We start from the raw sequence: 53,008 nt of genomic DNA on the forward strand, positions 1-53,008 counted from the left end.
GATTGGGTTCCAAAGTATTAATGAACACTCCCTTACAACGCATTGTCTATGGAGCAGTGTAATACACATAATCATGCATAACTCGCGAACGCAAAATCGGAATTAACTGAAATTTTGGGAATAGGTTTTTTTCGTGGATATCTAATGAAAATGACATAAATAGAGGATGCTAGGATCACGAAATACTCCTTTAATAAGCCTATGGCTAATTTGGATATATTAGATAATTTAATATTTAGATAATATGGATAGTATTAATCGGATATTTCAGATGGGGGGGGGGGGGGGGCAAGTTTGGGCAAGCCGAGGGAGGTGCAAGTTTTTTGGCATTTAAGTGTAGTTATGGCATGATCTGCTTGCTATACATATAGAGGCGCTATTTATTTGGGTGACATGCTGTTTTTAGATCGGAACTACAGAATTCGAGGACATTCGTTGTTGAATGTGGAATGTTTTTGCTGCTTAAATTACATTATTTGGGGATGATGTTCGCGTATCTGCTATATACAGAGTGAAATGAGAAGGCCTTTTAGGTAATATAAGTGGAGTGGATATTTGTAATCTTATTTATTCATTTGGTAAAGATGTGAAACAAAAAGGCACTAGTGCTAAATTCATGATAAGCTTACCTATGATCATGATGATATTTCGAGGAAGTACCAGGTGGAAACGGGTAATTTAAGTTGGCATACTTTTATTATTTGTTTCCACACTTGGAAGGAAATGAGTGTAATAGTAGTGCAAATATTACAGGAAAAGTAGTGGTAGATAAGTTCCGAAACTTAAGTGGAAATTGTACGGTACTATATTTTATATGAAAAGAAGATTTTTTTAAATAAAAGTATTTGACATGTAAATTGTACTACTCTATAGACTAGTCCAGCCCAATGAGGTAGAAAGGATAGAGTGCCCTGCTCGCCGAATCTGTGAAGCCGGTTTGGGTCCCGGTTTGGGTGCTGTATAGAACTATAGATACACAAAGTTGAACAAATCATGTATTTTTAAAACACATTAAATTTCCTAGTATACCATTGTTTTTATCAAAAATTGCTGAATTATAAAGGCAAACACGCTTGAATCTGGTATTTCATCAGTGTTGCCACGCTAAACAACTCTACCACTTTACGAAATTTCACCTTCAGTCGCCGTTCCTGTAGCGCCCGCATGGCAATGGGCGAATGAACTAGATTTAGGAGCGTGCTTGCCTTTATTATTCAGCAATTTTTTGATAAAAAATGGGACACAGTAAAGTTGAATATGCTAAAACATGTAATTTATTTAATTTTATTAATCCATACATGCTAGAGTAAATTCAGTTCCCATTTTAGTTGTATTCGATGCTGATTTTGTTAGGTCCCTTCATTTCATAATGGCTTATTCAGTGTGTGATTGTCAATGAAACGGCAACGTACCAGCTCGAGCTCAGCGATCTATGTTTTTCTATGTCATTAGTCCAGCCAGACATTCTCAAATAGTATATTCACATGGGCAGATGTATTTCCATGCAGTACATGCAGATGATGCACATGACACACATACAATCAAAGTATTCTAGCCATACAATGTAGTAGGTTAGTCCGAATGATCAGTCCCAGAACAAAATATTAATTTCTGACATGATCGTGTTCTGGGTCTGAACTGTTTCCATATGAAATCTTGATGGCAAATTGGACAAAAGAAGCACATGGTTCTACTTGACAGCTTTTTAATCCCTATTCATGTTACGTGAATCACGCTATTGTGGACCATCCTTCTGACACTTGAGTGTTTGGACAAGCGGAACGGTCTTTTGTCTAGACTCTGTTTGTAAACAGACGAGGAGGTCAAAATTGTCATCCTCGTCGAATGGGAAAGACAGCATAATAATACGGCACTAATAGTAGCTATGAAAGGTGAATTCAAATTTGCCATCAAACCGCATAATTTTATATATCAAATTAATTAAAGCCCTTGAGTAAAGAGAGCCAAAACTGAAAACTGTTATGTAAGGGTGTCCACGTTTAAACGTTTCACATGTAACCGCCCATTAAATGCACTATCCGCTTAGAAAAATCGCTAACCGCTTAAACGTAAAAAAAAAAAAAAAAAAATGTTGATAAAGTTTTTCAAAGTTTTTCCTACCCTTACACAAAGTCTAACCACCCCCAAACATTACTACATGTATACAAGCCTACCCTAGCCCAACTAACCTTTAACCTAACCCAAAACCCTTGCCCTTACCCCAAAAGGGAATTAGGGGAGAAATTGATTTCACCTGAAAATTGGACCTAGGGTAGGACTCAGACTTGTAGTCGAGTCACTGAAAGTCGAGTCCGAGTCGAGTCGAGTCATCGAGCCCTCGAGTCTCGAGTCGAGTCGAGTCATGAAGCCTTCGAGTCCGAGTCGAGTCGAGTCATTTGAAGTTGTCAGTCGAGTCGAGTCGAGTCGAGTCAGGCCATTCTGTCGAGTCGAGTCGAGTCGAGTCGGATATATTTTGTCGAGTCATTTCGAGTCACTTCACGTTTTATATGCTCATGATACCAGCTGTCAACTTGATAGCCCAATTTGCATGAATTTGTACTTTATTGAAATTAAAATCCCAGTGAGAGTACATAATATTAATTTATGAATCTATGTGCTCCATCCAGTGCATTGTGGAAATTAGTAATCAGTCAGACTTGTAGTATTGCCATTAAGACCCGCCATGAGTATGGGTACGGGTGCGTGTCCCGGTACAGATTTCAGGTCATGGGTAAGGGTACGGGTACGGATCCCTAGCCTTGAGTATTCAGTACGGGTCCATTCCAAAATAGGGTGCAAGTACGGGTACGGAGCCATGGGTACGGGTACGAGTATGGGTATGGAAATTGGGACTCGAGTACGGGTAGGCTGGTCCAGTAGTGGTATGGAAATTGGGACTTCAAGTACTTGTATGGGTCCTATTATGGGTATGGGTATAAACAAATAAAATTAATCAAGTACAAAAAGAGATCAAATATTGGTGGTCATAGTGAATCTAGCCTAAAGGTGGCATATTGCAAGTGAAAAAAATATGTCTATGTACAGTATGGACAGCCAGACTGTGCAATACTAATTTCCATAGATGTATCGTTCGAGTCTCGGCTCGGCTTGGACTCGGACACAAAAGGACTCGGACTCGAAGGCGAGTCCGGTCCGAGTCCAGTCCAATGTCCACATCTATGTAAAATGTGAAATGATTATCTAAAAATGTAAAAATAGATCTCAAATTTGTTGACTTTACTTATTTGGCCATTTTCCAAATGAATTGGGGGCTGTCAAATCTGTGACCTGTTATTATTCCTACATATCCACCAAATTATTTAGATTTATCTGTCACTTAGCAGAATCATATTTTTGTTATCATTTAAAATGAAATAATTGATAAAAATTTCTACAATGTAAGACTTCTTTCATGGAACTTTCCAATCCATTAAGCTCAAGCTTGAAAGAGAAACATGCACACTGGACCATACATCTCAGCTCCCACTCAGTAGGATAATAGTTTACATGTAATACTGCACAGTGCACACAGCGTATAGGTATGCCAGGCAAACCTATCTGCTAGTCAGCCAAATTTGCCTAGAACACAATACATATTTACATAGAAATTAAAAAGAACAGGTAGGTCAAGGAAACCTACATAAATACTAGTATGTTGTCTATACTTCACTTGACCCAAATATATGATTTTTTTTATGGCGACGAGACACTCGCACATGGAATTTTAGGGGGATTTTGACCCACATTTTGATAGCAGTTCCACATAGAAAAGCTGCTATCATCATGAGACTAAGATCTAGAAACACCGCCGAAATCCCAGACAAACTAGTACCTAGACCAGTGACTTTGATTCGCGTAGTGAAGCCGACACTGCTTAGCAACGACTTGAACAAGGACGCATACCTGGACGCAAGTAAGCAGATAATGATACAGAACATGTTGTATTTGACGTGGCGCGGGCGATAACGGCGCAGTAACCACGCAACCGAGAGCGTCAGAATGTACGCGATTATCTCCGCGCCTAGTAACCCCGTCAATCCGTCAATATCACCTTGGATACAGGGTTTCACCTCCCGCTGTGGTAAGGGATGGGCAGTCATAGGTCTAGGTGGTATATGTCTATGACCGAAATGCTGTTTTGTTAGCTGAATCTTTTAGATGAAAGTCAATCTTTGACAAGATGTAACTTTGCTACAGAAAGTGCTATGACAAAACGGTTTTCAGTTTTGACTTTCTTTACTCAAGGGCTTTAATTTGATATATAAAATGATGCAGTTTGATGGCAAATTTGAATTCACCTGGCATACCTACAGCTACATGTAGTTTTTACCTTCAGGAGTAACCTGATGGACATGGCTTTTGAAGAAAGTGTATACGGTTGGTTGGTTGAGTCAACAGTGTTGGGTGGGGTTTGGTAGAGTGGTGTGTGGTGTGATGCAGTGAGTGACCTACAATTTTATCATCAAAATGCCATAAAATTATGCGGAAACTTTAAAATTGACCTTTTTCAGCAAATTTGTATTGTAAATTTTTCAAATAAGAAATAAAATATATAATTTTGCTCCATTTTTGCAAATAATGACCCATTTTTTCAAAATGTTGTACCAAATGACCCCTTCTTTCAAAATGTTATACCCAATTACCCCTTTTTCATTTTGTTATACCCAAACTAAGCAATGCCAATAGGTAGATACCTGTCAGATTAAAGTTGAATGAACCCCCCCCCCCACCACCAACGGGCATGGCCTCTCACCCCGAAGTCCGACTCGAGCGGACTCGAGTCCGACTCGGTCTTATTTTTGTTGGACTCGGACTTGGCTCGGACTCGCACCCCTGGATTTGGACTCGAGTCCGGACTCGGACACAAAAGGACTCGGACTTGGCTCGGACTCGGATACAAATGGACTCGGCTCGGCTCGGACTCAGGCAAACTGGACTCGGGTACAAGTCTGCTAATTTCAACATTATATTTAGCAATGATGTAGCTTTCGAGTCTTATTATGCACATCTGGATAATTACCCCCAGATGAAATAAAGCACATTTTACTCAAAAGTTTTGCTAGGCATATCCGTCAGGAGTATCTCCATTTATTTGTAATCCAGAATTGGATTTAACTTCAGCTTATCCAATAAAATACGGACCAAAAGGGTCCGTTCCAATACATCAAACGTAGCCTAACTTCAAGAGAAAATTTCTCAAGAGAAATTTACATACATTTATTGAGTCAATCCTTTAATATAAATACCTTAGAAAAGTGCATAATATTAATCCTACTTTCCTGAAGCCGAACATTCAGGAAAGTAATCTGGATATTTGACATAATTTCGCTCAACTTCTCATGCACTATTTCTCAAATATATTAGTAACAAATTATTACTATTTGTAAACACTTATGCAATTACCTATGGTGATCAAATTATTTTCATATAATTGGCTTTAAGATGAATTTTTTGTGGCCATGTCCCTTTTTTACCGCCACCTTTTTTAACCATCTAAACACAGTGTGCCTGCTCACCCGTAAGATACAGCCCTCTCGGGAATTTCCCGAGCCCATGCTTAAATTACTTACCCGTAAGGTACGGGGCTTCTCTACAACCAGGTGTGGCCCAACTTCTCACAGAGAAGTTAACCCCTCTCGGGAATTTCCCGAGCCCATGCTTAAATTACTTACCCGTAAGGTACGGGGCCTCTCAAGAACAAGGTGTGGCCCAACTTCTCACAGAGAAGTTAACCCCTCTCGAATTTCCCCAGCCCATGCTTAAATTACTTACCCGTAAGGTACGGGGCCTCGCAAGAACAAGGTGTGGCCCAACTTCTCACAGAGAAGTTAACCCAAATTAAATCCTTGTGAGATACGGGGCCCTCCAGGGAATTTCCCCGAGCCCTTTAATTTGCACACACACAAGTGTGGCCTAATTTTCCCTCTCGCAAAGAAGTTAACCCAAATTAAATCCTTGTAAGGTACATAAATGAATGAAATGAAGAAATGAATGATTGCATTAATAAATGATTGAAACATGAATGACCATGGTGCCCTCCAGGAAATTTCCCACAAACCCCTTTTGCTCACACACATTGTGTGGCCCAACTTCTCAGAGAGAAGTTAACCCGAATTAAGTCCTAGAAAGATACATAAATGAATGAAAGAAATGACTACATGAATGAATAAATGAAAAATGAATGAATGAATGAATGAATATGGGGCACCCACGACTTTAAGCGAGACCTTTTGCACACACACTTGTTCCCCAACTTCTCACAGAGAAGTTAACCCAAATTAATTCCTCGTAAGCTACGGGCCCTCCAGGGAATTTGCTCAACCCTTTTGCACACACACAAGTGTGGCCCAACTTCTCTTTTGCAGAGAAGTTAACCCAAATTAATTCCTCGTAAGATACGGGGCCCTCCAGGGAATTTGCTCAACCCTTTTGCACACACACCAGTGTGGCCCAACTTCTCTTTTGCAGAGAAGTTAACCCAAATTAATTCCTCGTAAGAGACGGCGCCCTCCAGGGAATTTGCTCAACCCTTTTGCACACACACAGTGTGGACCAACTTCTCTTTGCAGAGAAGTTAACCCAAATTTATTTCTCGTAAGATACGGGGCCCTCCAGGGAATTTCCCGGCCCTATTGCACACACACAAGTGTGCTCCCATCGCTTTTCTCACAGAGAAGTTAGCCCAAATTAATTTATTGTAACTAACGGGACCTCCATGAAATTTCAAACATGCTCAAAGTGTGGCCCAACTTCTTAAAAAGAAGTTAACAGCAATGTATTAACCGCAAGTTACAAAGCCCTTTTTCAGAGATTTCCTGAACCCCTAGATCTGTGTACCCAAATGAGGATTCCTCCCAAAAGAAGTTCATAACTTGTGAACTTGTTGAATCCAACCCCTTGGTCAATTAACACCCTCTTCCTGGCAGTTTGCCATTACCTAGAGGCTACCATTAAAAACTCATATTTCAATACACTTTTGGTATACATGTGATCCTCAATATCCCATACAATATGGGGTCCTCCCAGTTGACTACTGCTCCCCGATAAAATTGAATACTGAAATATGAAAAAAATAAAATTTTGGGTGTGGTGGGTGGGAAAAATTTTTCCATTACCAAACTCCAGAAACATCTTACTCCTTTCAAGACAGATATCCTTATGGCCTTATCCTGGAAAACTAGGCAGGGCAAGAATGTCATTGACCACTTCTCATTGGCCACCGCAAACAATAGATCCTAAACATCACTGGCCCTTGGATAATGCCATTCCTAGGCAACCAATCAATAAATCAATCAATTGGATTTGACCAGGCACTGGTTTTGGACTAGTCTATTCCACAGGGGGTAAATTTGTTTATTGTATATAGATACAATAAACTTTATTACCCCCAGATGAAATAAAGCACATTTTACTCAAAAGTTTTGCTAGGCATATCCGTCAGGAGTATCTCCATTTATTTGTAATCCAGAATTGGATTTAACTTCAGCTTATCCAATAAAATACGGACCAAAAGGGTCCGATCCAATACATCAAACGTAGCCTAACTTCTCAAGAGAAAATTTCTCAAGAGAAATTTACATACATTTATTGAGTCAATCCTTTAATATAAATACCTTAGAAAAGTGCATAATATTAATCCTACTTTCCTGAAGCCGGAACATTCAGGAAAGTAATCTGATATTTGACATAATTTCGCTCAACTTCTCATGCACTATTTCTCAAATATATTAGTAACAAATTATTACTATTTGTAAACACTTATGCAATTACCTATGGTGATCAAATTATTTTCATATAATTGGCTTTAAGATGAATTTTTTGTGTCCAGGTCCCTTTTTTACCGCCAAACAAGTTTATGGCACAGAAACTTGCCCACCCCCCCCTTTTTTTGTTTTTGTTTTTGTTTTTACCTTCCAATTTTGAGTAAGAGACTTAATATGAACCACCCTTTTCCTTTGATCACCTGTAAACCCCAGGCCTATTAACGCCCAGTAAAGGCCCTTGCAGAAAATGCACACCCTTGATTGGGGGCGGGAGGTCATTGACACAACACTAGTATTTGAGATAATTTATCTCAACCTTAAGCCCCAATGTTTTGTCATTTACATCTGACCAAGAACGTGTCTGACCCCTTCCCCGCACTATATTTGTGCATTTCAGACTTACTCTTGTATACAAAATTGTTCACATTGTTAAGGCTTTGAGCCTAAAGAAAACAATCCTGGTAGCAGCGGCTACTGAAAACTCGAAAACTCCTCTATTTATTATCATTATTTATTTTTAGGAGAAAAATTGAGAACGAGGATGACCCTGGCTTACTACCCCATGGCACCCTGGTGATTGAATTCTTCCTACTAGGAAACGACACCGGTTCCCTGCCCTGGACCACCGACACCCTTATAGAAGGCAACTTGAAAGCTGACACAAAAGCTTTTCCTCAAGTTGATGTTTTATTTGAACTGTTTAAATTGGTTCCCGGCATTGGTTAGTCTGCTCTGAAGTGCAAACCGACCTGAATTGACCACTGTCACTTTGACCGTGTATCAGAGCCCCACATAACCCATTTCTAATGATGTAACAAGCCAATTACCTTTACCGCCAATTCGCAGAAGGCGCTCCAAATGGATATATTTTTTTATCCACTAACGATAAAATTCTGAAGTGAGCAGACTGACTATAATTTAGCTGGACAAATATAATACTGCCCAAGATTTAAAGCAACTTTGGTAAAAGTAAATTAACTCATGTCCCCAAAACCCTGTGACCGTTGTATACAGCATTCATGCATAATAGTCATATAATAAAAGAAAGAAACGGCAAGAAACATAGCAAGTTAGGCTACCTGCGTGTGCCTAACTCGATAATTACAACACCAATATGGCACCACCTGGCTTTGCTCTGGTTGTCAATCCGACCCATCTTGCATACATATCTATCATTTGTTCCCAAGGAACGATGTTGTCAGACAAATTATTGGCAATTAAACCATAATGTTAATTAACCCATATTGACAACATACAAATAAAAGTGCTTGCATCCCACTTTGTCTTGTCCTGCCATAGGCTTGCTTTGAAAATACAATGTACTGGGCTAATATATCATTAGATATATTATATAGGCTCCTTCTATCCCTGTCTATATTCAATATTTTTAATCGCCAAACATGTTCATTGTTTATCACCCATGACTATTAGTCCGACGGGTTCCCGAACCCACCAGGGCTCCAGTTGCTAACTGCCAGCATCAACATGTTGATTCAACCTTAAATGCAATTTAAAACCAGATTCGTGAACATCCAATGATTGGAGTCATCATATATAATATAATATAAATTTAATTCATGCATCCCACTTTGTCTCCGCCTGCATGCCATAAGTTCTCTGCTATCATTTCGCTTTGACGTGGGAGAAATTGTCGAAATAATGCTCCAAACATATTATATATCTTTCTATCCCAAGTTTTTGATCGCCAGACGTGTTCATTATTTATACTGCTCACCTCTAATAGTCCACGTGTTAGTAGTCCAGGACCTGCCCGGCCTTAGTTTATCACTGCCAGCATCAATGTGTCTATTCAACCTGAAATGAATCAGAAAAAAAACAGAAAAAGGGAAGCAACTCGACAGTACAGCAAAGCCTACCACTCCACAAAATCCCTATTTCATTCCTATTTACACATTCACGACTTGTAGAAATCACTGATAAAACAAAATCCTTATACACCACAGATAAACAGGAATGTTGTTGCTGCTTTAGTTGACCACACGCATACATGAAGAATTTTATTTCTATTTATTTATTACGGAACTTGATGACGATACAACGTGTGCTTCCGACTTCCCAATTTCGTGCGAATTGATCTTATTAATTTTTGCTACCTTCCAATGCTGATCATACCCAAGCCTCATGAATTTTCTAACATCGAATGATCCGAGCGAATGATCTCCCAAATGACTATCCTTGCAATTACTTATATTTTCCCAATCCCGCCTATCTCGATCACTTCCAATTTCCTTGGCTTACATGCTGGTCTCGAAATGACCTTGAGGAAAGCGAAAAGTTCTAACATCTATAACTTATCATGCTACCTTTTTTGACCAAGCTCCACAAACCTATCATATGTATCCCTTTTTGTTAGACTCTGTTGAATCCCATTACACTGAGTTGCATACCAATCTGATCATGATCACTATTTGACTTGATAACCAGATATGACCCTGAGAAATTTTGACTTGGTTGCACCTCCAATTCCCCAAAATCCATGAAAATCCCACTTTTACCTTATAAACTTCCACTTTTTTTTTTTTTTTTTTTTTTTTTTTTTTTTGGGGGGTTTTTCTTCTTCTTTTTTCTATCCAACGATCCAACCCGATTGCCAGGCCCGGACGGACCCATAAGACCTTGAAATTAACCATAAATATTGAAACAAAGAAAGTGGCAAAAACTACACCTCACGATCACCCTGACTGACCATAAAAACATAACGAGGAGTGATGCAAAACCCAAGCTAAAAAGTTACCCTTGAAAAACATCTTGTAAATTATAACCAGTCTCGCACTGCTTCCAATCTTTTTTGAAATCCAGAGTTAGATGACCGATACCGATAACTTCCTAATTACGATCCTACTTTTGGATACGCAACCCACAATCCATGCGGTTTGGCCCCTGAATGACCCCAAATTGACCTTGAAAATTTTGTTTCCTCCTTAAGATGGTCGCCCAACCTAATTTGATGAACCTGGATGACTCGAAATTGACTTTGACATTTTTGTCCCATTTCTGTGGTCACCCCCATCCAACTTCATGAACCAACGACCCTATGGCGCTTTGACCCCAAATGACCTCACATTGACCTTGCCCTCTTTATCTTGTTTCGATGTTTGCTTATTTTGAATTGATTTGTACAAATATAAAATTTCCCTTGAAAAGATGTTAACATGATCACATGCGTCCCGTAGATCACCTGAATGCATCTAATTACATACAAATTCGCTGCAAATTTTTGGTAAACATCATCACCGTGGTGGTGGCACCCTTTACATTTTGCCTTGCCCAGTTCTGTAAAACCCAGGCTCCAAGGCACCCCATTAACTGAAGCTGTTAACCCCACTAAAATCGCCAAACAATATAAAATCTTACTTAATATGGTCTGAGTGACCTCATGCACATACCATATCCAATACTTGACAGCCTGACAAACTATCCCTACCTGACATAATGAATTAACATAACAATTTGCCCAATATTTTATTTTGTTTTCTCATTTTTTCTTCAAAAAACAACAATGTCATGCACATCATTGCAACTAATTAAATATTCGCAAATTGTCACAGCGGCAGTGACACCATCCTTTCCCAATTTGCCACGCCCATTTCTCCAAAAGCCCCACCCTAGCCAAATTGTTTAATTACCCGACCAATTCTCCCTATCTAACCATCTGAATTATTCATGATACTAATTACCTGTAATTAATGTATTTATTTATAAAATTTATCATACGTGATAAATTTATATCTCCTGTAAACGATAAACATGGTAAAAGGAGATGTTATGATCACATGATTGCAACTAATTAATCATTCATGAAATTGAAATTTGATCAATCGCAGAACCTAGTTTATTCCTGCAAGTATAGTGAAGTTTCGAAATTGTAGTTGATGTTTATTTTTTTTATTGAAATGTAAGCTTACTTAAAACTTGCTCACCCTGTATTGTTGTCCATGTCCTAGTAAGTATCCACATACGTAATCAGATGTTCCGCCGGTTTTTACTCGGCTGGCCTTCCCAAATTGCAATACTCTTTTCCCAATACGCAGATTTCGCCATCAGACTGTGACAAATCCCACTCGTTGCTGTGATTTGCTGCTATGGATGCTTTCGACCATGTTTTCATTTACACTTCCATATACTCCATTTCTGCCGAAAGATTCAGCATCCAGTATTAAATTTATAACCACCTTGACTGCTGCAGCTTTTTGACTGATGAGCGATGCCCTGCATTCCTGTAATGGTTCAAAATTCTGCACCCTTTAGAGTATATAGGCCTACTAATGATATGGCACAATACTACACCAGGGTCGTATTTCGCTGACATATATTTCCATCTTGTGTTGAGTATCTACCCTTTTTTTCACTTGTCCGTGTGCTATAGCTTTCTACAGTCATTGTAACACCTGAAGCTCATCCTGTCTTACCTCCATGGTATTACCAATGTGGTGTTTTGGTGTCTCTCATGACAGCCGCCATTAATGTCATCGGTGTTTCTAGACACTAGTTGCCGACATATTTTGTGATCATGCTTCCATCGCTTCTTCTTCGATTTAACCATTCTCTTCTTTCCCGTAGTAATACTTCAGATGAATTCTCACTACAGTCAAACTTCAAATCAAGTAAAGTACTCGATATCAGCCGACAGTAAAACTCAGAAAATTTCTAAGTGACCAAAAATTTTTCCATTACCAAACTCCAGAAACATCTTACTCCTTTCAAGACAGATATCCTTATGGCCTTATCCTGGAAAACTAGGCAGGGCAAGAATGTCATTGACCACTTCTCATTGGCCACCGCAAACAATAGATCCTAAACATCACTGGCCCTTGGATAATGCCATTCCTAGGCAACCAATCAATAAATCAATCAATTGGATTTGACCAGGCACTGGTTTTGGACTAGTCTATTCCACAGGGGGTAAATTTGTTTATTGTATATAGATACAATAAACTTTATTATATCCATGTTTTATTGATATTTTAAAATTCATAAACATCCCAAATTTCATTATGGTAAGAACCTCTCTATTCATTTGACTCGGATGCACAAGCCCAAGCCTGGGCACAATTAGTACATGTCATGATGTGGTTGGTGGAAATGCTCACACCAGTCAGTCACATTGCAATGTAGTTCTTCATGTGTGCAGCATGTAGAGGAGTGTATTTGGATGGGGAATAATCAAAATGATTAATAAAAGCTATAATAATGATATTTTAACATGATAACTTGAAATTCACCACAAAAATGAAAGTATCTCGAAATGTTTTCCCAGTTTGCTGGTTTTCTTTTCTGTATTGATCAGTCATTGTGTGAATGAGACATGTAGCATACATGTAGGGGTGTGTGCACAGGCTGTTACAATGACATGTGTGTAGCATTCATGTACATTTTGTGTAGCCAGGCTCAGCAATGATGGACAATGGACTTTTCCACCATGCCAAGTTTGAAGCATGTAAAAAAAAGGTGGATCCTTTAGCCAGATCGACAGGCAATCATACATGTACATTGTACACACATACATATTTTTTATATTTTAAGTTATTATAAAGATGCTGAGAGATAGTAAGCCCACTTTGTAAAATATAAGAATCACAATACACTGAGATGTGTGGAAGAAAACGTGCAGGTATTATTAGAAATATTAAGGTATAATTTATATTTTCGAGTCATTTTTAAAAAGTCGATTCAGCCACAGTGACTCGAGTCACAAGCCTCGAGTCATCGAGTCGCGGCCTTAAATGTCGAGTCGAGTCGAGTCATCGATTCATCAACCCTCGAGTCGAGTCGAGTCGTCGAGTCACCTTGCCTCGAGTCGAGTCATCGAGTCACCAAAACTCGAGTCGAGTCGAGTCGAGTCGAGTCATTTCGAGTCGAGTCACTAGGACTACCAATTATCGGACACTTAAGCAATTTGCTCAATATTTAAAAAACTGAAGAATATTTTCCCAACTATAGAACATCCACATAATGACCAAAGACAGCCCTAAATGTAACATCAAATTTGAATTGATGAGACAAGCCATTATAGATATATGGATTGAAAACCACATTGAGGCATCTTGCCAGTTATCGGACGCCTATGCCAGTTATCGGACACTACGCAGCCAGTTACCGGACACCCGCAAAAATAACGGCACACATCTATTTTTTCAACTCAACCAAATGCAGTTAAGTTTGTGTCTATTCCTTCATGATTTTGGGTTATATTTGGACATTGTCTGATACTTCACGGCATTTTCCCCACCGCAAACCACATTTAGGTACAATGTAGGCCTATACATTGTAGGCGCATCAACTATTTTAATCATAACATTATAATATAACTTAAACTTAACATCAAACCCTATTTATGCTTCTCAACTTCGCTAAAATAAGCTAAAATACACCTAACATAGTGCAACATGTTAATTGACATACAGCGCCGGCTGGCTGGCAACTGTTCATATGAAGGCCAGAGGGTGTCCGGTAATTGGGCATGCGCAGATTTTACAAAACAATTATCGGACACTTCGTTCAGCCGGAAGCGTTGTTAGCAACCGATCATGTCAGATGTTGTTGCAGAAACTACACAGTTTTACAAACATAATAATAAAAATATATCAGTTTTAGTAAATTATGAAAAGCTCAAGACCCACACAAATTGGTCATGCCGAATTACGCTACCTCATAAGTAACATGTTTTTAATAATAAAGAGGCATACTCTGTCCATTCACGCTCGTATTTGCGAAATAATAATAACGGAACCAGCTGCAAGGCAGCCATTTAAATGCAGTAAGTATCCGTTCTTTCATTTGATGCGATATAAATTTATGTTGACTTGAAGAAACAACTCCACATGGTCCAAACCATGTAATCGTCCGATAACTGGCATTGTCCGATAATTGGTAGTCCTACCCTATAGTTAATGTTTTTAAATGCATGATTGTGTCAATAATGTTTTGATTACTTTATTTTGCCTCATTTCACCGACATCGATTTTTTTGTTGTTGATTTTTTTACTTTTTACATACGTTTACACGGTTAACCGACCGGATTGTGGTCCGTTTAAACGGTTAGACAAATAACTGTGAATTTACACCCCTACCATTATGTCATAGCACTTTCCTTAGCAAAGTTACACCTTACATGTACCTTATCAAAGATTGACTTTCATCAAAAATATTCAGCCAACATTTAATGCATCAATTAAAAAACAAAACAGCATAGTCTCATGATAGTGCAGCTTTTCTATGTGGAACTGCTATCACAATCCCTCTAAAATTCCATGTGTGATTGTCTCACCACAAAAATAAATCATATATTTGGGTCAAGTGAAGTATATAATGATGGTCTTCCAGACTCAATATATAATTACTATTGTAGTATTTTATTAGACTTGTTGATTCTTCATGATCGCAAATACAAGTGATTTGATTATATTATCAAGCATGGTTATCAGGTATGGTCTTATGAATATTTAAAAATATTAAATAGGCCTATAGGTTTCTCATTGGATGATTCTTATAATTATTATAATTAAGAGAAGTTAGTCATAACCATAAGGTCATGACTCATGATGTTCTAAGACACTTGTTTCTAACTTGTAATATCTATGGTATGGAATGTCTGGTTTGGTAGAGATCCAATTATGAAGGAAGTAGAAAGTGTTTGTCATCATGATTATGGTTAAAAGGAATGTTTATTATCATCACAGTATAGACAACATATTTATGTGGCATGATGAAGTGCCACGCTGCTCAGCGGCAAGCGGCAGAAATATAAAACCAGCATTAGGCATGAAGGCTTGTAATGAATCGCAATTGGCATTTAGTGTTGTTGAAATGGTAAAAACTAATCAAACTGCAGTGCTAGATCAAATGGTAATCAACCAATGAACTGTCTAGAATTTATGTACAAGTGATATAAATATAAAATTTGTATGCAGTTCCAATAATTGAAACTCATGGTTCCGACAAGTGCTGTGTAATGTCAGCGTCGCCATGGTTTAGTGTGCTTTCACGTGTACACTTAGCCGTCAGACCGTGGAGTAAAGAAATCTTTGCTCTACAAATGATTGTAAATTACACATTGTAATCATTTTTCACCACAAAATATGATATGAAACACAACAATGTATGAATATATAGACTATGCCATAGTCTATTTTTGATAAATAAAAGCATGTTATTAATGTTAATCATGATGAAAGCATTCAGTTGAACTCGAAATTATACTGATATTTATTACATTAAAATATATAGGCCTACTAGTATAAAATTGTTATGAAAAAGTTTATATAATTATATTAGTGACAGTAAAAGTAAAGTGTACGTAGGCTTATATTATTGAATGCAACATATCATAATGTCGTAATTGTAATGGCACTTCACTGAACAATTCTGATTTTACAATCTGCCAGTTTATTAATCGTGAAATTCCAGGTTAAAAATAGACTATGGACTTTAAATTTTAAACGGGATTTTCAGCGAGCAAAGTCCCTAACACTCACACTGTCAATCATACTTGTTTATCAATCAAATTTAACCGCAAGCAAATACAATACGCGCTCATGCACAATACTGACGCGTTCATGCAATTACACAACACAATGGCTGCATACTTGTGTACCATGTAGTTATTAATGGTAATGATAGGTACCCGGAGGATTTAAACCATAACGAGATCTGGGCGACCAATCACAAGCCAGATCCATTTAAAGATGCATTACATCATGGCCAATTATAGTAGGCCAGATTTCCGACAATCTCATCCATAGAAGCTCATAGACAGCCGTGTTAAGCGTGAAAACCGCAATCCAATGTCAGTAGTCCACTTGGGGAGCTGACAAACAGAGGGTGTAGGGTGACTGAAAAGATCAGATGTGAAAATCTATCAATTGTGCACACATTAATTAAATCAGAGTTTTAAGCTTAAATACAATATCCATGAGTATATGCAGAATGGGCAAGTGGACTACGGGGTAGTCTAATGAATATATGGATATGTCAAACAGGTTGTCAATTTTTGTCAATTTTGTCAATTATTATATTTTATGACATATGGTCAATTTCACAGTAAAGGGTGTAACTTTTGATTTTTAGGGTCAAAATTTCAAACCACTTAAATATGTTTCTGTTTACTGTAATCATGCATAGAAGCAACTTAAATTCCAGTAAAATAATGTTTCAAGGCTTAAAGCTTTTGATTTCTGATAAAAAATTTGACATTTCCATAACATTTTGGTTAAAATCTAAGAAAAAATGTATTTTACATAAGCTCAGAAAATTATGACATGAAAGCTGGAATACATGTGAAATCCCATTCCAAAGTAAGTCAACAGATATAAGTTAAATTTTATACCATGTTTTGCTATGTTTGTAATTGCAATTTTGAAAATTTTTAACATCAAGGGTCATTTGCAATGGACATTTCCCAACCTTAAACATATTTTTTAAGTTTTAATTGGGTTCCTAAAATAATTTGAATGTCTAACTTCATGTACAAATACTACTTGATGAAAGGAACCTCCCAGCCAAGTTTCACAGAAATTGGAGTTATTTTTTAGAATTGGCAATTCAAGGGATTTTTGTTTCGGAGGCTTCAGTTAACAACACAGGTGATCATAAAAGTAAAATATTTGGCTAACTACTACAAGTTGACATGAAAAAATAGGTAAAAATATCACAATTACCAATTTTCATGCTTTGCTTCTAAGTATTGAATTTCAGTTGTGACAAAATTAAATTATCACAGCAAGTCATTTTTTTTGTTTCGTAGGCTTCATGTTAACAATGGTTAAACATTGCAGAAGTAGTTTTTTTGAAAACAACACTGTTGGGATCATCTAAGCTGTTATTTTCTTGTGTGTATTGAATCAATGATTCTATGCGGCAGATATTGTAGATTTATAACATGGTAATTTTTTCACCCATTTGTTAAGTATGGTGTTAGCTTGCATGTGAAGCCTCCGAAACGGGCTTTCTTGGGTATCAGTATATTTTTCAAACATTAACCATAATATCAATTTTTTTTTAAATTTATGACATTCTGCACATATCATGTAACAATTACAATGCAGATATCAATATGGAACACACCAATTTAGATATGCATAGATGATAATTAACCTTATTGTTGTTTCGGTTGTTAACGGAAAGTTTGTATTGGGTCCCATTTTCAAACGGTGATATATATCTCCACGATTTAAAAACAAGTACCTTGAGGATCTACTTTGCTACATTTTGATAAATAGATTGGATGAGCTCTTTTATTTATATTTGCCCAAGCTTGCTGAACAGTTTGTTTCGAGGCTTCAAAAGTTAACGGAAAAACGGCTCTTTGAAGTCAAGATTTTATAAAAATTTTAAAAGCTTGCAAATCGACTAATTTTTGTTACCCATTTCAAGTTAAGATATCAACTGTTATGAATCAAGAAGAAGTGAAGAAATAACCAAGAATTATGAGCCAAAGCTATACCCACAAAGTTTGTTATTAATTGTTAACGGAAAATGAAGCCTCCAAACGACAAATATCAAGTCCGGTTCTCAAAAATACAGGGCTGTCCACAATTAAATCTAATGTGGCAGTGTTTACTGAACATATGACCGTACTTTCAGGATAAGAAAAATTATCCATGAACTAACTGAAGAAAACACAGGGTTATAAAAAATGTTACTGTTTTTTATAGTTTTTCAAAATGGCAATATTAGGTACATTTAAGCCTGCTAAAACTGAACGCAGTAACTCCCGAAGATGATTATGCTACCCAAGGTAGCTGCTAACTAGATGACTTATGTGGCCAAAAATCATGGAATTCTGTGGCTTTATTAGAACACTACGGATCAAAATGTTAAAAATTCAAAGTTACACCCTTTACCGTGAAAATGACCACATAGTAATGAAAATAGTTTACACTGGAGACACCCCATGGCACTTCCTACAACTTGAGAACAAGTCCTCAATTGTTCGAAATTTGCTACAACTGAAGTGTATGTCAATATCGAATTAACTTTGGTTTGTCAACAACAAAGCGACAAAACTGTATCGCGATAATAGTACCGTACTTTTAAACACTCTCCATTTTAACACAGTACTTTTGATCTTTACATTCTTCATTTTTGAAGCTTCCATTGAATAGAGAATGGTCATATTCCGACAATAATTGTGAACATTTTGATTCATTTACATTATAGGTTGAGATGTTGTAGTGCCTTAGCTATGTATGATGCCTGGCAGGACATGGAACCGTGTACTCCTTCTAGCTCTCTTTGTTATGTTTTCACTCAATACTTGGTTGGTCAGAATACTGGTGACAGTATCAGGTAAGGCTTTAATATAGGAACTGCCTTTCAAAGCGAGTGAGAGCAATCATTCTCTACTGCTCTCCTTAGATCTGATATAGGAGAGTGATTTTTAGCTCTCTTTAGTTGACCATTCTCTCCTTACATTCTATTGTAAATGCTCTAAACAGCTCTCCTTGAAGGCTCCAGAAGAGCTATTTATTGCTCTCCTGCAAATTCAAAAAGACAATCCCTGTTTAATGGGCTAGTCCAGTTGAAATCCATACACCCTCTATGGAAGACTTTTATCTCCTACACAGGTGGTGTAGATTTCAAATAGAGTCACCCATTCAGGTAACCCCAATTTGAAATTCACACTCATCAATCACAAATCATTTCAAATCCTTCATCCACACTGCAGAGATTTCACGTTTGGAATGAAAAACGAATGAAATAAAAGATTGATGCAGTTATTTCATGGCAAATAATGGCGATAATGATTAATTTTTTTCGATAATTGATCCATGCTTGTTGACAATCGGAAATGTTATTTTGTCGAAAATATTGTCAACAACAGCCTTGTCGACAACAGGCCTACATGTAATGGTGCTATCCATGAACATGGATCCCTTTACACACCAACCTTAATAATGACCACTACTCCTTTGACACTGCATTCATATTTAATCATATGTGATTCTGTTTTTTCTTATACTTTTGTTTCCAATAAGATTCTGATGGTAGTGGTGATTCAGATAGTAAATCTTTGGTGAAGCAGAGGGATACTCTTCTTGACACTGTCCATGTCCTTCAAGCCAAATGTAAAGGAGACTTCTTTAATGTAGATCAGCAACAGGTATTGTATACAATTGTTTCATACACTCCTAGATAATAAGAACCAATTAGTGCAAATGTTAGTAAACTATTAGCCATGCATAAATGTTGTATAATTGCAGGACACGTTCATTTTCTTGCGGGTTGATGCATTTATATTTGCTTGTATTTTCCAACATTTTTAGTGACAATTTTGTTATAAAAATGGCAAGAATCATTTGAATTTTTGTGTGTATGAAATACCGTAAAATTCCGTCTACAAGCATATATATGCCTCTAAACGAGGTTTTTTTGACACAAGAGACAAGAGGCAGACACTCTCAACAAAAACGTTATTTGGAGTTTGAACAACTATATTACTGATAAAGGCGGCTGTGCAAACATGTATATTTGTAAGACCAATCTATTGCAATGTTTTTGAGAAGGGTATTGGCCTTTCATATCTTTCGTTAAAAAAAACTCGTTTAGAGGCATATATGCTTCTAGACGGAATTCTACGGTAGGTTAATAAATGCATATCATTTGTAGCTCAAGGAATCCTACAAAGCGGGCTTGTGCATTAGACGCATCAACATCACAGTATGCATGCATTATTTTGTACATTTTCACTCTCAACAAGTGATATGCATTTATAAATCTATAATTGGTTTAAAAGTGTCTGTGATTTCAGTTTTTGGTCCAGAATGAACTATAGATATTAAAATATCCTTCCACTTTATGAGAAAATATAAAGTTCTGTGGACTCAACAGTCCATATACTTTTGACTAGGGTTTATGTTTGAAATGATGTAAAGCACAATTGACTCACATCTGCAATTTTAACATATCAGATATTATTTACACAGTAGGCTAAAAGTAATAATACATTTTTTTGTGTTTTCAGGTTCTGTTATCAAGAATAAGAGCATGAGAAAAGAGAGAAAGAGAATCAAAACGAGTGCAGAAAGAAATCAGATTGATATTGTAAATTGATAAATTGGCAGTAAATTGATATATTTATAAAATTTAACTGAAATATTGTAAATTGATACCAAACATGTCAAAAATCTTAATTTCAAAGAGGCATTAGTGAGTCTAAATTGCCGTAGCAGATTACAGTTGAATTGGTCATGCAGCTGTTTTGTAACATCAATTTATAATTACAATTAAAGGTTTAAAGACTGTGCATCAGTTGTTTTAAGGGTATTGTGAAATATCTAAACATTGTGCTTATAGTGCTTTGGAACCGAGGAATATTCCAGGGGCACAGCAAATTAAAGTCATTAACCTCATTCATAACCGTTACTTTTCACTTTCCAATTCAATTACCGTCACATTTGCTTCTTTTAAATTTGAAAACAGAACACAATTTTAACTGTATCTTTCGTTTTCCCTGTCAAAAATCGAATAGCCTCTGAAGGAAATACCGCTATCGACCAATCACACTAGTGCGCAATCATGCAATGTCCAAAAACGTCAACCAATGTCACATGGCTTGGTCATTTTAGCTGCCGGTACTTTTAGCTACGTCACGAGATGCGGTCATTATACTTTTCCAATAACCTGCATTTGCGTCCACGTATTTAAAAGTTATTATCTGTGATTGGATTAAATATGTTGTATATATTAATGAGTTTATGAATTCATATCGTCACTAGGCAGAAAAAACTATGTACATTTTCACTGTTACTCATTTGACAAAATGGGGAACCGTACAAAATGTCAAATTTTAAGATATTTTCATTTTGTAGGAAACATCAAACACACTTAACTAATTATAAACAACATCTTTGAACAGTAAGGCAGTTTTTGTGTCCCTGCAAAAGGACGATCCCTTCAAATGTGACAATTTGTACTGTTCCCTGTTTTGCCAAATAAGTAACAGCAGAAATTTAAATAGGGTGTTACTGTTTTTCCTGCCCAGCATTGATATGTTTTATTTTTGTTCCATTTGACACGACAAGTTATCCAATTATTCTTTATTAGGTAAACAGCCCAACTGATGACAAGGCAGAGAACACAGACGTATGTTTACAACAGGTGCATGTGGATAGCAAGGATGCCATCATTTTAGGACACCAAAGAAACACAAAAGGTGATTATTGAACTTGTTTTATCCAGATTTGCAGTTGAGTCACAAAAGTCAAGGCATAGGATTACAGAATGTGACATGGAGTATGATCAGGTTACAAAAGTTGTGTCACTCAAAGTCTGCCGTAATAATGTACTTCAGACGACGGAAATAAACAAAACCTATTCTACTGGCCCGACTGAGCCAGCTTTAAGTGACTGATTTTTGAGGGTCATTTAGCCTCTTTTGTTTTGTTTTTTAAATCCCAACCAACTGACCCTACTTGGCAAGTCTGTCTGCCTTTATGACATAGATTCTGTTTCATAAAAATTAATAATACATTTTCTATCATTCAGATGACACTCTAGCAGCGTTCGAAATTTTGGTTGTCCGTTCGCCCGGGACAACTAAAAAAGTCGCCGGACAACCAAAAATACTGATTCGGTTGTCCGCCGGACAACCATAAATCTGTAGCCAAAACTCACCTTTGTACGAGTATCTTTTAGCCGATGGTAATATTTAAAATGTGAAACTATTTTTGAATAAAATAAACGTGAATTTAAACGTGGTTCCACAACCCATGAGCTGCGAAACTCAATCGCAGCCATATCTGTTTACTTTATCGAGCCCCTCGATATCGGAAAAAAAAGTTTATGCATCGGGGGAAGTTCAGTCCTTTGCATTCGATTACAAGTCTGGATTACAAGTTACAACCATAAAAAATGTGCACCACTGTTACTGAATAAGCTAATATAAAATGCATTGTATTATCATCTTGAAATTTTCAGAAGAAATCATGACCAATGTAGTAAAAAACACCCATAATTTGTAGCCAGTATTTTATAAATACCCAACCTTGGACATGTGCATCGGTAAATGTAAACAGCTGGTTTGGGCATTTTGACACATGGTCGGTCGAGGGCTAGCATGGTTCCCGAATCTGTCAAGCTCTTGCAATAGTAAAATCATGTCTAAAGAAAAACTGGCTGTCAGCAAAAACCCAGGCAAAAAATCTGACCTCTGACCGTTGCTAAGTGATTGATGATATTATTATAAGACACAAGGCAATTATAATGTGCATAAAAAATATTCAGATCAGATCAGTTTCAAAACACCCATTGTCTCTTTGGGGGATTTCCCTATGAGCTCATGAATAATTAATGAGGTATATTTCAATGGAGAATTTTATGTACATATTAAAATCTTGACTTCTTGAAAACAATCATGAATTCTGACGGACTTTAAGCATAAAATACGGCACAAACATGGATTTATTGATGATAAATAATTGATGAACGTACAACTTGTATTTTCTTGGATATATTTGATATTTTATTAGCAACAAGGTGAGTTTGGGGAAAGTGTGTGATGTGTGAATTATTTGGCGGCAGTGTATGTTTTTAAACTTGCAACTTTAAGCTTAAAAAGTTCATTAAAATTTCGGACAACCAAAAATATTTTCGGACAACCAAAAAATTTTTTGAGGTTGTCCGGCGGACAACCTCAAAAAATTGCTTAATTCGAACACTGCACTCTAGATAGGTTAAGATTCTATGGAATACAATATGGCTCAAGGAAGTTGGTATTCCAATGGGCTATTCCATTCAAAATCCACACTACCCCTGTGGAAGAATTTGGAAATATCTTCCACAGGGGGAGTATGAATTTTAAATGGAATGAACACATTAGCAGCTCCATTTGAAACTCACACTCCCTCGCGGGAAGATTCGGGTTGAATCTTTCTCAGAGGGTGTATGGAATTCAAATGGAGCTACCTAATGTGTTCATTCCATTTGAAATCCATACTCCCCCTGTGGCAGATAATTCCAAAATCTTCCACAGGGGGAGTGTGGATTTTAAATGGAATAGCCCAATGTACATGGAATATATGTGACATTGAATAAGTGTAGGGTTCAGAGAAGAATGAATCAAGAGGTGGACATAAAATAGCTAAACTCTTAGAGGAGTCTGACTGTGTTGCTGTAAGTATTAGGCATGGGAACGTTAAACGCATGTACCGTTAAACGTACGCATGATCCGTTAAACGTTTAGCAATTGTGATAAACGTGTAACACGCAAGTCATTTTCAACCTTCAATTTTCCATTCTTCAATGCTAATCAGCAGTTGAAAGTAACAAAATCTGAAGACAACCTTAATAATTTACATGAAACTTGCTCAAAACATTCATTATTTAACACTAATATGTCGAAATAATGCATAGTTTCTGACATGTTTGCGCCGTTGACTTCGCAAATTTCACCTTATGTACGGCGCCATTGGTACTAACATATTCTGTTAGAAATTCCGGTTTGGTGAGGTGCACCGCAACTATCGTATATTCATGAAATCTTGTCGCCAGACGGGGCTGGATTAATGTGTGTTAATACGTTAAACGCACACATCACTGATGCGTTAAACGTATAGGAAAATAAACGGAATAACCCATCCCTAGTAAGTATGTCTAATTTAACCATTTTCCTGATTTTATTTACTTCACCGTAGGGTTCCTGACCATAGGCATCCCAACTGTGAAACGTGAAAAGAAACTGTACATCCAAGAAACCCTGAATTCTCTCATAGAACACAGCACCAGACAGGACAGGAAAGACGTTGTAATCGTCATCTTTGCAGCAGACTTCAACAACGACTACAACAATCACATCAAAGATTTGGTAGAAAGTAATTTCAAAGAGTATGTCAATGACGGATTTATACAAGTTATTAAAGCTCCAGAGTCGCTTTTATCCTCCGTTAGAGAATTTGAAGCAAAACTTTGGCGATGAGTTGGAGAGAGTTATCTGGAGATCCAAACAAGTTGTTGATTATGCTTATTTATTTAGTTATAGCATTGATGTGGCTCAGTACTACATCCAGTTAGAGGATGATGTTATTGCCACCCCAAACTACGTGCAATCTATACGTGAATACATAGACCTCAACCAAAACGAACAATGGGTGTGTCTAGAATTCTCAGAACTTGGTTTTATCGGAAAACTCTTCCGGTCTTCGATGCTCCAACGTCTTTCCCAATTTGTCATGTTCTTCTTCGAGGAGCAGCCTATTGATTATTTATTCAAGTATTTCAATCTTCTCCATGCACAGCAGAAGTCGTTCCTTCGCGCTCCTTCCATCTTCCAACACATCGGGACTATTTCCTCACTCAGGGATAAGGAACAAGTCGCGCAGGATCGGTTTTTCGAAACTAAACGGCGAGCACATGGCGATAGTAATAATCCACCCGCTAGGGTGTTTAGTAACATGACGCCATTCAGTATGTATCTTCCTAACCTCGCATACAGCAATCAACCTGGGTATTTCTGGGGTAAAGCGCCAATAAGTGCCGGTGATTACTTGCTGATTGTTTTTGATCAACCTGTTCGGTTAAAAAGGGTACTTGTGGATACTGGTTCAGATGCTCACCCTCAGGATATATTGCAGGCTGGGGTGCTTGAAGTAAGCCGGAAGATATTACCATCTTCTCCAACTAAAGGCACTCCTGTTTGTACTGAATATGAGAAACTGGGAAAGTTTACGGAGAAGGGACAGATTGATGTCGATGATCTGGAGAAAACGCTGGGATATGATGTTGTGTGCTTGCGGATTACTATGATTAGGAGTCAGGTGCAGTGGTTAGTAGTACAAGAAATTGCTGTATGGACAGCGTGGTGAAGTTTGAAGTAAATTGGGCTACAATCCCAGTCATAAATAGTTAGAACACTTGTGTCAAAGTAGGACTGTTTGAAATCATATTTCTGTTATACTTGACATATTAAAATTTCGCTGTCTTTGGTCTTAAACTGAACCCTTCCCTACTACTACAGCCCTCCCTCTTCCCCACCAATCAATGTTGGACGTTTCTAGGGGTGCATGACCAAAAAACTACCAACATTGATCGAGGGAATGGGGGCATATTTGAAGTACTCATGTTAAAGTGTTCTAACAATTATGACCGGGATTGTTGGTGTTGTAACATTCTCTATTGTATTTGCATAAAGTCTTCACCAAAAGTAAGTCCTATACTAGCTTCAAAATTATTTATGGTATTCACAATATATAACATAGATACGTGCATTTTGATACCCCATTCGTCCGATGTCATTCGATATTAACAACAAGAGTAGTGTTGGTCAAGAAAAATACCTGAATGATCAAGAGTTGCAGTTATTTGTATTGATTTGAATTCAACTTGAAGATAATGGCAGGTTTTACATATACATTGTACATGCCACAGTGCTTGTGTAATAAACATTGATCGCTGTAATCTGCAACTTTTAAATTTAGGTATTTTTGTTAAAAACATGACTGTCTTGTTAATATTGAACGATATTGCACGAATGGGATATCAAAATCTGTGTAAATAGACCATCCTTCTCTTTAACTTTAATATTGTGAATACGATTGATAGTTCTGAAGCTATAGGCATAATTATAATGGCTACGTTACTCTTTGTGAAGTCTTTATATATCTTCCTAATTTGCCGTCAATGAGGTCAAAGACGAGGAGTTGATGGAGCATTCCTTACTGGATCAGCTCTGCATCACTTTCAAAATTCCAGTTGATATCCATTACACCCCTATGGAAGACCTTAATCTCCCATACAGGGGGTGTAGATTTCAAATGGAGTCACCCATTCAGGTAATCCCATTTAAAATTTACACTAATTTTTGTTAAATAAGTCAGGTGCGTCGGCATCAACTACTCAAAATATTGTACCTGCCTGTCGTTTATCACATGGTAGAGGATAGGATAGTAAAAACAAAAATTCCTATCGTTTATTTTCTAAATAGGGTTGTATAGAATCTGTTTTGTACTTGCAGCGATCCTCCAAAATTTGACTTGCATAATATGAGCCCAAAGAAAAATGTAAATATGAGCCCAAAGAAAGATGTAAATTGAGTCCTACTCTTTCCTTCATTTTTTTCCTATAACTGGTGAGGTACTAATTATGATTATATGTTTTTTAGCTGTTAACACAGTTACACAGCTAAACTTGACAGTGAATCATTGGTTGTTCTTAAAGAGATCTCTTTCCTAGGGTTATGGTGTGTACAATGTACAATACATGTATGCGGGTGTGTTGTACTTGTGGACATCCCTAAAAAAGAGGGAAAAGAGATAAAGAGAGGAGTTATATTACAATATATGTTTGTGTGAATCATATGAGATTCTTGTAAACATAAGTGCAAACCAGGCCCGTGTGCAGGGAGGTGCTGGGGTGCAGCCGAAATTTCAAAAGGTCAACTTTTTTCGCACAAAAAATCAAATCCAAAAAATCCAATTTGCGAGAGTGGCGAGCTGAAAAGAAAAAAGTTTTTTATGCTTTTTTGGTCCACTTTTGAAAAATGTTCCCCCTGGAAAAAAGCTCCACTTTTTCAAATTTTGTACCACAACAATTTTGTGTACCGGCCTGGTGCAAATGTATTCATTGGGAAACTAGAATGTAATAATATAGTCCAAATGAAGAGTTCAGATCTATGCAAAAAGCAACATACCATTTTTCTCAATTTGAAATATTATAGGCACATTAACTTGTCAAAAGAAATGATAAGAAAATTTGTGCTGTTGATCATAGTTTCAAAAAGAGTACATTGGATTGTTTAATGTAGGCTGTCAATTATTAAAATCTAGCATTATAGGCCAGATATTGGCAGCCTTCACAAAAAAGTTTTAAAATGGTGTTTATTGCCTTTTGCACTCTTCAAATAATGTTTGCCAGAAACAAGGGAATTTTGCAAATCAAAATAATGTGTCTTAAGGTATCATTGGTGCTTTCTTATGGTTAAGATATAAAGCCTTGGATTGTAAAGTTAAAGTGTGTTTTTTATATTTATAATTCGTTTTAGAAACAGCTAGTTGTCTATCAATGAAACAGTATAGCAATTAAACATATAATGTTTCATTAATATATCATTTCATTGATAGACTAAGAGTGAATTTAGTGGAAATTCACATTCCCATCTTAAGGGCAGAGTAAAGGGAGGCTCATTTTTCCACGCTGGAATTTCTTGATACTTACTAACACTAAAATCAAACTTTTGAAAATATCACTCTTTCCTAAGTACTTTAAAAAAAGTCACATGGCTCAAGACAGCTATAGCAAAAACAATTAATGTTACCATAGAGACCTCCAACCTTTTCCGCTGGATCCGCCATCTTGTGGGTAATGCCGTTCTGCATATAATGTGTTAGACATTGTACGATTACGCGGAAGTCGCAGCGCATGACGCACCTCTTCGGTCAAGCGTCAACATGGTGATCTTAGCAACAAAGCACTCTGTACCCACAAGATGGCAGTGTTGACGTCACAATGACTACCTCTATAGGATTCCTCAATGCATTTCCTTTCCAAAAATATAGTTTTATGTAGATGTAAATTTAATAAATAATGAAGTTGGAAAAGGTCCATGTTCTCTCCCATTACTCTGCCCTTAAGACAAATAATGCCTTGTGTAATTCCATGTTTGGCCAGTGGTGTACTTAAATCATTGTTAAATTAAATGTATATTTTTCTGTATTAAAAATCTATTTATCATTATTTGATAATCATTGTGTGTGCAATTAGGAATTTAAGATGGTGGAGTTCCAGAAATTAAGAGAAGGGCACTTGTGACAAAATTTGGTGAATGATTTCTTCTTTTTGCCCATAATTGATCTGCGTTAGGCTGCTATATGTTGAAGTAAAAGCCAAGCTGAGGAGTGCCAGTCTTTCAGAATGCTATTGAATCTTTTATTACTGTATACCAGGGATTCTCAACTAAATTCCATGGAGGGGGTATCAAAATTCCTCAAGTGCCACTTTCAAATGTAGAGAATTCTAAAGTGCCACTATCCATGAGAGTAAAGCGGATAGACTAATTAATGGGTATGTTCCAACGCGGCCTGCCTACAGCAAGGATCCTCAAATTGTGGCACATTGCCAAATAATGCACAGCGGCTAGTAAGGGGGAAAATAAGTTCTGTACCTTCCTGATCGAGGGTTTTATTTTGCGGACTTTTTGAATGGGCATAAATGTTACGTAACAACATGTGAAAATGTATTTCTGTATCGGGGTATCAATATCTGACCTAACACATCGAAACATGGTACTGATTTGAAACAAGCCTTTATAGAGCACAAGGCTCTGCTACAATTGGCTATACAGGCAGTGTTGTACCTTGTGAAATTTGCAGCAAGAGGGTGCAATGTTTCCAATTCATCCAGCTATCATGCTCCAAAATAGCATACACTGGAGCCAGAATGTGCCATTGTTTGAATGTAATCATTGTGATGTTTGGGTCACCAGAAAGATGATACCATAGAATTCAGTCTACAAGCATATATGCCTCTAAATGAGCATTTTTTTTAACAAAAGAGACAAAAGGCAGACACCTGCCACAAAAACATTATTAAGGAGTTTGAGCAACTATATTACTGATACAGGCAGCTGTAGAAACATGTCTTATTGTAAGACCAATCTATTGTGATGTTTTTGTTTTCTCTTTTGTCAAAAAAACTCACTCATTTAGCAGCATACATGCCTGTAGACGGAATTCTACAGTATATCTACTGTAACTACATGTACGAGGGGGTATCAAAAAGTTTTAGAAATCGCCCAGAAGTGAAAGAGCTATATCAATGAAATTTTGTCAGTGCAACCACTGGTCCTTATGTACACTATGGTGCAAAAATGGTCTCATAAGTATGTTTACTTTTTTTTACAGGAGCTAGATGTCACTACCTGCCTATGTAACCGCATAACCAGCAAAATGGAGCAAATTGAGGCATGCAGCATGATTAAGTTCCATTTTAAGGGTTACAGTGCCCAGAAAATCTGTGATAAAATAAAAATTCCTTTTCCAAAAAGCGACAGTGACATATCACAATCACCACCGAAGATAACTTTCATTTCATCATCAATTTTCTAGGGACTGCAACCCTTCAAAAGCAGGATCTTAATAATGCTGCTTGCCTCAATTCTCTCAATCTTGCAGTTTATGCGCAGTAACTGGGGCAGCAGGTTATTGTAAAAGTAAACATACTTATGTGATCATTTTTGGACCATAATGTACATAAGGACCAGTGATTGCACTGACAAAATTTCATTGGTATAGCTCTTTCACTTCTGGGCGATTTCTAAAACTTTTTGATACCCCCTCGTATGTGCTTAAAAATGCAATGTTGCTGTACACATGTATTATTTCCTCCAAGTTTTACCAAATGTTTTATGGTAACACTAAAAAAAATCATGGTTCCTTGGTATAGACGAATCCGACGAGCCAAGTAATGGTCAGGATTAAGTCGGCCATAGCTGCGGGCCATCCGCACCAAACTAGCTTAGTTTGTTTGGATTGCGATCAAAGACGCCCACTATCGCGAGCGCATCACAGCGCGTAGCATTTGCACGGCGTCACGGGAGCGGTAAACGCTGCACGCCTGTGATACTGGTGTCACGAAAAATGGATGGAAGGCCCCCAGCTATGGCCGCCAGTGAGGTGTAGGAATGTGTCAAGTCGGATTTGTGTATAGAAAAATGAATTGCTACTTGTTGGACTAGCAAGTATTGTGCCTTATTAGCAATTTCATTGCTATGTGAGTGCCTTTGGGTATTTAAGCTTTAAAAGGGCTTTCAAAAGAGTTGATAGGACAGGATTTTACTTACTTTTGTACATGCAGATTTAGTGAGTAGTGAAATAGTTTGTATATCATCATGCTAATACAATAACTGTATATCTCTTTTTTTTACTCAATTTGTTTTTGTCACCTTCAACTCTCCCAAGTTATGTTAATAAGCATATACCGTATTTCCTCGAATAGTCGCCCCCCTCAAATAAACGCCCCACCAATTTTTTCAACCAAGATGTTTCAAAAATGCCGATATTTCCATGCTATCTTGTGTAGTAAGCTTACCAAGTTGCTCAAATGGTCGATAATAGCAGCAATAATTGGTGAAAATCTGCATCGGAAACCCGGAAGTGAACCAAAAGTCAGTGTTTCTAGTTAAAAGTTCGTCATTTTAGTGTGACTTTTAAGCTTACCTAATGATTTTAACGGGAATTGTCGTGCCAAAAATGACCTCTAATAACCCCCCGCTTGAAAATGCATCGCCCCGGGGCATTTATTCGAGGAAATATGGTAGATTTTTGTTATGATATGCTTAAAGACCCCCAAAATATAAAATTATTGTATTAAGATGATTATATTGAGGTTTGTTTGAAGAATTTTTATACACAAGCGTGAGCATGCAGTGATTATTTGTATTTGATCCTTTGGCTATTTTACAATCCGGTATGTTTTAATCTGTGTATGGTAAGTAACTTCAGAGGGGTTAGACCCCCCAGCAAACACAAAAAGCGTTTTTGATAAGTCATATTTTGGGGTTTGGTTTAGATTAAAACATTTTAACCCTATTCTATTACCCCCCACAAAAGTGGTATATTTGAGTGGTGTACTGGTGTGGAAGTACAAAATTTTAAACTACTCTGTTGCAGTGTTATCGGCTGGGTAAAAACCAATATTTTGGCATATCATGCATTGGCAAGGTTGGACTTTAAGCAAATTAGCTCATGAATAATTAATGAGCTCATAGCCAAATATGATGAAAAAAATATTTTGAATTACATTTTTGAAGTGTATGAGTACATCCGTGTGGCATTTTGATGCAGTTCAATACACTGCCATGTTTCTACACATGATAAAAAGAAATCCAAGTTAATTTGGACTATATTTAAAATGTTTATGGACATTTTGGGGCTATTTTTAGGGCAAAATTTGGCCTAAAAATGCGCAAGATCCCAACATCTAAAACCATTTTATGATGAGTAAATGGTAGTTATATTAGGAAAAAAGTTTTTTTGTGAATAGAGAAGTGATAAATTATAAAAACTGTTCAAAGATAAGACCTTATTTGTGTAAATATCTTCTTATAATATGCATATTAAGCCATTTTGTGCCATATGGCACAAAATAGTTATATTAGGAAAAAAGTTTTTTTGTGGATAGAGAAGTGATAAATTATAAAAACTGTTCAAAAGATAAGACCTTATTTGTGTAAATATATCTTTTGATATGCATATTAAGCCATTCTTTGATGGGGGGGGGTATAAAATAGGGTTAATAACATTTAAAATGTCGGGTAATATAAAGGTCACGAAAACACACTACAACAATATTTTAAAAATGTTATCAGAATGTTATTGTAAAATATTTTTTGCAAACATTTTTTGCCAAATATTTTGTCAACACTTATTAGAAAATATGCAGTAGGTTATTAACAAATGTTTCTAAATGTTATGAAACATTTTATACCATTTATATATCCTTTATATAAAACCTGACATTTAAACATTTTCTGGCAACGTTTTATAACCTTTTGCAAATGATGTCCAAAATGTTTTGTGTTTGCTGGGCCAGGGTGTTACACTGGGTGGCATATCAGATTACCAAAATTCATTGTTACTGATTAGCTCTTGTTTTTTTAGGAATGAATAAAACATTTTTGTTTAAATGTTGTTTAATGATGGGTTATTAAGCATGGTTGATGTGTGAAATTGACCAGATATGTGACGTGTCATGTCAAAAGGAGACACTTTTGGGCAGGATCATAAATGGAGAAATAGCCAAAAATCTGCCCGGGGTGATTTTTTCACAATTTAGGTTTGTTGCGAATTTATGATGTTATTAATGTTTAAAATATTGTCTGATGGTTTCAGACCGGAATATAACTGGCATCCTGTATTTTTTACGACACTTTTCAAGGTAATTCCTACCCTCAACATTGTCAATAATATTTTTAAAGGCCAATATCTCAATTTCCAATTTTATAATACCATAACTTACAAACTCAATATCTTCGCTAAGGAATGGCAGATTTCATTGGGGAAAACAGCTATCTCTATATTTAAGATATGTAAAAACCTCAAATTTGATAACCTGCCCAAAAGTGTCTCCTTTTGACATGACACATCACATATGTGTGTTGAGCCTTTAGGCAATGCAGATGGGTAGTAAGTGGGTTTGAAGTAGTTTAATAAATCATTTTAGAACATATTTTAAGTATATATCTTTGTCATATGTAGTGATGTAATATATTTTGTAGATAGTAAACTAAAATTCAGCTTCCTTAGTAGTGAAATTTTGTTTGGTGCTTTTTACATAATATGGTGTGATAAGGTCAGTTAAATTAAGTTGGACTGCAGTTGCTGTGGTTTTAAATTGGGAGAGTAGGGGAGGGAGCAAAGTGCCCACCACAGACATTTTCCAGGGATAAAATGGGGATAGTAAAGAGTTATGTGTCATAAGAAAATGAATCAAAATGGGACAAAAATTGACAAATGGGGATGAAAATTTGGCCCCCCCCCCCACACACACACTAAAAGTATGGCTATGCTCCTGGTTGCTGAGCCCTGTTTTCATATTTTGTCAAGCTGAAAGAGGATAAAAATTGAACAGAAATGGCATTTAGAAATTTGTTGTGCAATGGAACAGTTAAAACATTGCATCTTGGTCAATTGAACACATGTAAATCATTATATGACTGCAAAAAGATTGTACATGGAAAAGAAATTTTAAACCTCAAAATGCTTTTGTTGCAAGCTACCATCTGTTGAATTTGTTACAGGTGGCCAGTCCTAAGGCTGTATATTTTGATCTATATTTGGGCCTTTTATATGGTTTTAACTAACAACAAAGCAAAACAATGTAACTCACACACACAAAGGATGTGTCTTTGTATACAGCCTAGATCCTCTTACAGTCACGCACAACAGGGTGTGCAAAGGGCCCGCTACTCAGAGAAATACCTGCTACTCAGAAAATATTTTCTGGTATTCTGGTTAGCGGGTCATTTTAAATGAAAACAAGCCCACTATTCAGAATTTGGGTTTTCTGAATAGTGGGCCTTCTGAGTAACAGGTCTTCTGAGTGACGGTTGCCCCCCCCCCCTTTTCCTTCACCTTATACAGGGTATTGACAGTATTTTTGCACATTTGATGAGTTACATGTGTGCACAAGGAGTATTACAATGCCATGCCCCAGTCATAGATCTTGATCCCCAGTTGCTCCCAATAAAATTTTTGTGGAAATTTCATGATTTTTTGACACCCTGAAATTCACTTTGTCGCCATTCCCCTTTCCCCCAAAAAATATTTTTGGTGATTACAGCTGGTATTCACAAAAGGACTTTAGTATGTTAGTTTTTGAAGCTTTATAAGAGAGAAGGATCAGCATTTGATGAGTTGCCATGTGTGCACAAGGAGTATTACAATTTCAGATTTTTGGATTTCTTGATTATGTTTTATGCACAGTGGTGATGCCCCAGTCAGAGATCTTGACCCCCAGTTGCTCCCAATAAAAATTTTGTGGAAATTTCATGATTTTTTGACGACCCCCTGAAATTCACTTTGTCTCCATTCACCCTTCCCAAAAAAAATATTTTTGGTAATTACAGCTGGTATTCACAAAAGATCAGCATCAACTTTATTTCACAAACTATAAAAGATGAGAAATAACATGCTTGTTTCAATATCATGCATCCCAAATTGAGTATTTGCTAAAGCTTAATGCATGTGAGTGTATGGATCTGTGATTTGATGAACAAACAGGTGATCCAAAATGATACATAATCTAGGATGATCCATCCCATGCTGTGGGTTATCTTTTTCATTATTGGAAAATCTAGTGCCTTGGAATGTTTGTGAACTTTGCTCTACAGGGTCTTAGCTAGAAATTCAGGTTTGTCCGTCATTTGAATAAATTTGCCTGTCCCAATTTGACCTTTAAACATTTACCAGAATTCTACAGCCCATTGGGGTTTCAAATATGTGCTGCTATAGCCTTGTTTTACAAACCTGGTCTACTAAAAAGGTCAATAGACTTTCCAAACACCTACAATTATAATGTAGCATCTGTCAAAGGCATTAATTTTGCCCGTCCCAGGAGCAAACTCCCCGTCTAAAATGACGGCCAGACAGGTGGCTAGCTAAGACACTGCTCTCATATATGCTTTCACTGAGTTTTGAAACTATGTTTGACAATTATTTTCATGTTCCATCATTACACAATATATGAAGAGAAAAGAAGAGGCATTTCCAGGTATAACTAATGGCTAGTTAGTTACCTATGTGTGTACTGTTGTGTTTTTTTAAGGGCTTTTTTGAGGCTCCTTTGCACTAAAGCCTCCAGCATACTTTCCTGCCGCTGCGGCAAGCGGCAGGGCGTTTCAACCAATGACAAGCCTTTATTGTGTCCGTTTGTCTGCAATGCGAGTGCGCCACACCGCTCAGCGGCAAGCGGCAGGGTAGTATGAAACCAGCATAAGTCCCAGTGAAAAAAATGAACATGAATGGGCCCTTTTGAAATAAGTTTTCAATAGATTTCTGGCTAAGGGCCGCGCTCTGTGAGTACAATGTCTTGTTCTTTTAAAAATTGCCCTGCTAGGCATGAGACATATTTGCAACTTGGAATCTCTCAATGACCTCATGGTGCAGGAGGGGCATAAGTCAGAGGCCCCTCAAGTGGCAATTCATGGGGGAGGAGGGACATTAGTCAGAGGACCCTCAAGTGGCAATTCATGGGGGAGGAGGGACATTAGTCAGAGGACCCTCAAGTGGCAATTCATGGGGGAGGAGGCATTGTCAAAGGACCCCAAAGTGGCAATTCATGGGGGAGGATGGGACATTAGTCAAAGGAACCCCAAGTGGCAATTCACAAGGAGGAGGGGGCATTAGTCAGAGGACCCCCAAGTGCCAATTCATGGGGGAGAAGAGTTATGAAGTTACTCCATTTCCGAAGGTTCTGCGCATGGATGACAGTAACTAATATTATAATTAATAAACCACCACACCAAGAGTTTCTGTGCACGTTATACGAACCTCTGGTTTTGGAGGTTTTGCGCTCGGGCGCAGAAACTCCGGAAATGGAGTAACTACATACATGGGGAGAATGGGCATTAGTGAGAGGACCCTCAAGTGACAATTCTTAAAAGTCAACAGTTCAGCATATGTCAGTGCTGTGGACCCACTCGCAACATGTTATGATTCTAAAAGTCCTTTAAGTTATATAAAGTGATCTGGATCTCACTGTCCAAGTAGATCCAATGATGTGTCATATTATATAGCCTCAACAATCTCAAATGTTTATGCCTCCATTGTATGTGTATGGTGGATAATAAAACTAATGTTTCTATACAATGTGATATGTTGTACAATGGAATTATTATGACTGTGTGAGTAAATACAAGAACTAAAATGGGGAATAAAGTTCCAGCAAAATACAACATTTCAATCATAATCTTGAAACAATGTACCCAAGGCTATCAGTTCAATACATACAGTGTACATGTAAGCCTAGGCATATTCAGATATGCCACTTTTCAGGTTTTAGCCTGAATTCAGGTTTTTTGTGAGTAATTCCTGTGGGTTTTATTCATTTTCAGTCCGTTTTGGGGCTTTTCTGTCTGATGATATGCTTTTTCAGGTTTTTCTCACCAGTTTCTGGTTTTTGAGTGAAACTTTAGTGGCATCTCTGCATATTGGACATGGGGGTTGGCGATAAATGTAGGGTGCATAAGCGACCTCAAAAATAATGCAAGCGTATACACAAAAGGGAGATTGTGTGTAAGCACTGGCAAGTTGAAAGCTTGGTGTAGTGTATGCTCATCAGATGAGCGATGTCGTCCAAGTTCAAACACTACCTAGTACCTGTGTCAGCCAAATTTATGTACACTTGGAAGGTTCAGGCATGGGACTTTCCTATATGGAGTTTATAATCTAATATTCAGTATGATTTCCATATCTGGAGGATACCTATTTCTAGATGCATGTTTTTCCACTTCTGGAGCGTAGCCAGCTTTCTTGGTCAGAGGGGGAAAGTAAATTTTTTAGGGGCACAAACGGGAAAAAATTGCAGTTGCATCATGCAATACATACCGGTTTTGTTTTTTAGAGATACTCTACATATCTTCGAGCTTCTAAAAATTTTGTATATTACACTATTTTTGCCCATGATCGGGATAAAAAGGGCTTTAAATTATAGTGACAATGTGCATGTGCAGTGTGCAAAAAAATTGTATTTTACACTACTTTGGCCCATGATCGGGCTGCCCTTGACCCTTTTCTTTTCCTTTGCCCTCCAGATATTCTCTTTTTTTTTTTGTTTCAGAGGGGCACTTTTTTCTTTCATTTTTTGTCAGGGGCACTCTGCCCCCCCCCACTACCCCGCTGGCTACGCTACTGGGTTTAACCCGGAATTCAATTGGGAATATGAGAAAATGACAATGTTGTCAGGGGGCACTCTGCCCCCCCCCCCCACTACCCCGCTGGCTACGCTACTGGGTTTTACCCGGAATTCAATTGGGAATATGAGAAAATGACAATGTTTGGACCTAAAAGTACATGAAGGGTTACTGTTTTCCAGCAACAGATAAATTATGCACCCTTATTCACAACATGAACGTTATGAACGAACTGAAGCATTTTTCAGCAAAATAATTTAATTTTTTCATTGCAAAAGTAGCCTACTATACCTATTTTTGCATATTCAAAGTTAGATATTATGCAAATTGTTTGGTTTTGCACATACCACCAGCAGTGGCATAGATTTCTTTTTGACATTGGGGGGAATGGGGTCAATGGGAAAAATGTCTTGAAGTATAGTGAATGCAGCACCCTTTGTCTACAGAATAGATTTTTTGTGCGAAACTTTTTGACATATTGAAGTTAAACTGGTAAAAAATGGTGCAAAAGTGGAAGAAATGCGCCCAAAGTGCTCAAAAATGGGCAAATTTTAGGTTTAAATGACCAAATAGGTCCTATGAGGCTAATTTGGCCAGAAACCCCAAAACAGAACACCTGCACCTAATCGCAACCCTGTCCATCCCGCGGCTTTCCCCTTGGGGGCTTTCCCCCTCCCAGCTGACCCTGTTTAATAAAGTTGTAGCGCATTTGGCCACCGATACCAAGTGTTATACACAGCCTGTAGGACAATCAATCACAGGCCAGATTTAGATTTTGATTTCTCCCGGCACTTTCCTCAAAACATATTGTAGTTTAGAAGTGGAAACAATGTCTTGTCAACGACGAAAGCGTAAACATGAAGAGGACCAGAACAATGGCAACATTTCGGCGGCCAGTTCGCGTTGTCACAAAGATGAGGTTGCTTCTGGCACGGGTGATCATCATGCTAGTGACACAGTGACCAGCAGTAAGCTTAACAACACTGATGAAAATGCAAACGACAAAAGTACTGACACTCACAGTCATGACAGTATAAAGTCTGTCAAACGAAAGTGCAGTCGCGATTTGGATTCAGAACCCGATTCAGATACTAACTTTAATGATCAGAGTTTGAAGGAAGATGAAGATAACAAGCATTGGAATCATCTGCCTCATGCGGTTCTCATTCAAGTCTATGCTTATCTTGATCCAATTGAACGAAGACAAGCATCTTTGACTTGTAAGCAATGGAGAGAATGCTACTTCTACCCAAATCTATGGCGAGATGTTCAACTGTGCTCCTCAGAATCATGTTGGCTAGAAAACAACGAATCTTGGAAGGGAGCAGAAGTTGCGATAGAGCGATGCGGAAAATATGTTCAGAATCTGAGCATTTACCCCTTTACTCTTCCACACTTGAAAGAGTATATCAGTGGTACACCAATACCTAAACTTATTGGTAACTATAGTGATGATGAGGACTTGCGGTACTATTACAGGTCCATGCACAATGTGCTTTCACGCGTCCCGAATATATTGCAGAAAGTTAGCGATCATTGTAAAGATTTGGAGACCTTGGAGTTCAAAATACCTGAAATTACTGTATACATTGTTCCAGATGCTATAAGTTTCATTAATCAGTTCCAAGAAAGCCAAAGATTACTTACAGAGAAACGGTATGCACTAGCATTCAAACAAGTAAATTAAGGGGGTACTACACCCCTGGCAAATTTTGTGCCTATTTTTGCATTTTTATAAAAAATTATAACACATTGGTGACAAGTTAGATATGTATATTATAGGGGCAAGGTCACAGGACTACAACTCCTGTACTGAAAATTCAGCAACTCAAAGCAAGTAGTTATTGATTTATTGATCAAATATTAGTTTTCCCTCATTTTTGACTGTAACTCCACAACTGTTGTCTGTGCTGAAATATAATGTCCAGTGCAGTAGTTGTAGTCCTTGCCCCTAAATATACATACCGGTACCTTACTTGTCCCCAATGCGCTATAATTTTTGAGAAAAATGCAAAAATAGGCACAAAATTGGCCAGGGGTGTAGTACTACTAAGGAACAAAGCAAATGATCCATGATTGCCATAAAATTTGTCATTACAAATTTGTATATCATAAATTTCAAAAACTCTAAATTATATCAGAAGGATATTCTTTGTATTCAGAAATTAAAATGCAATTCAATATGTCTGATGTGCTCTCATGTTCCACTAAAAAATACTGTGCAAAGGTGGGTGACAGAGCCCTTAAAGGGGCATTTCGTGATCTACAGCTTCATCCAGAGATGTAGCTTGAGTCGTGTGACTTGGACTCGAGTCTGACTCAAGTCACTATTTTGGGGACTTGTGACTTGACTTGCAACTTTTGCAAAATGACTTAACTTACTTGTGACTTAGACAAAATGACTTGGACTTGGACTTGAAAAAATTGACTTGCTACCAACGCAAGTCTGAGGTTACTTTCCTGTAAATTGAAATTTATGGATAGAATTTATGAATATTAATAGGCCTACAATTACATTAATGAATTATCCGCTGGCGGGCCTCGTGTCCGGCATAACCTGAACTGGAAATAAATAAATACATAAATAAATAGTGCCCTCATTCAGCGACACTGGCTCGGCGTAGGAAGTAAAAGTATGTCGGGTTGAAAACTCGGAGTACTGTCCCAGCAAACACAAAACTGGAGGACTTGTAGTGACTTGTGACTTGACTTGTGATTTGATGACTTGTGACTTGACTTGACTTGCAACTTTTTCAAAATGACTTGACTTACTTGGGACTTGGACATCCCCCTACTTTTCTCAAAAAAAGTTGAGATTTTTATATCACTGGAAACCTCTGGGCGCTACATAATGTTTATGTACAAAATATTTCTTGCAGATTAATTCGTTTAGCAAAGATATCGTGAAATTTGAATTTCGTTCTGGTGCACCAGAGCGAAATTACAACGCATTGCCTATGGAGCAGTGTAATACACATAATCATGCATAACTTGCGAACGCAAAATCGGAATCAACTGAAATTTTGGGAATAGGTTTTTTTCGTGGATATCTAATGAAAAATGACATAAATAGAGGATGCTACATTGTAGGATCACAAAATACTCCTTTAAGGTTGGTCTGAACCCTGGAATTATGGAAACTTTCGGGCCTCTTATAACTTCTAAATTGTTGGTCTAAAGTATATAAAAGAATACATATTTAGAATGGCAAAGACTTGATAAGTTCATCTGTGAGGTCAAATTTGGGCCAAAATGCCATTTTTGGCCCAAAATCTAAAAATAACATTTTTGGCCCACTTCTTTTTAAGTGCATCGTAACAAAAAAATTCTTGGGCCAAAATTTTTTTTTTTTTAAATTTTTAAAAACTAGATCAAAATATCTAGGACCAGTTTTTTCATTTTTTTTCATTCAACCAACTTTGAGAAATTTGCACCAAAAATGGTCAAAAAGTGCTGATTTTTCAAAAAAAATCATAAAAAAGCCCGATTTTGGCCCAAATTTCAAATATTTTTGGTGAAATTGGTCAAAATTCAAAAAAATGAGATGAAATGAAATTGGGATTTTGGGCCAAAAATGGCATTTTGGCCCAAATTTGACCTCACAGATGAACTTATCAAGTCTTTGCCATTCTAAATATACTTTTATATACTTTAGACCAACAATTTAGAAGTTATGAGGCCCGAAAGTTTCCATAATTCCAGGGTTCAGACCAACCTTAATAGAAACTTTTAACTACCCTTGCTCTTCCCCAACAAAAACTTTTAGTTTCATTCAGATGTAACCTGGCACCCTTCATTGACATGTTGGTTTGTTCCCTGCAACTCAAAAGTTTGATCCTAAATGAAACAAAGTTTGGTTTCTGTGGCTGACCCCTTCCCTCCCTGCCAGAAAGGTAAAATCCAATGTTTTTTGCCAATTTATAGGATCATAAATTTGAACCTCCTCCTCAAAACAAAACTAGTTTTGTTTTAGGATGTCACCAATCTTTTGAGTTGTTTCGTAAGTTACATTACTGTTACTGATAAAATGTACTTCATTTTTCATTAAATTCATTATGCACTGTCAATTGTAAGATGCACTATGAGAACCCCGGGGATGTTGCACCATCTACATACATATTTATCCGCACAGTATTGATGCAGGATACCATCAAGGAACCTTGATCACTCTCCCCCTTCAACAAAAAGAGTTTGCCTATGCCCTATGGTTCATCCTTTTCAAGAAAATGTCAGACACTAAATTTGGTTGAGGTGTGTCAAGTTTGCGGGATTGAGTTTGTTGGAAATTGCTGCCGTGCATATTAAATCAGCTGTTTTGGACAAAAAGTGGATTTATTTGGACTGAACAAAATGTGAGAGAAGCAAGGAATATAAACTGCAAAAATATTGCAATTTATACATATTTTGGCAATTTACCGTACTTGAAAGGTCCATCAGTCTATAGGACAAGTTTTTCTTTTTTGTCGCCTAACATACTTGATTGTCTCTTGTGTTTCATTATTAGCATGTGGGAACAGATTGCAGGTCTTCTGAAAAAGTCTCCATCGATGCAACATCTCAAGTTGGGATACATTGTAGACATCATAGGGAATGCCAACAGACTCCAACAAGTGGCTCAAGTCTGCGGGAAGACACTCAAGACTCTACATTGTCCTGTGTATTATGTGGATCCAGATACGATTCATAGTACAAGCTTGACAGGTGTTCCTAATTTGGATATCAGTAGTTTCAAACAGCTCAACCAACTGACAGACCTGAGGTACGGTACTTCTGAAGATTCCAGAAAAATACAGCACTAATTTTTTGGAATTAAAAAAGATATTATCTTGTATTGTCTAATCATTTAGTTGGTTCTAACTGGCAATAAAAGTCCAATTTTAATATTTTTGCAATTTGAGGGAAAATGGGCTAAAACATGCAATTTTGCATATTTACTTATAATTATACTCACAAATTTTTAAGACTTGGCACAAGTCTTAAGCATTCAAAATATTGAGTGTAGGCTAAGAGTTAGCTCATAATTTTAATATTTTATGTTATTTTTGATAATTTGTTATTGAAATCAGAAAATGTGTTTTCCAAAAATTAAAATGCAACTCGAAATCAGTCTTTGTACAAGTCTTTGGGCTTGATTCTCATACATGTAGCATACAAAAAAAACCCTAAAATGCATGGGTTTTGCCCTTATTTCAAAAATTGACCAAAAATTATAATTTGACTTTCATTGCCAATTACAACTTACTAAAGGATTATGATTTATCTATGTTTCATTTGGCTAAAACAGGATATAGTATACAAATATAAACTGCCATGAGAGGTTCTGGTTAAAACTATGGGCCCGAGGTGAGATCAATAGTACTATTTTCCTAAGGCGCAGCCCAGAAGGAAAATGGTATTAATTGATCTCAACGAGGGACCATAGTTCTAACCAGAACTTCGAATAAAGGCAGTATATATTTGTTTTATATACATCATTAATATGTTCTTTGTTCATTGATTGGTTAAAACAAATTTGACGTTTTGACTCTCCAGCTCAATCCTGAGTGAACAGCACGACCAAGTTAAGCACAACCTATATTTTGCCCTTAAAAAAATCGAATAGGCTAAAATAGGGCTAACCAATTACAGCACCGCGAAATCGCGCTATGGCAGTTTCACGTGCGTGAACTGTTCCGTCGCATCGAATGCGCGCACGCGGAAGGCATGGTCCAAAGTACTATTTACGGCTTGGAGGTACTCTGGAGGTACTATTTACGGCTCATCCAGGACATTGAAAATGCTATTTACGGCTTAGAGGTACTATTTACGGATAGGAGTACTGATGGTAGAACTATTTTTGGTCATGTGATCCACTTTTAACCAATCAATGAACAAGAATATATTAATGAAGTATATAATACCATACTGACGTGAGTATAGTCCCACCATCGAGTAAAGTCCCACCCCCAAATTTTTGAAAAATTTCAGAAATTAAAAAAAAAATTTGTATGTATTTTGAAATCATTAATAGAGTATGACATGAGTACACATTTATTTAAAACACATAGGCCTGCAATTTATTTATTTTTTTAAATCAACCATGAATGATCCTAGCATTTAGCTCTAGGTCCAGGCACAACCTCCAAAGCCAAAAAAACAAACCTTTTTTTTTTTTTTTTTTTTTTTTGAAATTCAAGTATAGTCCCACCCCTAATTTTGACAAATGTTCACCCAAAAACGGGGTGGGCCTCTACTCGAGTCAGTACGGTATTAGTGATGTATTTTTCTGGAATAGGGAATTGTATGATGAGATCAATGTTTCAAGCTAGACTACAAAACGTTAACAATGCACATTTCCATTGAATTGTCAGAGGGGTCCACTTTGCATGACAATTGACAATTTGAGAAGATTGATGCCTAAATTGTTCTTCTGAAATATTTTCATTTCCCTTGCCAATGTACGACTTGAAAAGTCAAAGATCATGACCCAATCTGTGTGATTAATTCTGTCTAATGTCTAATGCAGCAATATGAGGTCACATGTTATGGCATACCAAATGGTTTGCAGCAATTGACAGTATACAGGGTGCACAACCACCACGCATCAGTCACAATGGTTCATTATGTGAAAAAAGAGACCGTTTTAAACTGTGTCAAAAGTTGCATATGAGTCCATAGGAGTCAACTCTCAAACAAGACAGCCGGCCAGGCCTATTCATGTGTTTGTACAGGAAAACCTGATTGCTATGGGCTCAGTTGCAACTTTTAAAATGGCCTATTTTCTTACATAATTGACCATTGTGACTGAATGCAATGATGTGTGATGCTATAAATTGGTCCACAGTGGTAAAACAAATAGGGCTATACATATCTTTTTACATTTCGTAAAATATTTTTCGACTTATTTTTATAGTTGTTCACAGTGTATATCCCAACCAAGGTAGGATTTGAAGGTTTGGTGTATAAATTCAAGAAAGTGCAACTAAAGGGGTCAGTATTACCTTCAATATATTATTAATACATCCATGCTTTAATTGATTTATCTTCAACAAATAGATTGAACATCCAGTACATAACAGATGAACTGCTTGGGATTCTATCTTCACCACATCACTGCCCTGTGAAAGTCATAGTCATCCTTGTTACTGCTGTAGAAGATATGAGTCTCACAATACCAGATGCTATGACCAATAAAGCATGGGAAGCCATGGTTTCTCATAGCCCACAACTTCAAGTTGGAATGTCTTACCACTATGGTTTTGGTAAGTGTTTATTTTGAAATTAATGCTCTGCATGCCAGCCATCCATTCTTGGCGTCAACATAAAAAGTCCCTAGTTTTGAGATTTTTCTCAAAATATCATGAGCTATCTTGTAACCACTGAACCAATTGTAGGCTTGTTTGTTTGTACTCATTTGATACATTTTTCATGCTGATTCCAAATAGGGTCATGAAAATTGATAATTCTGAATGTGTGAATATTTAAAAAAAATTAAACTTGTCGTCTGTAGTTGACACCTGCGTGGAGAGAGCTAAGATAAATTTGGTTGATGTATACTATAATATGTACTTAAATAATCACTTCATGAAGCTTGGGCAATAAGTTGAGAGAGTGCAAAAAATCAGGACTTGGCGAGGTTTGAACCTGGTCACTCCATTGCCAGTCGAGAACTTTAAGTTTAACCATGGTAAAATTAATGTTCTTAACAGTTCTCTCTCAAGAAAATAGTGACTTACTTTTAATATTTCATTACTACATCCGTGGGAATGATCAGAATTGTGACTGGAGAGGTAACTGGAGTCAAAGTGACTTGATGATCGGTTTGTAGAGCTTTAACCATTGCACCACCTGAGTTCACAGCAGGCACTTGGGTCTAAATGAGATTACCCATGATGCCCATTAATGGCATGAATGGGTAGCGCTAGAACTAAACACTCCAGTGTCTGCAGGGATCCCCGAACTTGCAGAAAATTAAAAAGTAGGGGGTCTGGAGTAGAGTTTGGTGAGTCCGAGTTGCACAAATGCAGCATATAGTGTGTCTGCAATAGCGCTAGATTGAAAAACTGGGGGTCTGCAGGGACCCCTGAACTTGCAGAAAATTTTAAAACAGGGGGTCCGAACTCTATTTTGGTGGGTCCGGGACCCCAAAAAGCAACCTAGCGCTACCCCTGAATTGGCATGAATAGGGAGAGTGGTGCAACAGTAAAGGTGCTTGCCTCTGATGCATGAGGTCTTGGGTTCAATAGGCCATGCATCTCTTAGGCAATCCAATGCTGATTGTCCATAGAATTTTGGTATACAGGAATCATGATATTTAAGACAGGATTAGGCCAATGTTCATTGTGGGGACATGTTGCATACAGTGCTCAAATACCACCTTTCTGTTATCACTCCATATTGAGTAATTTTGTGTTGTTCCAATTTTAACACATATAATTCAATCCAAAGTACACATAATTCACTTATCCGAATTTTTCACTTACCGGACAATGCTTGGTCCGATATGGCCAGATATAAGAGATTACGACTCAACTTGATCAAATAATTTACACTCTAATAAAACCACTTATCTCTGCATCCATAGGTCAGCTTCCGTCAAACAATCTGGAGAGGGTGCTGCAAAAACCCGCAATACCTCTCCATTGGCTGAAGATTGCAAGTCCCTGTAGCCTTCCAGACCAAATCTTCCGACTTCTCCAGAGCAACTTTGACCATGTCCTGCACCGTCTGGAACTGATTCATGCCAAGGATGATCAGGACATCATGGACATTGGAAGCATGGATCAAAATCCTGTTGTCATGACAACATGGCGATGCAACCATCTTACTGAATTGATCATCACAGGTGAATTTAACGAGTTTTCAATATATGTGATGCGATCAAGCAAAATCAGTCGGAACTCGGAAATTTTGATTTTGCGATATATCTAAACAAAGGAAATATTTCCTTTTGTTTCCTGTTGTTTTGGAAACTCTTTAATTGCTCATATCTATGGAACTAGTTGTTCAATTTCAATGGGGTTTTCTGCAAAATCCAGCTTTGTAAATGCTTTTTACTATCCTATAGGAAACTGAAAATTCATTATTGCCGAGTTCCGACTGATTTTGCTTGATCGCATCACATATGTGACATGCTACCACAGAATGAGTGTAAAGTCGCAAGTTGGTAGTTTCGAGATGTCGTGGCTGCTGCATTCGTATTCTTTGTTTCACAATAGTATGTCTGTATGTCCTTTGTAAATGGGGGCACAATGGGCAGGTCACAAAGGACATACTACTGGCTTGTACAGGTGGGCAGGAAAAAGAAAAAATATCAACTCAGCAGTCAGAATGTCTAAACTACCAACTTGCGACTTTACACTCATTTCATGATAGCAGGTCAGTTTCAATCAATGATGCAAATGAACCATAGGTAAGGCACCAGAGCCAAATTTCTTTGATCTTTGCATCGACCATCGATGCTGCTTTGATGCTTATTATTATTGAACTATCAACTAATTAATCAGAAGTAATGGTAAAATTGTATTGAAAATGCATTATGTACAAAAATTGAAATGTTACAACAATTAATATTATAGCTAATTAACTGATATTTCATAAATACTATAGGTCGACCAAGCATCGATGCTCGATCGAAAGATTGAACTAATTTATAGTTCTATTGCCTAAGGGAGGATTCTATGCAAAGTGATCAGTAAAGTAAAGAGTACAATGTATGTAAATATGACATGTGTTGTCTCTCCACATTCCAGACAGTATTTATAGTAGAAATTTCATTTGAATGAACACAGCTGCTAACAGCGCAACATTTACCTGAATAGATGCCTCCATTTGAAATCTACATCCCGTCTGTGACGGATTATAGTCATGCATGTCTTCCATAGTAGGTGTATGGATTTCAACTGGAATAGCACATTTACTAAAGCACAACAAATGGTTTTAAGGAATGGGATATTAACGTTTAGCGACGTTTTCACATATTTTTTGTGGCAGCTGAGAGTACACCAGACCTATCGAATTGTATTCTGAATACGAGGAATGTCCTGATATCAAATCATTTTGATTTTTTGAAATTCGCGATATAATACAAATTTTATGACAAATTATTCAAATTTGATATTTTTAAATTTTGATATTTAACAGTCCTCGAAGTAAACTTTATAAATCTAATGATATGTACTGAAAGTGTATGTAGCTGGGATGAAAAGCCGACGATCAATTGAAAATTGTGACCTTTCGTATTATTGATATACATTTTTTCCCCAAAAGACCTAATTTTTTGTGTGTTTTGGGGAAAAATTCCATATCTTCAATATGAGAGGTCAAAATTTTCAATTGATCATAGGCTTTTCTTCCCAGATACATACACTTTAAGTACACTTCATTACATTTATAAAGTTTCCTTCGAGGACTGTTAAATATAATTTTTTTAATCATTTGCCATAAAATATGTATTATATTGCGAATTTCAAAAAATCAAAATTATTTGATATCAGAAGGACATTCTTCGTATTCAGAATGCAATTCGATATGCCTGATGTGCTCTCATGTCCCACAAAAAATACTGTCCAAACGTCCATACCCCATCCCTTAAGGAAGAACAGAAAATGTATTGGATTGCTTTATGACAAAATAAATACAGATAAACGAATCTTAAGTTGAAAAGTGAGATCTGTTTTTGTTAACAAACATTCCCACTCGGGTCCACCAGCATTCTTTCACACTTTAATGCCTACATGATTGTAGGGTATGTACTGCATAAACTAACTGATTGGTCAATTGAATTTTCGTCATTCCATGTGGCATTCCATGACCCGGTTACGGAAGGAATGCAGTATGTCAGCATGTGTGCAAGGATTCTGCTGGAACTCTAAAAGAGTAAAAGCTTTCACTTTGTTTGTAATTCTGCTGTTTTTATATTTTCTTTCTTTGTTCTATATCCGACTTTGATTCACTAGGATTTCAGATCGCATCGAATGATATCGTGGGCATCGCAAGATTGGGTACAAGATTACGTGGCAACAGTCTCAAAGTCCTCGGTATCCAAGGGTCCTGTATACTTTATGAGAAACCAGTCGACACCCAGGAAGACCTCACTGCAGAAATCAGGAAATGCATGGGAGAAGAGTGGCAACCATTGGATGACATGGAGTCAGAGCTTACATTATGGGAGATAATGGATAGTCCACTTGTACCTGATAATAAGTATGGCACTGGACCAGTGTCTTAAGGTTTTGGAATCTTTAATATTAGTATCTTAGGTAGGGCACCTGACATTTGCTTAGCAAAATGAACGTCTTTGACCCTAGTCACATAAGAGGTTATTTGTGTTACAATCGTATTATGATATTAGGAGTGTGTGTCAACTCAATATTTTCTGGATTTATCTCATCATCTGTGAATGCATCACAATACAGTGATAGAACATTGACTGCAAACACAACATTTATTTGTTTCAATTGTGTTATAATTGCAAAATGTTGACACAATGCAAAAAAACAAACAAAAAAACATCATTGTGTGGCTGGGGTATTGGACTTTAGCTTTAAAAATTATTTTTAAAAAGTTTAATGAAGTTGAAGATATATGTATGTAAAAAAAGGATCCCTACATTTTACCCCACCCCAAATGATTATAAGTTTACAAGGTCAAATTGGCAATATTATTCAAATGATGGGTGCTTTAGACGGTCATATTTTCTAGGATTATTCTTACCTCGTAGACGTAAGTAAATACAGATATTTTTACTGATCAATATAAAACTTTCTTTTACAGGAAATTATTACAAACAAAAACATTTTAAGATTTAGATTTTCTTGGCAGGGGATTTATTGGAAAGAATGTGGTTAAATGTTTGATCCATATGTGATGTGATTATTGATTAAGAATGTTTCATTAAGCCCATATTTTTGTACAATATTAATATTTCTGTACGCTATGTTTGGTGCAAGATGCTGTATGAAAATGAAATTGGTGTTTCCAAGATATGAAAATCACATAGTATTCCTACCAAGATGGTAGATTGCTCTTATGCTCTTCTAAATTTGGTACTATTGACATAAGTATTCTTAATGTTAACTGAATTTCTCCACAGCAGCTGAAAGGAGTATCCCATCATGCATTGCAGTATATCTGCTTGCTCCATAGTAAATGTATACAAAATATAAACATGAGCCGCTTAGATATTGAGAGCTATTGATAGATTCACAATACTCTATGGGTGATATTTTTTCAAACAAAAGCTTCCCTGATTTAAGAGAGTAATTGAAAGTTGAAGTGTGGGATTTTGTGTACATTTTCTATGGCACAATCAGTTCTATAATGGTACCGCAAAGCATAATGGGATACTCCCTTCAGCTGCTGTGGAATTTCTCCATCTCAGGAAATTTGTTTCGCTCAAAAATGTGTGTGAACGATGCATAAAAATTCAAAATGTTGTGAAAGTAATTTGAAAATAATGATATGAATCATAATTTAAATTATTATGTTAAAATATTAATATGTACCATGTAGATGTTGACTGTTACTGTTAGAAGGTATTTGATGTTGCAATGCAATGTAATTGGAGTACAGTATGATATAGTATACCTAGTTTTGTACAAACTGTTATGAAAGTAATTTTAAATAATGATGATATGAATTATCATAATGTTAAAATAATAATATGCACCATATACCTGTTTGACTGTTAGAATGTGTTTGGTGTAATTGGAGTATGATATACGTAGTATAATGTATACTTTCAAAATGTTATGAAAGTAATTTGAAATAACTGGTGATATGAATTATCATAATTTATTATGTTAAAATAATAATATGCACCATGTATAATATGTTTCACTGTACTCTGTAGGAATGTGTGTAATTGGAGTATGATATCGTATACCAAGTTTTGTGACTTGTGTATCAGTGGAATTGTGAAACATGTGAAAATAATGTAATGAAGGGTGAGGTGTAGGAAGGGAGGATCAAACTCCTCTTAATGGGGTAGAGAGAGATGAAAGGAAGGATCAAAGGAAGAAAGGGAGGAGGAAAGATGGTATATAGTAGGTGTTATACAAATAATAATGTCTGTGAGTGTGATGGTTGAAATATAATCACAAGGTAAAAGATGGGTTGTTCCATTCCACAAGCCGGAACATGGAATATTTTGCTTGGTGCCAAAAGGGCACACTTGGACAAATTTAATTTGTAATTAAATTAATCAAGTTTTAATCAATATTTGTTCCTCAGGTCCGAAGGAATAAGGAAGTAAATGGTCATGTATCTCCAGGATGCCTAATTTAACGAGGTGTTGGACAAAGGGCATTTCAATGATCATGTGTCAAATTTTCAAAATGCTCCAAATTGAATCAAAATGCTCTCAAATTATTCATTTTTACATGCAAAAAAGGTACAGTTTGCTCTGGGAAGTCATCATATTCTAGGATCATGGGCCCAAGTTCAACAACCTTATATAGTATTAACCTTGACAGCTAACAGGTCCTAATGTCTCAACCCTGTATATATGGCAAACTATACATTTTTTGTTTTCTTCAGTTATTTTGAGACTATTTTCATTGCAATTAGATCATTTTGAAAATGTTACCCCCTATACAATTTTGTTTTAATTAGCTTTCCTTATTGCTTGGGACCAGATAATAACTTGATTAAATTTAATCTGTGTGTGTTACATATAATATGCACAGCTATGCACTGCACAGCCATATGGCCATTATATTATATGAAGGTAATATATACACAACAATTCCAAAAAATTGGAATTGGAAAACAGAACTGTTTGGTCAAGTTGTATCTTGCAACTCAATATATCATTCATAGTGGGAATGGGGAGGATTTCAAAACGTTTGTACTTTAGTGTTTCTAAATAAGAAAACTGTATTAATAAATGCTCAATTTGTTTCAGTATTTAAGTTACATTGTGCAGTTCTGCTTGAATTTGTTAGTTGTGTGTGTGAAAGAACAGTTTCCCCTTTTAATTTTTTGTTCTATATTGAGCAAATAGGCAACTTTCAGAACTTATTCTTAAACACAAAATGACATTTTTTTTCACTAACTGTAATTCCAGCTTTAGTCATTTAACTAAACAATGGCAGTGTATTTCTTAATAGTATTAATTCATTGATTATATAGGAAATGAAGGAAGCCAAAAATTGCATTTCCATAGGTTTTATGGTGCCAAACTACCCCCCAATTTGCAGGGATTGAAATAAAGTGGGCCCTTTTCACCTAATCTTAGTGAACAGAGATGCTCAATATGCATTGAATTTACCAAAGGAAATGACCGGTCTCAATTCATTAAAATTCTCAAACTATTACAGTGTGGAGACTTCCGTGAACATTTTCACTTTTCATATTTTGTGTCCACTTTTATTTATTTAAGTGAAAGGATCCCTCCTTTCTTACCAACCATTGTTGGCTTGTTTTTCTGAGTTTCAAATATTGGCAGGTATGGCTCAGGCCAATAACAGATCAAAACAAGTTTTGGGTGAATAATCATGCACATCCCTTATATCAAGCTGATCTCCTTTAGGATCCATACAAGTGTCAGCTTTATTTATGTCTCAATATTTAAGTGCAAGCATCGCTAGGCTCCCCTCTAACCCAAAATGTTAATTACACAATTCTTCCCACATGCCTGTAAAACATATTTTTACTTATAATTTTGTAAAAAAATTGGGCAAATGAATTCACATTGCAGCTTTCACGGCCTACTCTTCGTTTTTTATTTTATGGCCTAAATATCTCAATAGCAAATTGGAAATGGAACTTGATCATTTGTCTCACATTTTTCATTTGGAAAATCATGGTTTTAGTGTGTGATAATATTAGCACAGAGCATACCTTGAGAGGACACTTGGCTAATTTGCATGGCAGTCGGACTCTCCATTGTATTTGTTCATTTGTGTATGGAGAGCAATGGCGACCCTTCATTGTATTTGTTCATTTGTGTATGGAGAGCCATTCTTGGAGCCCATGGGACTTAGGCTAGGTCCTCAGGTAGAGTTAGGCGCTGTATGTACTAAAACGCCTATTCTTAATTCGCGTTTAGCCTAAATTTGTATTGCCAAGTGCCCAGCGCAATGGAAAAACCTGAATTTGTTACATAAAAAAGAAATGAAAATTTAAAAAAGCCGGGTTCCAAATGAGTACATATTAAATGGGTGTAGAAACAGTTCTCAAAATATTAATTAATTTAGACAAACATACGGGATATAATGAACCTTTGACATGGCGCCATGATGACATGATTTTATTAGTCGTTTTATATATCACCTATACCGTGTGTCATAATACCAATATTTTGTAATTTTATATAAGAACTAATATTTTGCATCATAAATGCGCAGTCCATATGTACTAACGAATACTAATCTTCAAGATATTAAGCTTTAGAAGACTTCAAAATAACATGTCACTAAGCAGGTCATAGGTGCTGGCCTTGTCCTATTGTACTTGCTCATTTGTGTATGGAGAGCTCACTGACCTGTATAGAGGTCAATGGGCCAGCTTCTTTGTGGGGTACAACTCCATCGGTTTCAGGGCGTAGTTCATTGACTCAACGGGCTGTTATTTGAAGTGCTTTAATGTTATTGCAAAACGGATCGTGGCGAAAGCTAATAAATAATTCATACCAGGGTTTAATTGATCCAGGGATGCGGACATTTCATTATTCGCAAACCACCGGGATTCAATATAGGTTTGCGTTGTAAATGAACATGTGAATAAGAGTGTCATCCCCCTGGTATTAGTAAAGGACCAGCCTGTAGACCCCATGACCAAATCTTTGAAAGTCATTTTGAGGTCTTTAATTGATTCTGAATAAATTTAGCTTGGGCTCACCTCCTGAAACTTCTGGGCATTCCGGAGAAGGGCCAATCAAGGTCACATGGGGGTCAAATTTTCA

The 53,008-nt window shown here is 36.8% G+C and overlaps 2 protein-coding genes across 2 annotated transcripts; both read left to right on the forward strand.

Annotated features, from left to right (window-relative positions):
* Positions 1 to 380: 380 nt before the first annotated feature.
* On the forward strand, positions 381 to 26,889 carry LOC140158920 (alpha-1,6-mannosyl-glycoprotein 4-beta-N-acetylglucosaminyltransferase-like). The gene is given in 6 exon segments (XM_072182192.1): positions 381 to 533; positions 18,942 to 19,070; positions 19,760 to 19,884; positions 21,828 to 21,936; positions 24,416 to 24,651; positions 24,653 to 26,889. Coding segments are annotated over 5 exon segments (1,500 nt in total). The 5' UTR covers positions 381 to 533; positions 18,942 to 18,970; the 3' UTR covers positions 25,583 to 26,889.
* A 10,984-nt stretch (positions 26,890 to 37,873) lies between these two features.
* Positions 37,874 to 48,648, forward strand: LOC140158921 (F-box only protein 33-like). Its single transcript, XM_072182193.1, has 5 exons — positions 37,874 to 38,778; positions 41,627 to 41,881; positions 44,158 to 44,363; positions 45,686 to 45,946; positions 48,060 to 48,648. Exons 1-5 carry the CDS (start codon positions 37,952 to 37,954, stop codon positions 48,329 to 48,331), a joined length of 1,821 nt encoding a protein of 606 aa, XP_072038294.1. The 5' UTR covers positions 37,874 to 37,951; the 3' UTR covers positions 48,332 to 48,648.
* The last annotated feature ends 4,360 nt before the right edge of the window (positions 48,649 to 53,008 follow it).

Source organism: Amphiura filiformis, chromosome 8, assembly GCF_039555335.1.
Source record: "Amphiura filiformis chromosome 8, Afil_fr2py, whole genome shotgun sequence".
Taxonomy (NCBI): Eukaryota; Metazoa; Echinodermata; class Ophiuroidea; order Amphilepidida; family Amphiuridae; genus Amphiura; species Amphiura filiformis.

Bases quoted from the DNA above. Each gene is read 5' to 3' on its own strand.
- LOC140158921 (XM_072182193.1), top strand. From the start codon at position 37,952: ATGTCTTGTCAACGACGAAAGCGTAAACATGAAGAGGACCAGAACAAT. The intron at 41,882-44,157 runs GTACGGTACTTC...TTCAACAAATAG, and splicing joins AACCAACTGACAGACCTGAG to ATTGAACATCCAGTACATAA. The intron at 44,364-45,685 runs GTAAGTGTTTAT...CTGCATCCATAG, and splicing joins GTCTTACCACTATGGTTTTG to GTCAGCTTCCGTCAAACAAT.